The 68567-nt window shown below is 40.3% G+C and overlaps 1 protein-coding gene across 4 annotated transcripts; it reads left to right on the forward strand.

The window, feature by feature from the left end:
* The first annotated feature begins 4011 nt into the window (after nucleotides 1-4011).
* On the forward strand, nucleotides 4012-39977 carry LOC129731657 (acyl-CoA Delta-9 desaturase). 4 transcript variants are annotated; one of them, XM_055691823.1, is made up of 7 exons: nucleotides 4012-4354; nucleotides 38271-38660; nucleotides 38716-38846; nucleotides 38920-39125; nucleotides 39183-39368; nucleotides 39439-39614; nucleotides 39674-39977. In XM_055691823.1, the coding sequence occupies exons 2-7, from the start codon at nucleotides 38363-38365 to the stop codon at nucleotides 39835-39837; spliced, it is 1161 nt and encodes a 386-aa protein (XP_055547798.1). In that variant the 5' UTR covers nucleotides 4012-4354; nucleotides 38271-38362; the 3' UTR covers nucleotides 39838-39977. The 4 variants fall into 4 exon arrangements, with proteins under 4 accessions (XP_055547798.1, XP_055547809.1, XP_055547824.1 ...); XM_055691834.1 differs by having other exon boundaries at nucleotides 38299-38660; XM_055691849.1 differs by lacking the exon at nucleotides 4012-4354 and adding an exon at nucleotides 19843-19897 and having other exon boundaries at nucleotides 38299-38660.
* The last annotated feature ends 28590 nt before the right edge of the window (nucleotides 39978-68567 follow it).

Genomic DNA, 68567 nt, shown 5'->3' on the forward strand with positions numbered 1-68567 from the left:
GTCCAGTTTGCAGCTTTTTAACTATTTGGTTGATCTGTCTGCCCTCGTACATAATGGCGGTATCATCAGCAAACAGCGACAGGATGCCTCCATTGGGTAGTTCAGGAATATCTGATGTAAAAAAGTTGTACAGAACAGGACCAAGGATGCTGCCCTGTGGAACACCAGCTTCTACGTCGTATGGGTCAGACAGGCCACCCAGCACACAGACCTGAGATTTGCGCAGCGTAAGATAGTTTTGCACAATTTTCACTAGATAATCGGGATAGTTGTAGTGCTGTAGCTTGTAGATAAGCCCGTCGTGCCACACGTTATCGAATGCTTTTTGTATGTCCAGGCAGGCCATGGCAGTTGTTTTAGATAGCTCCTTGTTCCGATTGATGAGTTTTGTTACTCTCTGCAGTTGATATGTTGTTTAATGGCCTCTGCGAAAACCGAACTGCTTGTCCAGGAATATGTTGTTCACTTCTGCGTGGCACAGAATACGGCTGTAGATGCATCGTTCGAATACCTTGCTGAGGGCAGAAAGCAGACTGATGGGACGGTAGCTTTTGGGGCATGTGGGATCCTTTCCTGGTTTCAAAATGGTAATCACTTTCGCCAGTTTCCACTTTGCTGGAAAGTACGCCAATTCAAGGCATCGGTTGATCATTTTTTCCACCACAGACAAGGCTGTTGGTCCAAGGTTTTTGAGCACAAGGTTGAACACTCCGTCAAATCCGGGAGCCTCCATGTTCCGAGAGAATTTGATGTTGTTCTGTACCTCGTCCACTGTTATCCGCTGATCAGGTGGCAAGATATTTGGTGTGTGCGCCAGAATTACTATCGATTCTCTGACAGCTGGTTCGATTCCACTCACAATATCACGACCAAGATTGTGGGAAGCGGCAAAATGCTGAGAGATAGCACAAGCCTTTTCGCGGGAAGTTAGCAGAGTTTCACTATTCACTATTAACGGCGGGATGGGTTTTGGTTTGTTCTTTAACACTTTAGCCACACGCCAAAACGGCCGTGAGCAGTTGGGCCAATTACGTAATTCAGTTGCAAACTGTCTGTTTTTCACTTTCTCCAGACGTTCTTGAACGATTTTTGTCAGCTGTCTAGCGTAGAATCGGTGCCTAGGGTTGCGGGTACGTTGATATTGCCTTCTAAGCGAGTTTCGCAAGGAAATTCTGCGCTTGGTGTTATCGTCGATTTGCGCAAACTTACGTATCACTGGAACAGATGGGATGTAGCGGCACTCTGCTTCCTGGATGACGTCTATCATTGACTGTAGAGTACGATCGATGTCTCCAGTGCTGTTCAAAGTGATGTCCGCATCAAGATGGTTTTCAACATACCGCTGCAACTGAACCCAATTTGCACGATGGTAATTTCTTCTTTGTTGAACTTAGCGCCGTTCTACGTTAGCACCAATCTCAGCGATGACCGGAAGATGATCCGAGGAGAGTTCTGTTATGGTTTTCGGAATCGAAAATCGATCGGTGATGTTGGTCAGAAAAATGTCAAGCTTGGAGCCTATACCACCAGGGGAGATGTAAGTTGGTAATACCGGATGAGCGGGATAGTAATATCCAGCTTCGGAATCTTCTACGATGATGTTACCATTTGAGTTGCACCTGGAGTCACCCCAAGAGGAGTGGCGAGCATTGAGATCACCTGTCATGACGAAATTGCCTCCTCTTCTAGACAGCTTTTGGATGTCGTTCTACAATTTCACCGTGGTTCCATTTGCCCGTCGAGACTGCTTCGGACAATAGACCGCAATAAATGTGAGTGGTCCATCAGTGGTGGTAATTTCGATTCCTACAGCTTCGACAAAGGTTGTGTTGAAACTCTGTAGTGATTTGTATGGTAGTCCTCTCCTTATGGCGATTGCAACCCCGCCCCCAGCTGAGGTTGTGCGATCTAGTCTGATTATCGAGTGCTCCGGCAGGCAGAAGTTTATGTTCGGCTTCAAATGTGTTTCGGTTTGCAGTTTGCAGCGACATCGATGTAGTGTATGTTCAGAAAATGTAAAAGTTTTAACTTCTTGTTGGCCACAGAGCGGGCATTCCAGTTAAGGATTCGAAAGAATGGATCCATGACGGTAGTAAAAAGTCATCATGACCGCAATCTGTTCCTGGTTGGTGCGACAAGCCTTTGTTTGCTGATCGAGTTTAAGAAAAAGCGTAGCTAGCTGTTCCATCGAGTACAAATTGCTACTTGCTGGGGGCATGTTGGCAGCCTGTGCATAACTCAAAAATCAGGGGGGGTCCCGGCTAGGAACACCACCAGTTGGAGGAGGTGGAAACGACAACGTACTTGAAGTCGCTGGCGGGGTTGGTGTAACGCTAGGTTGTACATTTTTTCTATTCGACGGTCGCTGGCGATTGGCAATTTCACTTCGAATTTTGATGAATTCTGCTCGTTTTGGACAGGAACGGCTGTTCGTAGCATGCCCTTTGTCACAGTTGAGACACTTGATTTGTTCGGCTTCCTCAACAAGACAATCCACTGTTCGATGCGGACCTGCACATTTCATGCAGCGACTCTTGATGTGGCAATTCTTTGTGCCATGTCCATAGTTCAAGCAGTTGGAACACTGCGTGACATCGCGATGAATCGGTTTGTATCGCTCCCATTGCACGATGATGTTGAATAGGGCGGTGATTGTCTTCACTGTGCTTAGTGTAGTTGACCCCCTGGTCAGGTGGATCAGGTATAACTGATCACGATACTTAATGGCTTTGTTGTGTCTTATCATTTCGTAAACTGCTTCCACTTCTAGGCCGCAGGCGACAAGCTCCGTTTTTAACTCGTCCAGTTCCAATTCCGGTAAACCACGTAGTACAACATTGAATGGTTTTGTAGCTGCAATATCGTGAGTGAAATACTCCGCTTTTGTTTGCTTCAGGTAAGCCTCTACTGCCTTGTAATGTGGGGTGGATGGAACGACGATTTTGTAGCCGTCCGTGCATAGCCTCAGGGTAGCTATCAGCCCTTTGCTGATAAGTTCATTGAAGTGTTGCCTAAGTCCAGGCGGGAAACCTTTTACGTAGAAAGGCGGCATTTTCTCCTTCTTTTCCGTTTTCTCGGTAGTTTGGTCAGTCAGCGATGCAAACTTGTTAGCAGCTAGTATCTTCTTGGCGATTCCATCATCCTTTTCAGCAGGATCACGAGGACGCTTATTACTTTGCTCCTTACTGGAACCCGTTTTTCCCATCGTATAACGAATGCGATAGGGAAAATAAACGAATGCGATAGGTAAACTAAAACTTTCAGTTATTGTAACAAACACGTCTGTACACATCAAGCGTGAGACGAAGAATGATGAGCGGCTTCGGCTGAAACAGGCTCTTTTATAGGCCAAATAGCATGTTTAAAATTGCAAGGTATATGATTCTGTCGACCGTGCTTGAGAAGCAAACATACAACGACCAATCAGAGGTCGAATTTTTCGTTTTGACAAGGCTTGACTATTTTCAATAGTACAATAGTGTGAATAATAAAATTACAGTTATCTTCTTCTGGGAAAAATTTTAGAAGATTTTCCAATCTATTGCTGCAAGAATAAAGGAAATCCATCGAATACTAACCGATTTATTAGCATTTGAAATTGAACATATTTTTCACTTTTTTCGGTTTTAGATTTTCATTTCACATCCCTAGGTAGCCGAACTTCCTGAGAGAAGTATTCTACTTCAAAATTAACTAATTCATAACAGGACACCTCTACGCCAAGTTTAATCATAATTGGCAAGAAGAATTAAAAAAAATTACCCGAATCAAACCAAAAAAAACATTGATGATTGATATCTATGGATTCGCCAGGGAAAAAAACTCTTGAAAACAAACAAACCGATCTGCCATCAGTACCAAGCGTCATCATCATCGTCATCATGCGAACCGGGTCGTCGTTGTGTGTTTATCATATGGGTGGGTGGGTGCTACGGGTAGGTACAGCTAAGCTCAGCCGGAAGGTTGGATCGGGCGGCAAAAGAAATCGCCGCCGTTAGTCGGTTACTGGCGGTTGATCGAACAGGTCGCGAATACAGCCCGGGCTCTCTGGAGTGCCGGCATTTTATCAATCATTCTCAATCAGTCAATATGTACACAAGTAGTGACGGTAATTGCTAGTGAGCAGTGGGATTCTACCGTATAAGCATGTTCATTAGTGGCATCAGCAGCAGCAGTATTGGCACCAGTGTATGACTAATCGTCCAGAAGAGGCTAGTGGGCGCTGTTGAACTCAAGGTCGTTGCCGAATTCTACAAGCGCGACAAGTTCAACACCAGAACGATAAATAGCAACCTAGTAGGCAGTGATGTTTCTTCACATGATTCTACTTTGAGTATTCGTGTTTCGTTTATTTGTAAGTTTGGCAGTTTTTTAACTAGAACTTTTATACGTAGCTGTTTAACAAAATCTTACAACCCTGTGCTCGAAAAAAATAGTCGTGCCTCATTATTAGTGCAGATAGGATATCCTCCTGATAGTGGCTCGAAAAACTTCCACAATCACTGAGTCAATAGAAATAAAATACGTCTTATCAGTGGTTGGCATTGCATACTCAGCGGAAATAGAGCCTACCAACACGATGAACGCCTCTGCCGGCGTGATGGTGCACTTGTGTTTGAACAGAGTTTACCTAAAAGATGTTTGTTTTTTTTATCTAATACACAACTCGAGACCGTCGAGCGAGGCGTTGCCGCTGAAGTGCCATAGTAAATGCAGGTCGCCGGCTTATAGTATCAACAAATACTGACATCAGTAGAACATTTCGTTGCGTCACGATGGAACCGCATGTTCTACCCTCAAATGATTCATTACCGAGAAGGTAATGCACACTAATTGTGTGAACCCTATCCCAACTTCTTCGAGGTGATTTCGCGAGTAACGGCAGCTTTTCGATTAAATCGTAAATGAACAGATTTCCAAATATATATTTTACTTCAGAAAAAACTTTTTGGCAAGTTTAAGTCAGCATATGTTGTGCATCTAAGAATTGCCTATCTCATACAGACCCAAGAACTATCACTATTGAGTAAGTTACATGCTTTTAATTTTTTTTTCCCTAGTTCGTATGCAATGTTTTCATAGACTTGTAAAAATTCCAAGGAAAAAAATAATACATCAAAACAAATGATTAGGGCATTGACAGACAAAGCCTCAAAATAAAAATACACACGCTCATTAACCCACCACCACGGTTATGAATTCGAACCGTTGCTTACATCATCTTTCAATCTGCATTGTGGAGCCGTATACATTATATTGAGACACTCTCATTCTAAGAAAAAAATTTTCCTAATATTAACTTCTAAAGGGCAGTTTACAAGAGAGTTTAACTAAGCTATCGCTATTTCTTTAGGTGTATTTCGGTCGATTGTTCTGGAGAAAGTGACATCACTCTGGAGTGTAGAACAGGATAGCAATATATAAGTACCAATTGCATTCTATCAAGTTGAAATGACCAATATGTAGCCTTCGATTGAGCTTTAGATTTAATGGAATTTTTTATTACACATTTCTGTTTTGTACCCTTCGATAGTTGTCGATATGTGTACCTTTATCAATGTTACATAATCAGTCGCACTATGACTAAGTGGGGCAAACGAAATTGATAGCGTTGGTGATTTTGTTTGGGGATGGCGACGATGACACAAGTAACGTCACAATTAAACCGACAACCGTTATATGCATGACTCCTCATGCTGGAGATTGAACGAATATAATAACGAAAACTATACCCGCATTGTTCACAGAAACATTTTGTTTTCATACAGTTTTGAACAAACATAAAAAATTAACTGATTTCTTCAACAAAAAAACTTTATACTCAGTAAAATGTCTTTCTTGTAGTGCAGCGCGTCATGTTCTTCAAAATAGTCGTTTGTTTCCAATTGCTTTAATTCGAGTGCAATCAATTGTTGGAACGCCACATTTTTAACCGGCTAAACTGGGGCTCAGGGCAAATAAAGAGGGTGATGAACCAGTTCGTAGCGCTGTTTCTTCAATTTATCGGTCGTATCGCGAGCAGAATGAGCGGGAGTGTTGTCTTGGTGAAAAAGCACTTTTGTCTTCGCCCTGCGTCACCGCCTCGCCTTGATTTAAATGCTCAATTAATCCAATTATGTACAATAACATAGTTTGTTGGTTGTTCAAAGTACTAGCCAACACTTCACCGGCTGATTTTGCGTTTTTTCAGCGCTTCGGAAGATTCTCAGCAGGTAAAATCCCTTGTGCCGTCTGCCATTTGAACTTACCAGTTTAGTAATAACCCTTGATCAGGCTTGTTATTCTTCTCAAAAAGTGTAAAGGACAGAGTGAACACTCAGTGCTCACTTCTTGCCCAGCCAGAGAGCTGCGTGTAGCAATATTTCGCACCAAACTTCTTAATTCCGTTTTGTGCTGTATTTCTGCTGCTCGCAGAAAAATAATACACATAAGCTGAGCAAAACAATAGTAGTGAATAACTCAGGTGCGAATACACAGAATTTCGCGGCGGTGCGCACTACTGAGATAAATTTGATAACGTTCGAAGAGCAAACATTCCTGACAGCCGGCTGGATTTATTTTTGGTTTAGAGATACAAAGCAAACAGCGCAATCTACTTTCTTACCTAGATTCTCCCCATATTAGATATATGCTGTAGAAGCACGGCCTTGATTCGCTGCTCCCTTTTTGCAAGTGCGCCGCTTGGCCACCAGTGTGAAAGCAGTTGTTTTCGCAGTGCTTTCACCGCACTTACCTAATCTCCTACACGCTAGTGATTCTCTGAGAAGAAATGATAAGCCTGCCAATGATTCATCCTTTTTCACGAATCACCGCAAAAATTCCATTCTATTGCACGTAATTAATGCTAGATTCTTCTGGAAAGTTTGAAACGTTGGTCTTTTTCATCAGTAGAAGTATTGCGACAGTAATTTCAATGCGCCTTAACGATGTGCTTTTAATTTTTATAACTGATCCTATTTTTTCTTCTTGTAACCTTCGAATAAAAAGGGAAAAACAGGAAGATGCATGTTTCACCCCATCGTGTCGATATATACTATACATATCAGCACAAATAACTAGTACAAGATACCTGACTCTTGCTCTCTTGTATAATGACGGCAAGGTGGTGCAGGTTTTGCAGGATTTTCAATATCCTTATACGGTGCTGCAATCTAGTTTTAATTTCCATCTGGCGTATTATGCACGATAAATCGATTTTGCTAGTAACCACAGTTTTAAACGCATTTAAATCATGGGTAAATGGCTAAATGTATGAAAACTGAAAGTCAGGTATCTTGTTCTAGTCATCTTTGCTGATACAGAGATTTTGGAGAAATCTGCTTGAAATCTTCACTCGCGCAGGCAAGTCTGCAAAAATCTTCACACATTTTGAGAAAGTCTGCGCAAAAAAAGGAGACTCTGAGAAAAAATTTGAAGAAACTATAGAAAATCTGCAAATATCTGCCAAAAAAGAAAATCTGCACACGGATTCTAAAACTCTGCGTCTCGCGGACCAGGGATGTTACGGATGTGATTTTTCAGATATCTGCAGATGCGGATGCGGATGCGGATATGTGATTACGGATGCAGATGCGAATGCGGATGTCAATTTTCATGCGGATGTTCCGCATTTGCGGATGCGGATGCGGATATCCGTTACATCCCTATCGCGGACAAATCTGGTATTCCTGGACTGATGAAGCTGTCATCTTTTTCTTCTGACTCAAGCAAGCGCAAAGTAGTTGATATTTGAACGAAGGAGAGATTCACACCGCTTTCGGCACAGTAAAAAGCTTTTGCAAGAGCATGTTGTATGAGGGATATAATAGAATGAAAAAGGTGGAAATATTGTACTCTGAATGCTCTTATTATTCAACTTCACACAGTTCTGTCACTTTTTCCGAACTCTGATGATGTTACTATGATTGATATGATTGTTACTATGATGATTGCTGCATGTGTAGTTTCGTCAATGCGTGTGAAGGTAAACCCATGAAAAACCGGCAAATTTTGTTCATTTTTACCTTTCTCCTAGAAAGGTATAGCAATCACTGCAGAAACTAAAGGTATGAAAGTGCTCCAAAGGGCCGAATGTCGTGTATCAATCGACTCAATTCGACAAGCTGAGCATTTTCTGTATGTATGTATGTATGTGTGTGTATGTGTGTGTATGTGCAGATTTTTTTCTCACTAACTTTTCTCAGGGACGGCTGGACAGATTTTCATGAAATTAATTGCAAATGAGAGGTCTAGTTGCGTCATAGGACCCTATTTAAAGCTGATTGTAATCGGATTTTAAGTTTAAAGATTATATGTCCAAATGTAAAAATCACGAAACATCATTATCTCAGAAACTACTCAACCGATTTAAACAAAATGAATGGGCTACCTAATCCGTTCATAAGTTATAAAAGAAAACGTGTTCTAGAGACCACTTAATATCACTCATGTTTCTCAGAGATGGCTGGACCGTTTTTCACAAAATTGATGTCAAATGAAAGGTCTAATTGCCTTATAAGACCCTATTAATTTTTGTTGCAATCGGACTATTAGTTTGCCTGTTATGTTTAAAAATGTGAAATCCAGCTATCACATTATTTTAGTTTTTAACGCTGCACTCATCTCACGCCCAGTCTCTCCATGCGTAAATATTCATGAACAATCTAAATATCGTTTTTCTTTGAGATGCCTTTGCTGGCTCGCTAAACTGCACTTTGCGGTCATTTAGCACGATTTCACGGATTTTTTAGCTTCACTTGTACAGCATTTGTTCCCTTCAGGCAGCAACGCTTAATCAACACATGAAATTCTTTTTTCCTTGTTAACCAAAATTACAAAACTATCGGCACTCCGGAAACAATAACTTGAAAACGAGTTGAAAACATGTCCTGTAATTTTGACATTCAAGTTACGATCGGAACAATCGGGCAATTTCTTAGATTTTGGATTTATAACGCCATCTTTGTGTCAGGTCATTGACTTCGAGGATTTTCAAAAATACTCGGCAATGAATAAATTTTTCAGATGGTCACTACAATAATTGTAATAATTCATTATACTCCGTCTCCGCATTGGCCAAAGATTTCAAGTAATCATGTTTCGGACATTCAATATCAACGACATCTTAGTGTTATTGCTCGTGGCAGAACCTTCATTCAGGGCTACGAAAAGACGCCATCTTTTCCTGACCCAAAATATCTTCATGGCACGCTGCATCATTTGACAGTTCTGGAGAGTAAATTTTGCGAAAAACTTCATCAATCGATTCTACAAATTCTAACACCTCGTGAACAAACATTCCGGAACTGTCAAAGTAGTGAGGTTGAGCGGCTCCAAGCAATAATCTATGTCATTATTGATCATATTACTTTTCTTTTTCCGACTCTAAGCAAAGTCATGCTATTCTTAATTTTAATTTAAGGAGTAAATGTAGTAATGAAGATAGAAAATTAAACTAACTGAAAATATGATTGTAGAAACTACGAAAAATGTAGTTCAGCAGGTGGGACTCGAACCCACAACTTCCAATTGGGTTCGAGTCCCACCTGCTGAACTACATTTTTCGTAGTTTCTACAATCATATTTTCAGTTAGTTTAATTTTCTATCTTCATTACTACATTTACTCCTTAAATTAAAATTAAGAATAGCATGACTTTGCTTCATTCGTTGTTTTGCTTTCGTCTTGATTAGACGCAAATTGTTTATCTCCGTTTGATTCGCAAAATAACAATACACGAGTTATCGTACGGGTGTTTTTTATTTCGATTAGTTCTTGTGTGCGATAACAATAGCCTGCAATATATCGGCAGAAACATCTTCTGCACACTGGTAGGGGCAGGCTACCCCGCCAGTGATCCGATACGCAGCTGATATATCAGCAAGAATAATTCTCCCGCACCGCTGTTACCCCGCTAGCAGCACGGACCACCATACGATCGAGCGAGTGGAAGTCAACTACAAGTGGCATCTACAAGGTCGCGTGTGAATACGGCCACTGTGTCACAACACGAAGCTGGATCGTCATTGTTTGTTCTGCGGAGACGCTCGATTAATCCTACTATCAGCCGTGAGGTCGTGACTTAGACGTTCGGTGAAGTATTCACTTTAGAATTTTTATCATTATTATTAATAGTATTATTATTATTGTTATTATTATAATTATTATTACTATTATTATTATTATTATCATTATTATTATTATTATTATTATTATTATTATTATTATTATTATTATTATTATTATTATTATTATTATTATTATTATTATTATTACTATTGTTATTAGTATTAGTATTACTGCCTTTTTTTTATTTTGATCCATTGTAGTTTGAAAAATTGTTTTTAAAATTTAATAGCAACTACTTGACCCCCCCTCACATTTGAATATTTATCGTTTGTGTGCGGTAGAGCGTAACGCTCCCGCAAAATGGACGACATGCAGGTGCAACTATTCCTGGATGTGGAAACAACTGGGGAAGAGATTGAGATCTCCCCCATCAATTCCCCTCTACCTTCCCCGCTACCTAGCCCCGTACCAAGGGTACCGGCAACACGGGTGAAAGCTTACCCAGATGCTTCGAAAGGTCCGTTCGTAGTTTACTTCAGGCCCATAAAGAAGCCTCTAAATATAATTCAAATCGGCAAGGACCTGGCAAAACAGTTTTCGGACGTAACCGAAATTACAAAGGTTAGACCGAACAAACTGCGAGTTGTTGTGAGTAGCTTGAAGCAAGCAAACGCAATTGCTAGCTACGAGCTCTTCACGAGAGAGTACCGCGTGTACACCCCTGCCAAGGACGTGAAGATCGACGGTGTGGTTACCGAAGGAAGCCTCACGGTCGATGACATTTTGCGTCACGGGGTTGGCTGCTTCAAGAACCCCCTGATTCAAGATGTAAAGATACTGGATGTCAAGCAATTGCATTCAGTATCCATCGAAGAAGGGAAGAAGAAATTCTTCCCTTCGGATTCCTTCCGTGTAACATTCGCCGGATCCGCACTGCCGAACTACATCTCTTTGGACAGGGTTCGTCTGCCTGTACGCCTGTTCGTACCGCGGGTCATGCATTGCCAAAACTGCAAGCAGTTAGGTCATACAGCCACCTACTGCTGCAACAAGGCACGCTGCAGCAAGTGCGGAGGCAATCATGCTGAGACCGCTTGCAGTGAGGATACTGAAAAGTGTCTTTACTGCGAGGGAACTCGGCATGACCTTTCGGCGTGTCCCGCGTACAAACAGCGCGAGGAAAAAATAAAGCGTTCCCTCAAGGAACGATCAAAGCGCTCTTTCGCAGAAATGCTGAAGAGTGCTGAGCCACCCTCGACAGGAAACATCTTTTCCTTTTTGCCAACCGATGAGGGTACATCTGACGATCCCCTCGAAGGGTGTTCTTATGCCATGCCAGATGGATCTAGGAAGAGGAGAATGATCAACTCTCCTAATCTTTCTCGCAAAGGTCGCAAGATAACCCCTAGCGGAATGACCAATAAGCCAACACAAAAAGGAAGCGGTGAAGAAAAACCGAAGCAAGTACCTCCCGGTTTTAATTTTAAATCAAACCAGGAGTACCCACCGCTTCCTGGGGCACCAAAAACCCCTCGTGCACCCATTTCTCGATCAGAAGACATGAAAGAAACAGGGTTCATAAAATTCTCTGATATTGTGGACTGGATATTTAAAACATTCAACATACCAGATCCCCTACAAAATATTCTTCTTGCCCTTCTTCCTACAGTGAAAACCTTTTTGATGCAACTAGCAGCAACTTGGCCCCTCATTTCAGCTATCATATCTTTCGATGACTAATACGTCGCAAGAGGTTAGGAATTTTATCACTGTATTACAGTGGAATTGCAGAAGTATCATCCCCAAATTCGATCTATTTTCTCATTTAATAAATACATACAATTGTGACGCATTTGCGCTCTGTGAAACCTTTCTCAATTCAAACGATCAACTCAATTTCCACGATTTTAACATTATTCGTCGAGATCGAGACTCACACGGTGGAGGGGTACTTCTAGGGATTAAAAAGTGCTATTCCTTCTTCCGAATCGACCTCCCCTCGATCTCGAATATTGAAGTCGTTGCCATTCAAACGAATATGAATGGAAAAGACCTATGCCTTGTTTCGTTATATATGCCTCCATCCGCGCGGATTGAACAGAAGCATCTCACTGATATAGCAGAGTTGCTTCCCGCGCCTTTTTTGATATTGGGAGATTTTAATTCTCACTGTTCGCTATGGGGGTCGCTGTACGACGACAACCGATCTTCTTTAATCTGTAACTTGATCGACGACTTCAATATGACAGTTTTGAATACTGGGGAAGCGACACGTGTACCTAATCCTCCAGCACGTGAAAGCGTGCTTGACCTATCCCTTTGCTCGACATCACTAGCGTTAGATTGCCGGTGGAAAGTAATCAACGATCCCCACGGTAGTGATCATCTTCCAATCGTTATATCAATTGCTAATGGTTCAACTTCCCCGAACCCAATCAATATTTCCTACGACCTTACACGTAATATTGATTGGAAGTGTTATGAGTCTATTATAGCGCAATCTATCGAGACTCACGAGGAACTTCCTCCGGAGGAAGAATACGCGTTCTTAGCTGGCTTGATAATCGACGCCGCGACTCAAGCTCAGACGAAACCGATACCCGGGGTAACGATTAGACAGCGCCCTCCCAACAAATGGTGGGACAAAGAGTGCTCTGAGCTGTACGCGCGAAGGTCCGCGGCGTATAAGGACTACCGGGAGTACGGCACTGTCAACCTGCTTCGAAAGTACGAGGCACTGGGCAGGCAGATGAAGAGCTTAGTAAAGGCGAAAAAACGCGGGTACTGGCGGCGGTTCGTAAACGCGTTGTCCAGGGAAACAGCGATGAGCACTCTTTGGGATACCGCCAGGCGCATGCGGAACCGTGACGTTTCGAATGAAAGCGAGGAGTATTCAGATCGCTGGATACTCGATTTTGCCAAAAAGGTCTGTCCGGACTCTGTACCGGAACAGAAAACCTTTCGCGACGCGTTATTAGTAACTACGGAAGAGCCTCCATTTTCGATGTTGGAATTTTCAATGGCTCTCCTGTCGTGCAACAATAAGGCTCCAGGGTTAGATAGAATAAAATTCAACCTGTTGAAGAATCTACCCGACTCTGCAAAAAGACGCTTGTTGAATTTGTTCAACAAGTTTCTTGAGCTAAATATTGTTCCGCATGACTGGAGGGAGGTAAAAGTCATTGCTATTCGGAAACCCGGGAAACCTGCCTCTGATCACAATTCATATAGGCCGATTGCGATGCTCTCTTGCCTCCGGAAATTAATGGAGAAAATGATCCTCTTACGGTTAGACAAATGGGTCGAAACAAACGGGTTACTTTCAGATACTCAATTTGGCTTTCGCCGGGGCAAAGGGACGAACGATTGCCTAGCGTTGCTTTCTACTGAAATTCAACTTGCCTTTGCTCGAAAAGAGCAAATGGCTTCTGCGTTCATGGATATTAAGGGGGCTTTTGACTCTGTCTCTGTAGAAGTTTTAAGCGCGAAACTTCATTCGCAGGGACTTTCACCAAATTTGAATAACTTTTTGCTCAATTTGTTGTCAGAAAAGCATATGTATTTCTCACATGGCGATTCGACAACTTCCCGAATTAGTTACATGGGCCTCCCCCAGGGCTCATGTTTAAGTCCTCTCTTATATAATTTTTACGTCAATGACATCGATGAATGTCTTGCAAATTCATGCACGCTAAGGCAACTTGCAGACGATAGCGTTGTATCCATTACTGGTGGCAAGGCTAGCGATCTGCAAGGACCATTGCAAGATACCTTAGACAATTTGTCTGAATGGGCTCTTAAGCTGGGTATCGAATTCTCTCCGGAGAAAACTGAGCTGGTCGTTTTTTCTAGGAAGCATAACCCAGCTCAGCTGCAGCTCCTACTAACGGGTAAAACGATCTCTCAGGTTTTAGTCGCTAAATATCTCGGGGTCTGGTTCGACTCTAAATGCACCTGGGCTTGTCATATTAGGTATCTGACACAAAAATGCCAACAGAGGATTAATTTTCTTCGTACGATTACCGGAACTTGGTGGGGTGCTCACCCAGGAGACCTTCTAAGGTTATACCAAACAACGATATTGTCAGTTCTTGAGTACGGCTGTTTCTGCTTTCGCTCCGCCGCGAACACGCACATTATAAAATTAGAGAGAATACAATATCGTTGTTTGCGTATTGCCTTGGGTTGCATGCAGTCGACCCATACGATGAGTCTTGAAGTGTTAGCGGGTATTCTTCCGTTGAAACATCGTTTTTGGAATCTCTCTTACCGGTTGCTAATTCGATGCACAGTTATGAACCCATTAGTAATTGAAAATTTCGAGAGGTTGGTCGACCTTCAATCTCAATCCAGATTTATGACTTTATATTTTGACTATATGGCTCAAGATATTAATCCTTCTTCATACGATTCCTCCAATGTCGCACTTTTAGCTACTTCTAATAATGCTATATTCTTCGACACCACCATGAAACAAGACATTTCTGGTATCCCGGATCAATTGCGACCCCAAGAGATCCCTAAGATTTTTTCCAATAAGTTTAAACATGTTAGTTATGATAAAAGGTTTTACACTGACGGATCTAATCTAGATGAGTCCACTGGCTTCGGTGTTTTCCACGAAAATTTTACCGCCTCCTACAAACTCGATGCTCCTGCTTCCGTGTACGTCGCAGAACTTGCTGCTATTCAGTACTCTCTTGGAATCATCGAAACCCTACCCATAGACCACTACTTCATCTTCACAGATAGTCTCAGTGCCATTGAGGCTCTGCGATCAATGAAGCCTGTGAAGCACACCCCGTATTTCCTGGGGAAAATACGGCGGTTTTTAAGTGCTTTAACAGATAAAAATTACCGGGTTACCTTAGCGTGGGTCCCTTCTCATTGCTCGATTCCGGGTAACGAAAAGGCTGACTCTTTAGCTAAGGTGGGTGCTATTGACGGCGATATTTATGAAAGACCATTTGCTTATGATGAATTTTATAGCATTTTGCGTCAGAGAACACTCAACAGTTGGCAATCATCATGGAACTCAGATGAACTGGGACGGTGGCTACATTCCATTTTTCCTAAGGTATCGACGAAAGCATGGTTCAAGGGGTTGGATGTAGGTCGGGACTTCATTCGCGTGATGTCCAAACTTATGTCCAATCACTATACGTTAAACACGCATCTCTTTCGTATAGGGCTTGTAGACAGTAATCACTGCGTTTGTGGCGATGGCTACCATGACATCGAGCATGTTGTTTGGTCGTGTACCGAATACTGTGGTGTTAGGTCTGAGCTTATAGATTCCCTTCGGGCCCGAGGAAAACAACCGAACGTACCCGTTAGAGACATTCTGGGAAGCGGTGATCTCCAGTACATGACACAACTATACGGGTTTATAAAAAATGCTGGCATTAAAATTTGATTTCTTTTATCTATTTGCTAGAATACAATTTCTGTCACAAACTGAAAGAGAATGATACACCCGGCTGGAGACACTAAAATGAAGACTCGGCATCTCTATGTTTACGCAGACACCTCAGACCAAAACTGCTCAAACAGAACATCACTGGTTAGCCACGTACAAATGAATACATTCTGTAATATAAAATAATTAAAAACAAAATTGTTACACCCCTCCTCTCACCTTAAATCCCCACTAGCTCGTAGTCGGCCGCGAGAATAAAGAAAAGGCCTCCCTCTTTTCCCTGCTAATTTAGAATTTAAAAAAAAATGTACTTGGCTCAGTTAAACATGAATTGTATCGTGCCGTGTCAAATAAACTATTTAAAACTAAATGACTTTGCTTAGAGTCGGAAAAAGAAAAGTAAAAATGTTTGTGACGCAAGTCGATGTTGCTGCTGGTAGAGATGGCAACTTACTGGCACGTTTCTATCTCTCACACTGAGAAGTCATTCCAACTTCCACTGAGAGTGTTGAAACAATAGCCAGCTATAAATAATAGTCTCTACTGAGTAAATGCACGAAGTGCGAGAATTGGATAAGCGATACAAAACTCGATTCTAGAACTACGTCTTTAACGTTCTGCGGTGGTGTAACGGGAACACATCTGACCGGATATTGGAAGTTGTGGGTTCGAGTCCCACCTGCTGAACTACATTTTTCGTAGTTTCTACAATCATATTTTCAGTTAGTTTAATTTTCTATCTTCATTACTACATTTACTCCTTAAATTAAAATTATTGATCATAGAGAAAATATTGCCAAAATTCAGTCAACTAAATAAGCCAAACTTGTTGAAAAAAGTGTGTTCATCTTCTTCTTCTCCGATGTCTTCGACATATGGTGATTCTGCGAAAAAAATGTAAAACACTTCACTGAATGTATCAGCTGTTGAGCTTTAAGCAGTTATATTTAAGTGTGTAATCGATGGTTTAAATGTTTCTCCCAACCTGTGGTCAGGGCCGGCGTCACATTATTTTCCCGAGTGGGTAGTAAGGAACAGAGAAGGCAACATACTGATACCTGAACATAATTTTACGAATAATCGACAGTGCATCAATAATAGAGTGCCAATGGAATGTTTAAGAGAAATTAGATTTTCAAATTTTGTTCAGTAGTAATGTTTGCATTAAAAAAATTGACTTTTTTCGGATGGTGATAGAAAAAAACCAAGACAGATAATTGATTTCAATGAATTTACCATCACTTGCAAAAGCATTTCCACGCCCTTGCGAGTGGCCTTCCGGGAGTTTACCGGAACATTCGCCATGGTGGACGAAAACATGCGTGTAGGCATGTTTTTGAGTTCTTTCTTCGTTTTATTTATCAATTCCTCCACAATTTTCGCGACAAAATTGTTGGAGTAGGTCTTATGCTTCTGGTTTGCCCAGAAACTCTGGATGGGACACACTCTGGGTACCGCACTGATTTTCCGCCGCTTTAACTTCTCCAAAGATTGCTTCGAGTAGTGGGCCGACACCAGATCCGGCCCCTATGGTATTTCTTGATGAACGACGCAACTCCCGGCCAGGGATGTTACGGATGTGATTTTTCAGACATCTGCAGATGCGGATGCGGATGCGGATATGTGATTACGGATGCAGATGTTGATGCGGATGTCAATTTTCATGCGGATGTTCCGCATTCGCGGATACGGATGCGGATATCCGTAGCATCCCTACTTCCGGCAGGCACTTCGTACTATAAATTTCCCTGTTCACGGCCAGCACGGAGCTTCTCGCTGATTGTCAGCCACAGCAGCACCTTCTTTGGGAACTTGGTGTGTGAAATGAATTTGACCTCTGAGCCCACTTCCTTCGTAGGGGGGTAAAATACGGAGTGCCCTGCCAGTCGTTTTTTTTCTGTGTGGGCTCATCACTGCGACCAGTGTTTTTTCGCCCAGGTGTTTTTCTGTACTTCATATTTTTGGCAGTATCACTATTGAAGTGAGTGATACGCTTATCATACATATTCGTGCTTGTGTGTTAGTTTACCTTTCCGTTTCAAACTTAATGCTCTACTATACCGAGCCTCTGTTCAACTTTCATTAGAACTTCCATACGTTACTCACGCCAGTTTTATTATAATAAGGACTTATTTTTGTTAAAAGGAGAGTCAACAAAGGTACTGTAGAATTCAGATTGAAGGAAGGGTACGTGGTGAGGAGCCTGATAGTAAACCCATGCTAAAGTCCTTCGACAACCAAAATGGCCTGATTCTACTAAGATTCGAACCCACAACCACCTGCTTACCAAAGCGGACTCTGTAACCTTGCGGCTACGGAGCTCCCAGCCTGCCCGACGTTGCCAGATAGGTCTTGACGTCGATCACCAACACCACGTCGTGATTCGCCGGAAAAACCGACTCGACCATTTTATTCAGCCGCTGCCACTGCGTCATTGCCTGCAGCTCCGAGACCAATAAACGGGACTGCCGCTTTCTGATGTCCATGTTTACCAGGTACTTTTCCACTGTTTCGCCGGATGCACCGACCTTCCGATCAGGCGTACGCAGCGATGTAGCCACTTTTCCCTTGGTCTTCCTCTTCAGCATTCTTTAGAGTGTCTTGTCGCGCAGGGTCGTCGGCCGTCCGGAACCGGTCTTTCTTTCGATGCTCTAATTGTAGTCCAACAGTGCCAAGATGTTGTAGATACCGAAACAAGCGTAACCGGTGTCCCTTTTCCGTATGATGTCCGCTGTAACTTTGACCGCTTTGAGGCTCTACTCCCCGAAGTCCGGTTGAGCTCAAATTTGGCATGGGAAATTTTTACGAGAAAACCAAACTTTAGAACTCTATCGTGAATGAAATTTGGAACTCTATCGTAAATGATACAATTAAAAAAATAATCCTTTTCCCTGAGCAACTTTACAACTGTACATAAATCTGTAGATTTATAACCTCTCGCTCAACGATATCCATAACAAAATCTGTCGCTCGCAACATTACATTTTATTTTGGTTTTGTCCTATAGTTCCGTGTGGGTAAGTACCCACATGGATATTTTCCGAGTGGGTACTACTACCCATACTACCCACATAAACCGCCGGCTCTGCCTGTGGTATAATAATTGGCACATCTAATCTTGTAAGCCAGTGATTCCCAACCTTTTTGGCTTCGCGAGCCATTTCGCTAAGCATAAAGAACTCTGCGGCCGCTTTACGAAGCACAAGATGCTTCGTGGCTCTTTGAAAAAAATCAGATACGAATTTCCTAATACGAGGCTGTGTTTAACAGTCTCACATTGTCCTTCAGATATAATTTAGTCGTTCTATGCCGAAATATCCGCTTTCACAATAAATTTTTCATGGGCTAATAGTTATTCGATCATTCCTAACTGTTTCACAAGATTGTACGGTAGCAATGAAATAAGAAATACATGTTTTTTTGGCTTCACTGCAATATTTTTTACCATGATTGAGAAATTGGTTGTATTTTTGGCAAGTCTTGAAAATCAACCAAAAAGTAATTGCCCTTCAAAATAAAACTTGTTGAAACAAAATCGGATGAAGACGGAGGGAGTTACAGGTATTTGAAAATTGTATTTATAAAACATAAAAATCATCAAAATTACTTGATATAGCAACATTCGAAGAGCAAAGAGCGTTTGCGAGGAAAATTTATTGTTGTGAATTTTACTATTCATATGCCATTAATCTCCCAGCTGGTCTCGAGGTACGATGCTGGCCTAACAAGCCAGTCGTCGTAAGTTCGAGTCTCGGCTCAGGAGAGACTGTTAGTGTCAGCAGGATCGTAGCGCTAGCCCCGCAATTGTCCTGTACACTTAACAGTTGGCTGCGAAGTTTGTGTAAAATAAACAGAAGGTCGAGTTCCGATACGGAATGTAGCACCAAGGCTTTGCTTCACTTTTTGCTTTGCCATTAAACTAATTCAACTATTTTCCGCAGTTCTACGTTAAGTTCGCGTTTCAGTACTTATTTACAAACCCTTTTCTCTTCTATTTTGAAAAAATGCCCTTGACAAAATTAACCAACTGTGGTAGCGCACAATATCTGTAAAGCATCAATCAGAACAGAAACAGTCGAGACGAAAATCATTGTTTTAAATTAGAAACACCCGTTATCTTCATGAATTGTGTTAGCCTGACGTAATAACGACGTACAAACATAGTAGCTATTTTATTAATTAACCTGGTCTATTCAATTTCGCTCGTAGTACTGAGGTTAAGTAGAAGCAAATGGAGCCAATTCGTTCATCCAGTTCGTAATTGATATTTCAGTTGCGAAAACATCCTAAAAAACATCTGTCCAATCGACACTTGCCCCATATGCACCTCAACCAAAATGATTCCTCAGATACAACCAGATAAGATTGCTACCGCGCAGTCAAGAACAAGTTCCAGTAGCGTGCGCATCGTACAGTCGTTCCGGTGAAATAGGTAATAGGTGGGACAGTGAAATAGGTATTTGCCACCAAACTCACTAAATACTACATACTTTGAAGAAGAAACCTAGCGAAATTGACTACCTATTTGTTTGGCCTCCGTGCGGTCGCCTATCTAAGGCGTCCAGTAGCATATCTATTAACACCAATTAGCACCAATTGACAAAATCTGAAGCGAAACTTCCGTTGCCAATCGAACCAGGCCGCTGGGTATCATATTCTGTGATCAGTAATATTTTTGATTTACTTGTTTCTTTTTTTCGACTTGGTCGATTGCACGATTACTCCACTACGTAGGTATATTAACTAAAAATAAGTTCGACCTTCCCCTTTGGCGCGCGCTTTAACGCTCTGATCTCGTTGGATGTCTCAAACCGCGTCTTTGGGAGCGGTTTTCCGGACGAATGATATTTGAACTAATTTCCAGCGTGCGGCCCTGCGTCCATTACATGATGACACATATTCAACGTGTTTGCCGGATTTCGTAGCTCGCTGAACGTGTGTTAATTAGTGGAAAAAAGATGTGCACCGGAAGTGGTTCACAGTTACTGATAGAACGGTGTCATCTTATTTGCCAAAAAAATGTGATCAGTTTCCATCGTCGATTGGAGCTCGAAGTCAACACACGGAATGCCCCAAACAAGAATGTAGTGAGAAGTGCCAGTCGCCAATCAATCGTCATATGTGTACCCAACAGCAGCGGTGAAAGGGAGAGGGGGATTATTATGAAATGTGTAAACAAATGCATGACCAAACGCCACACACAACAGTGGACGTGATGTTTGTCAGCTCCTTGGCTAGGTCCACCCAGTTCGGTTCAGTTGTTGCTCGGTTATGGTTCTGTGTTACGGTGAAGTAACAATAATGGGTTGCATTGTACTCGCAGGAAAACTCGGAAGGAATACTAATGGGTTGGTCACGCCGCTATCGGGGAGGATTCGCACACCCGTGTTGTTACCATATGGTGACTTCATTATATTTTGGTCAGTGTCGATTAACAATTTTATTACGCCAATGAATATTAATGTTATAGAGTGGGAAAGTTACGATATCGACGTTTTTATTTGGACCGAAAAAGACAACTATTGTTTGTACACTGTTGGCCATGACATAATTGGAACAGTCGCTTTGTAAACACGAAAGTTAGTGTTAGAACAAGCTCATATAGCTTCTTGCTGAGATTTTCGGTATCGTGAAGAAGATAGTACTAACGAGATGAACGTTCTTGAAAACCTCTAACTTGACAACAAACGCATAGGGTATTTGAACTTAAATTCAGAATAGTCTTCCTAATCATTCACAGTTCCAACCCAGTGGAATGACAGTAAAGCAAAGGAAAAAAAATTGAGCTTTCGTGCTACATAATCTTCGCTGAATAAATGTTTGTTGTTAAGTCTTTTTTTTTTGTGCCTCCATCAGGCGGAAAGTTCGAAATAATTATAGTGATTTTATAATCATCCGTGGGGTTGTATATTCAAACCAAATTTATTATATTATTTTATTCTAAAAATTTGAAAAAAAAATGATTTTGCAATTCTGAATGTACAACAAAACGGACTTTACGGAAATTGCAGGTTTCTATCATTATTTTTTACTATCGAGCTTTGAAACACGTGGAGCAAAAACATATGCACTGTCCTTAAACATTTTTTCTTTTTTTAACTTGATCAATAGATCCTTTGAATTTATTTTAACCCTCTAGTGCCCAATGCTGCCATTTGGCGGGCTTAAGTCAAACCTCTAAAAAGCTTCAATAAATGCTTAAAAAGTGTTTATAATTATTCATAGTGATTTTACCGAAGCTCGTCTAGAAATTACCTTGGGCACTAGAGGGTTAACTATATATTTCTTATGCCTACTTGAAAAAGAAAAATCTTTCTGGATGAAATTTAAACTCATTTACTATTTTTATTTTTCTAGTTCCAATTGTCTATCAATAATTTGGATTTTAATATTTTTTACCAATGTTTTACGTTTTCACCTTCATGCCTTTTCCCCTTTTTATCTTTTATCTTTCCACTTTTTTACCTTTTTATTTTTTTACCTTTTCATCTCCTTACGTTTTTACCTTTTAACACTTTTGCCTTTTTTCGTTTTAAACTTGTTCCCTTTTCCCCTTTTTACCTTTTTCCCTTTTTATCTTATCACCTTTTTGACCTTTTTATTTTTTACCTTTTTACCGTTTTCCTGTTTTACCTTTTTACTGTTAAACCTTTTTACTTTATACCTTTTTACCCTTTCACCTTTTTTCCTTTTTACTTTTTTACCATTTTACCATTTTACCATTTTACCTTTTTACCTTTTTACCTTTTACCTTTTTACCTTTTAACCTTGTTACCTTTTCACCTTTTTACCTTTTTACCTTTTTACCTTTTTACCTTTTTACCTTTTTACCTTTTTACCTTTTTACCTTTTTACCTTTTTACCTTTTAACCTTTTAACCTTTTTACCTTTTTACCTTTTTACCTTTTTACCTTTTTACCTTTTTACCTTTTTACCTTTTTACCTTTTTACCTTTTTACCTTTTTACCTTTTTACCTTTTTACCTTTTTACCTTTTTACCTTTTTACCTTTTTACCTTTTTACCTTTTTACCTTTTTACCTTTTTACCTTTTTACCTTTTTACCTTTTTACCTTTTTACCTTTTTACCTTTTTACCTTTTTACCTTTTTACCTTTTTTCCTTTTTACCATTTTACCTTCTTACCTTTTTACCTTCTTACTTTTTTTTCCTTTTAACCTTATTACCTTTTCACCTTTTTTCCCTTTTTACGTTTTTACCTTTTAATCTTTTAACCTTTTTACCTTTTTACCGTTTTACCTTCTCGCCTTTTTACCTCTTACCCATTTTCATATTTGCATTTTTAACTTTTATCTTTTAATCTTTTTACATTTTTACCTTTTACCTTTTTACCTTTTACCTTTTTACCTTTTTACTTTTTACCTTTTTACCTTTTAACCTTTTTACCGTTTTACCTTTTTACCTTTTTACCTTTTTACCTTTATTTACCTCTTTACCTTTTTACCTTTTTACTTTTCTTACTTTTCTACCTTTTTACATTTTTACATTTTCACCTTTTTGCCTTTTTCCATTCTTACCTTTTTCTCTTTTTATCTATTTCCTTTTTACCTTTTTCCCTTTTTACCTCATTACCTTTTTTACCTTTTTACCGTTGTACTGTTTTACCTTTTGAATGTTTTACCTTTTTACAGTTTTACCATTTTACTTTTTTTCCTTTTTACCTTTTCATCTTTTAACCTTTTTACCTTCTTACTTTTCAACCTTTTTACCTTTTTACATTTTTACCTATTTCCCTTTTCCTCTTTTTACCTTTTTCCCTTTTTACTTTTTTACCTTTTTACCTTGTAACCTTTTTACCTTTTTACCTTTTTACCTTTTTACCTTTTTACCTGTTTACCTTTTTACCTTTTTACCTTTTTACCTTTTTACCTTTTTACCTTTTTACCTTTTTACCTTTTTACCTTTTTACCTTTTACCTTTTTATCTTTTTACCTTTTTACCTTTTTACCTTTTTACTTTTTTACCTTTTTACCTTTTTACCTTTTTACCTTTTTACCTTTTTACCTTTTTACCTTTTTACCTTTTAACCTTTTTACCTTTTAACCTTTTTACCTTTTTACCTTTTTACCTTTTTACCTTTTTACCTTTTTACCTCTTTACCTTTTTACCTTTTTACCTTTTCACCTTTTTACCTTTTTACCTTTTTACCTTTTAACCTCTTTACCTTTTTACCTTTTTACCTTTTTACCTTTTTACCTTTTTACCTTTTACCTTTTTAGCTTTTTACCTTTCTACCTTTTTACATTTTTACCTTCTTACCTTTTTACCTTTTAACCTTTTTACCTTATTACCTTTTTACTTTTTTACCTTTTTACATTGTTACCTTTTTACCTTTTTTCCTTTTTACTTTTTTACCTTTTTACCTTTTTACCTTTTTACTTTTTTACCTTTTTACCTGTTTACCTTTTAACCTTTTTACATTTTTACCTTTTAAAAATGTTACCTTTTCACCTTTTTACCTTTTTACCTTTTTACCTTTTTACCTATTTACCTTTTTACCTTAATACATTTTTACTTTTTAACCGTTTTACCATTTTACTTTTTAACTTTTACCGTTTTACCTTTTCACCTTTTTACCTCTTACCCATTTTTTTTCAATTTTACCTTTCCACCTTTTTACCTTTTTACCTTTTTACCTTTTTACCTTTTTACCTTTTTACCTTCTAACCTCTTTACCTTATTACCTTTTTACCTTTCTACCTTTTTACCTTTTAACCTTTTTACCTTTTTAGCTTTTTACCTTTTTACCTTTTTACATTTTTACCTTCTTACCTTTTTACCTTTTAACCTTTTTACCTTTTTACCTTTTGAGCTTTTTACCTTTTTACATTTTTACCTTTTTACCTTTTTACCTTTTAACCTTTTTACCTTTTAACCTTTTTATATTTTTACCTTTTTACATTGTTACCTTTTTACCTTTTTACCTTTTTACCTTTTTACCTTTTTACCTTTTTTACCTCTTTACCTTTTTACCTTTTTACTTTTTTTACTTTTCTACCTTTTTACTTTTCCATTTTCACCTTTTTGCCTTTTTCCATTCTTACCTTTTTATCTTTTTATCTTTTTCCTTTTTACCTTTTTCCCTTTTTACCTCATTACCTTTTTTACCTTTTTACCGTTGTACTGTTTTACCTTTTGAATGTTTTACAGTTTTACCATTTTACTTTTTTTCCTTTTTACCTTTTTACCTTTTCATCTTTTAACCTTTTTACCTTCTTACTTTTCAACCTTTTTACTTTTTCACATTTTAACCTATTTCCCTTTTCCTCTTTTTACTTTTTTACCTTTTTACCTTTTTACTTTGTAACCTTTTTACCTTGTAAACTTTTAACCTTTTTACCTTTTTACCTTTTTACCTTTTTACTTTTTTACCTTTTTACCTTTTTACCTTTTTACCTTTTTACCTTTTTACCTTTTTACCTTTTTACCTTTTTAACTTTTTACCTTTTTACCTTTTTACCTTTTTACCTTTTTACCTTTTTACCTTTTTACCTTTTCACCTTTTTACCTTTTTACCTTTTCACCTTTTTACCTTTTTACCTTTTTACCTTTTTACCTTTTTACCTTTTTACCTTTTTACCTTTTTACCTTTTTACCTTTTTACCTTTTTACCTTTTTACCTTTTTACATTTTTACCTTTTAACAATGTTACCTTTTCACCTTTTTACCTTTTTACCTTTTTACCTATTTACCTTTTTACCTTTTTTCCTTTATACATTTTTACTTTTTAACCGTTTTACCATTTTACTTATTACTTTTTTACCTTTTACTGTTCTACCTTTTCACCTTTTTTACCTCTTACCCATTTTTTTTCAATTTTACCTTTCCACCTTTTTACCTTTTTACCTTTTTACCTTCTAACCTCTTTACCTTATTACCTTTTTACCTTTCTACCTTTTTACCTTTCTACCTTTTTACCTTTTTACCTTTTTACCTTTTTAGCTTTTTACCTTTTTACCTTTTTTCCTTTTTACATTTTTACCTTCTTACCTTTTTACCTTTTAACCTTTTTACCTTTTTACCTTTTGAGCTTTTTACCTTTTTACATTTTTACCTTTTTACCTTTTTTCCTTTTAACCTTTTTACCTTTTAACCTTTTTATATTTTTACCTTTTTACATTGTTACCTTTTTACCTTTTTACCTTTTTACCTTTTTACCTTTTTTACCTTTTTACCTTTTTACCTTTTTACTTTTTTTACTTTTCTACCTTTTTACTTTTCCATTTTCACCTTTTTGCCTTTTTCCATTCTTACCTTTTTCTCTTTTTATCTTTTTCCTTTTTACCTTTTTCCCTTTTTACCTCATTACCTTTTTTACCTTTTTACCGTTGTACTGTTTTACCTTTTGAATGTTTTACAGTTTTACCATTTTACTTTTTTCCTTTTTACCTTTTTACCTTTTCATCTTTTAACCTTTTTACCTTCTTACTTTTCAACCTTTTTACTTTTTTACATTTTTACCTATTTCCCTTTTCCTCTTTTTACTTTTTTACCTTATTACCTCGTAACCTTTTTACCTCTTTACCTTTTCACCTTTTTACCTTTTTACCTTTTTACCTTTTAACCTCTTTACCTTTTTACCTTTTTACCTTTTTACCTTTTTACCTTTTTACCTTTTAACCTTTTTACCTTTTTACCTTTTCACCTTTTTACCTTTTTACCTTTTTACCTTTTTACCTTTTTACCTTTTTACCTTTTTACCTTTTTACCTTTTTACCTTTTTACCTTTTTACCTTTTTACCTTTTTACCTTTTTACCTTTTCACCTTTTTACCCTTTTACCTTTTTACCTCTTTACCTTTTTACCTTTTAACAATGTTACCTTTTTACCTTTTTACCTTTTTACCTTTTTACCTTTTTACCTTTTTACCTTTTTACCTTTTTACCTTTTTACCTTTTTACCTTTTTACCTTTTTACATTTTTACCTACTTACCTTTTTACCTTTTAACCTTTTTACCTTTTTACATTTTTACATTTATACATTTTTACCTTTTTACCTTTTCACCTTTTAACCTTTTTACCTTTTAACCTTTTTACCTTTTTACCTTTTTACCTTTTTACCTTTTTCTTTTTTACATTTTTACCTTTTTACCTTTTAACCTTTTAACCTTTTCACCTTTTTACCTATTTACCTTTTAACCTTTTTACCTTTTCACCTCTTTACCTTTTTACCTTTTTACGTTTTTACCTTTTTACATTGTTCCCTTTTCACCTTTTTACCTTTTTACCTTTTCAATTTTTAGATTTGCACTTAAAAAAAAGGTAAAGAGTTAAACATTTTTACATTTTTACATTTATACATTTTTACCTTTTTACCTTTTCACCTTTTAACCTTTTTACCTTTTAACCTTTTTACCTTTTTACCTTTTTACCTTTTTACCTTTTTCTTTTTTACATTTTTACCTTTTAACCTTTTAACCTTTTCACCTTTTTACCTATTTACCTTTTAACCTTTTTACCTTTTCACCTCTTTACCTTTTTACCTTTTTACGTTTTTACCTTTTTACATTGTTCCCTTTTCACCTTTTTACCTTTTTACCTTTTCAATTTTTAGATTTGCACTTAAAAAAAAGGTAAAGAGTTAAACAAAAGTAAAAAATAGTAAAATATAAAAGGTAGGGAAGACTCTACCTTTACTTTTTTAATTTTTTTACTATTTTTTACCTCTACCTTTTAACTTTTTTCTACTTTTTCCTTTTATATTTTTTCTCGTTTCTACTGTTTTACCGTTTTACTGTTTTTTTTTATCCTTCAACATTTTTCCTTCTTATTATTTTTACCTTTTTACCTTCTTATCCTCTTTGCCTTCTTATCTTTTAACTTTTTTACATTTTTGCCTTTTGACCTCTTTGCCTTCTTATCTTTTTACTTATTCATCTCTTCTACATATTTACCTGTTAATATTTTCACTTTATCTTTCACGCTTTTTATCTTTTCACCTTTTTACTTCTTTACTTTTTTATCTTTTTTCTTTTACCTTTTTAACTTTTTCACCTTACCTTACCTTACCTATTTACCATCGTATCCTTATACCTCTTTTCCTTTTTTCTTTTTTATTGCTCTACCTGTTTACCCTTTCACCTTTTTTACCCCTTTACCGTTTTATCTTTAACTAACTTTTACCTTTTCATCATTTCTTTTACCTTTTTACCTTGTTTGTCCTTCTATATTTTCACCTTTTTCTCCTTTTACTTATTCTCCTTTTAATCATCTTTTTATCGTTTATTTTTCTTTTTAAATCGTAATCTTTTTACCCTTGACCTTTTCATCTTTTTACTTTTTCACCTTTTCAATTGTTTATCTTGTAAACCGTTTACCCTTTTTTCTTTTTTTTCTTTTCATTTTGTTAACTCTTTACCTTTTTTACTTGTTACCTTTTTACCTCTTTACCTTTTGCCTGTCACCTATTTTTTACCTTCATATATTTCCACTGTTCGACCTTTTTACCTGCTTATCTCTTCATTTTTCTGTCTTTTTATTCTTTTATTTTTTTATCCTTTTATTTTTGTACCTTTTTATATTTTTATCTTTTCACCTTTTTACCATTTTACCAAGTTATTTGTAAAATTGTCGTAAAAAAGTCAGCCGGAAAAGACCATACCACAAACTAACAAACGTAACACTGGAACCTAGTTTGCTCTATCGCCACAAAAAACGATCATTTCAAATTTCCAATCGAAAAACAGTTATTGCGCGATAACACCGTCTGGGGCGCTGTCGTGCAATCTCAAACATATTTTGTGGTTCCGCGCTGATGTCGAAATAAAAGCTGCAGTGCGAACACGACAGTAGAGGCACATACTAACAGACATAATACTTCGAACAAATTTTCAATAAAATCATCGTTCGGACGATTCCAGTACTTTACGTTAGTAACACCAGAAGTTGTTAAAAATAGTCATTCTGGCATCAACGGTATGTAACGTTCAAAACAATTTCGACGGGGATGACGGCCGTTACGAAAAGAAAAATAAGAAGCCAGCTGTCGCGTCTTGTCTTAGTAAGACTGCATGACAGCGCCACAGACGGCGTTATCGCGTGATGAATTTTATTCGATTGGAAATTTGAAATGATCGTTTTTTGTGGCGATGGAGCTAGGTTCCAGTGTTACGTCTCTTAGTCTGTGGTAGAGGGTTCTAGTGTTACTATCGTAAAGTACTGGTACGAACGATGATTTTATTGAACATTTGTTCAAAGAGTTATGTCTGTTAGTCTGATTGGCATATAGATTATTGCACAATGACGACACAAAGAAGACGAAGAAAGGAGATTTGATAGTTCAGGAAGGTTTGTTTACATAGAGTTCTCCATTTGATTGGCGTGATGCATTAGTGTTGCTGAGATAGTTTTCTTTGTTAGCTGTAAGATTTTTTGTTAGCTGTAAGAATCTCGAACAAAAAATAAATAAACAGAGATGAACTCTACGCACACTATCTTAGATTGCAATAGTGCTAATGTTCGTGAGATCTTGCTTGGAGAACTCTCTATGGACTTGTGAAATTTTCGGATCAAATTTTTCAGCATAGGCGATTAAAATGACTGTTCGACTGTCAGTTGGCGCTGCAGTAAAAACGATGATGATGATTTGCTGGCAGCATTTTACCTATCGAGAATCTATTTGCAGTGAGTTACCACGAGTTTACGTAGCGGGAAACTTTGAATATTAAAATAAAAATCACTAGACGGTAGATTTAAACTAAGAAAATGCTAATTCAACAAGCTATGTACCTGCCAACTCCTGGAAAAACCTAACCTCATATTAAAAACGAAACCGGATCTCATATATTTCCTATTTCAAATGTATTTTCTTGACAGTACTCAGTCTACTAGATGCTGCTGAAAATTTCTAACCAGCTGCATTGTTATTGACGTCAAGAACATCCATTTTACGCATGTTCAAATCCTGAAATCGCACGGTCGCTTTTATTTTTGCGTTAAATTACCATTAGCGCTTTGATGAGATTTTTCTGCCACAGTTACAAACTGTTTTTGGAAGGAGATATTTTGTGGGAAATTAACCTTTTTTTGTCTCTGTTTTACTTCGGTATCATTTTTGGCCATTGTAGTGAAATAAGTCAATCCAAAAGGTTGTTTGAAGTTTTATTTTTCGTAGCAGCTGCGATGTTGACACTAGCGTTGTGAAAAATAAACAACGAATAGGACGTTCAAAAAGCGAGAGAGAAGGTTTTGTTTAAGTCACCTTCTACCTACGCAATTATATAGGCCCGGTCGGAAAGGGTTATCGTTGCGGTTTGGGGCTTTTTCGACTTTGTAGGGCTTCAAACCGGAACGCTTCTTCGGTTTCCGAACGAATTATAATGACATTCGTACTTTACGAGTCACAGTTCGGAATCCTCTCCAAAACCGTCCCACCTGTCTGTCCATAGAACCGCACGACCAGTATTTATTTTGTCACTTCTTAGTTTCCTTTCGACACTCAAACGTTCAGAAAACCTTCTCGACACTGTGGTTCTACTATGGCTTTGGGTAAATTAAGCTTTTTTGCGAGTTCAAGTACTGAGAGGTGAGGATTTCCGGTACGGCTGTATAAGAACCGTTCTCACACGTTTTTTTCGTTCGTCGACATTTGAGCGCTGTCTATGAAATGTCAAAACAAATCGAAGTAGGCGAAAGTTCAGACCCACAGCATTGAGTGAGCGAAAAGAGTCGCTCAAAGCTTGAATATTGCAAGAGTCACCCTAATATGAAGGTGTTCGGATTATTGCGATTATTGCGGATACAAAGGAAACAACAAGGAACAAAATAATTATCATAGACATATAAATTTTTTTTTTTAAACTCTAATATTTATTTAGGCCCAACCGCGAAGCATAACGGGGCCGAATATCTTTTGGAGTAGGGAAAAGCCAGCTTGAGTAGAGCCTGTATCCCGACTGCTCCTCCTCAAACAGGCAGAAAAACCCTCTCATCTTTTCTCTTTCAAAAATACAATTTAAAAATACATGTCATTTAAGCCTACGACTAACATTAACATCAAAGTTTTTCTCTTTATAACTAAATACTAATCCTTACTACTATTCGTTGAGGGTGATGGTTTCTTATCTCTTTGAAATCAAAACTTATATTTGAGTTCGGTGGATCATGTCTCTCAAAAAAAAAGCGATGATTCATGTTTCTATAAAAAAGATGAACGAAAGAAAGAAGAAAAAAAAACAGAATTAGTGTGAAACTTTTTAAGATTGTTGTGTTGGGAGAAATTAGGAGAGAAAGCATAGAGATAATCAAATTCGATACTTGATATCTCTTAAAAAGTCGTAAATGGGTATTACAAGCGCGGGGTTGCGGCTAGCAAGCACATCCCGTACTTGCATTGTAAACGTCACTTTCTGTTTCCGGAGAGAATCTATAAGCTTGGCCCTTGCTCTGTGGTACTTAGGGCATACGAAGACTATGTGGTCAATATCTTCGTACCCTCCACATTCGCACAGATTACTATCGACTAAGTTTATTCGATAGAGGTGTGCGTTTGCAACATAGTGATTGGACATTAGGCGCGAAATAACTCGAATGAAATCACGAGTTAAATCTAACCCTTTGAACCAAGCTTTTGTAGAAACTTTGGGCGAGATCGAGTGCATCCATCGCCCAAGGTCGTCTTTATCCCACTTTTCCTGCCAGTTTTCCAGAGCCAGTTGTCGGGGCAGATGAAAATACTCGGTATAGGTGATCGGTCTATCAAATATCTCTCCTTCTATGGCACCCCTTTTTGCTAATAAATCAGCTTCTTCATTGCCTGGGATTGAGCAATGAGAGGGGACCCACACAAAGCAGATAATGAAAGACCGATCAACCAGCACTTCTAATATCCGTCTAATTTCCGGAAGGAAATAGGACGGGTGCTTGACCGGTTTAATCGATCGGAGAGCTTCGATATAACTGAGGCTGTCCGAGAAGATGAAGTAATTGTCTGGTGTCTTGAGCTCGATAATTCGCAGCGAATTGTGTATGGCAGCTAATTCAGCTACGTATATGGAGCAGGGCTGTGCCAGTTTGCGAGATATGCGATGATCTGTGTTGAAAACGCCATATCCGGATTGTCCATCCATCACAGATCCGTCCGTGAAAAAGGAATTCTGTTTTGGGAGGTGGCCAAATTTTGCCGAAAATATTGATGGCACAACTGTTGGTTTGAGGTGATCGGGAATTCCATGGATTTCTTGTTTCATCGTCAAATCAAATACAACAGAAGAATTGTTGAGCGATGTTGGAATCTCATGGGATGGAGCAACAACCGAAGGGTTTATCTCCATGGACATGAACCGCTGGTATACTGACATACAGGGTTTCTGAACAACTTCCAAACATTTCTCATAGTTCGCAATAAGCATTGGATTTGCTATTTCCGATCTAATGAGGAAACGAAAAGCCAACTCAAACAGCCTCTCTTTGAGTGGTAGTATTCCAGCTATGACCTCTAGGGACATGGTATGTGTCGACTGCATGCAGCCTAGAGCGATACGCAAACAACGGTATTGTATCCTCTCGAGTTTCAGCATGTGTGAAGCTGCGTCACCTCTGAAGCATATGCTGCCGTATTCTATTACGGGCAGAATCGTGGTTTGATAGAGTCGTATCAAATCCTCTGGATGGGCTCCCCATGATGTTCCTGTTACCATTCGAAGGAAATTGATCCTTGGTTGGCATCTTTGCTTCAGGTAATTGACATGTTTTTCCCATGTGCACTTAGAGTCATACCATACTCCGAGATATTTGAAGCTAGGTGACTGAGTGATGGGTCTTCCGGACAGAACTAGCTCAAAACGAGGTGGTGGTCGCTTTTTTGAAAAGACTACCATCTCCGTTTTTTCAAGCGAGAACTCGATTCCAAGACAACTGGCCCAAACGGTCAGATTGTCTAGCGTGTTTTGCAGGCTGTTCTTCATGTCTGCGGCTAGAGACGCCGTGACTGAAACTACACAGTCGTCAGCTAACTGGCGCATCGTGCAGCCGTCCGTCAAGCATGTGTCGATGTCACTGATGTAGAAGTTGTACAACAGCGGACTCAGACAAGAGCCTTGGGGGAGACCCATGTAGCTTGTTCGTGTTATTGTTGAAGAACCGTGGTTGAAGAGTAAATGCTTTTCAGACAGCAGGTTGATCAAAAAATTTGTCAATATAGGGGAGAATCCTCTTTGATGCAGTTTCTCGGAGAGAATTTCGATTGAAACTGAATCAAATGCGCCTGTGATATCCAGGAAAACCGAGGTCATTTGTTGTTTGCTACCAAGAGCCATTTCCGCTTCTGTGGCTAGCAATGCCAGGCAATCGTTAGGGCCCTTGCCCCTACGAAAGCCGAACTGGGTCTCTGAAAGTTGGTTAGTTGACTCTGCCCAGTTGTCAAGTCTACGAAGGATCATTTTTTCAAGCAATTTGCGTATGCATGAGAGCATCGCAATCGGCCTATACGAGCGGTGATCTGCGGCAGGTTTATCTGGCTTTTGGATTGCGATAATCTTAACCTGTCTCCAAGCTTTCGGGATCACATTGTTCCTGATAAGCTTATTAAACAGTTTAAGAAATCGTATCTTGGCCGAGTCCGGCAGGTTTTTCATCAAATTAAATTTGATCCTGTCCGGTCCTGGAGCCTTGTTCTTGCAAGACGCGAGGGCAATTGAAAACTCCAACATGGTAAATTCTGGTTCTTCAAAAGCCGTTGTATCGCTGAATTTTTGCTGTGATGGGACAGCGTCTGGGCATACCTTTTTTGCGAAATCATAGATCCAACGTTCAGAGAATTCATTTGCCTCATTACTGTCGGACCTATTGCGCATTTTTCGAGCCGTATTCCAGAGATAGCTCATAGAAGCATCTCTGGGTAACGTGCTTATGAAACTTTGCCAGTATGATCTTTTTTTTCAGTTTGTGCAGCTTAGACTGTTTTATTTCCAGCTCCCTAAACTGATCATAAAGCTCAATTGAACCACCATCCCTGAATGCTATGTATGATGCTTTTAGAGCTTTTTTCATCTCGGTGCATTCTTTGTCCCACCATTGCTTGTTGGGACGAATTTTTAACTTGTTCTCAGGGGCAGGTCTCTTCTGAGATTGCAACGCGCTATCTAGCACTAATGTTGCAAGGAAGTTGTATTCGTCGGATGGAGAAAGCTCATCCGTTGTTTCGAGACCCTGGGATATTGTGTACGAGAATTTTTCCCAATCAATATTCCGGGTAAGATCATACTCTACTTCGACTGTGGTAGCAGAATGGAGCCTGCTCATAATCGAAATACTGATTGGCAAATGGTCGCTACCGTGGGGATCATGAATAATCTCCCATTTGCAGTCCAAAGCCATTGAGGAGGAACACATCGACAAGTCTAATGTGCTCTCTCGTATTGGAGGCCTTGCAATTCTCGTAGCTAACCCAGGTATGTTCAATAAGGTCATATCGAAGTCATCGAGAAAGCTTTCAATAAGAACAGCGCGGCTATCATCCCTGGATGCGCCCCACGCCGTACCGTGAGAATTGAAATCTCCCAGGATGAGGCGTGGAGTCGGAAGAAGTTCCGTTATTTGCGACAGCTGCAACCGGTTAATAACCGCTCTAGGCGGAATGTAGACTGATGCGACAGTGAGGCCCTCCCCAGCAATTGTTATATGGCAAGCAACAATTTCTATTGCATCAATTGCTGGGAGAGGAATACGGAAGAATGGGTAGCATTTTTTGATACCAAGGAGCACTCCGCCATAAGAGTTTCCTCGGTCTAAACGGATTATATTGAAGTCTTGAACGGCTAGTGTCGTATCAGTTGACAACCATGTTTCAGATAGCGCGAAAATATCGCATTTGCTATCGTGAAGTAGGAGTTTAAATTTATCTAATTTGGGGATCAAACTTCTACAGTTCCATTGTATGATCCTTGTTGTCGATTCGTCACTTCGGCTGTCTGAATTAGACATCGAAGGATACGAACGCGAGGAGGGGCCATTTGGTGCTTAGTTGCTTACCCAACATGCAAATTGTTGGAAGCCAAGCCGAAATCATACTCTTGAGGGAATCAGATAGACCAAAAGTGGTAAATATCCATTCAACGATCATTTTGAATGAGATACGTCCATCAGTGGCCGGTATTTCAGATTCCGATGACTGTGTTTTGGGGGAAGCAGATTGTTTTCCTGGTAATTTGGGAAACTCTTTATCGAAATTGTTAGCCTCAGCATTAAGTTTGAATCCTGGAGGTGACGATTTTGCGTTGTTTTGCTTAGGAGGGGTTCCTCTTGGAGTGTCTGTAAGCGTCTTTTTCTGCTCCTTTCTAGGAAGTTTAGGAGAGGACGCGTTGGGCCGTTTTCGCACTGCTCCGCTTGACGGAAGCGGTTGATATGTCTCTTCATCATCATTGGATTCGTCATTTTCCAAGCTGGAGTATGGATTTTCCTGTTGCTGTAAGGCAGTCTTTAGCATCTGTGCAAATGACTGCTTACAGCGTTGCTTGGTCGCTTTTTTCAACGCTTCTGAGCGTGATTTATATGTTGGGCACGCTTCTGTTTTATGTGGTTCATCTCCACATAGACAGCATTTTACGTCCCGTTCGCTACAAGTGTGATTAATCTCGGAGATTTCACCACACTTGGAGCACTTAGATTTCTTATTGCAGTGGATTTTCGTGTGCCCCAACTGCAAACAGTTCGTACACGTCATGACTTTCGGAAAAAAAAAGTCTTACGGGTAGTCAAAGCTTGTGGAGCTCGACAAAATCCGGGAGTACTTTTCCCTCAAAAGTGACTCTAAACGAGTCATTTGGGGAATATTTGCCCGTATTATCCTTGGAATACATTCTCCTGCATTCAAGGATCTTTATTTCAGGAAGGGATGGATTTTTAAAACATCCAACACCTTTCATGACATCTTCTTCAGTGAGGTCAGCCTCGGTAATAACCCCTTCTATTTCAACAACGCCTGCCGGTATATAAACGCGGTACTCGATGTTGAAATTTGGATCCTGGACGACAGCATTTGCTTGTCGAGGATCGGAAAAAGTTGCCTTCAGCTTGTCCGTTTTGACTTTAAAAATCTCAGTCAAGCTGGTGTAATCTTTCTTCAGAGTTTTGCATATCTGCATAACTCTGAGAGGTTTATTTTTGGGTCGGAAAAACACGACCCAACGAAGACCGGGTTGGTTCACTTGGTACTTTTTGACCCGTATTGGCACATCATCAGTGGATGGGACAATCGGGGCAGTTTTACGGGGCCTTTTACGCTTCTTTACTACGTCAAAGAAAGCGTTGTTGTCATTTATGGGAATCTCGGCAAAGTCCATGCCGGACTCTTCAGCCTCTGAGGAGGATGAAAGGTCCGGTGGGGTAGCCAGACCCCCAACCGCCATTCAACGGCTGCGCAATGTATCAAATATAAGAATATATAATATACTAATGCTAACAAGGTAAAAAAAATGAATATATGTATGTATAAAAAGAATGAAAGATGGATCAGTTATGTATATACACAAGTGGGAGAGAGAATAAATAAAAAGTGTCACTTATCTTTGTATGTAGTTGTAATCAGCACTAGCGGTTCGAGTTGCATCGACTGCAAAACGGCGCCGCCGATTTTTTCCTCTGTCAGCGTACGCGCCAAAAACTAGCACGACACCTTCCAGCACAGTTGCGATGTTGCACCGTCTGAGAAACGGCGTCACCGCCTCCTTTACCTCGCCGGAGCTTCGATCGAATCGCCCTGTTCTTCTGGGAGAAGAAGCAAACCAAAAAACAAGCGCCGCACCTTCCAGCACACGCGCCAAAAGCAAGCACTTCACCACTACCACACACTGTTCTTCACCAGCGAGCGCTAGAAAAAACGGTAAATTAATTTAAGCGAACTGCGGAGCGCACAAGAAAATGAACTTTCCTCTTCGGCTGCCGAATAAGCAATGAGACATATAAATTGAATATCTCAAAAACCTGAACAATAAAAGACGCGGCGCTTCCCACTGCAGAATACGCCCTCCCAAACCATCACCGACGGGGCGCTCTGGAACCGTGAGATGTTTAAATGGGACGGGGGGCTCTGGCCAACGTCGGCCCCCATAACCGATCATTTTGGACATTGTGTGGCTGTTGCAAGACATGTAGTTTCACTGTACTACGCCGTCTAGGTACTCATTCATCGTGTTTGGTTAACAAACAACAAATGACATAAAGTCGACACCAGCCTATATATAAGGCCAAAGCTGACACCAATACCAATACACAGAACACACATGGGCGCTCCTAGAGACTGACGAAAAGTTGTTTTCGAACTTATGGAACACCCTGTAAAACGCCTCTCCCCAAAAACGACAAACGCATTATCAACTGCTCTGCAATGTCGAAAAGGTTTATTATAAAATTCTGCCCGCCATCCAGTGCAAAGCGGTTTAGTTTGTATATATGTGTGTGAATAGGTGTGTGCTAGATATGAACATTGTGACATCGAGCAATCTTTTGAGAGGAAACGATAAGGCACTTTGTTTGCCTGTTCAACGTGAATGGAGTCACTCTTTCCTCAAACTCTTGCGAACGGTGAACCTCTAGCCGCATTGCAACTAATGTTTACTCACGCAACGCTTAGTCACCCAACGGATAGTATTTAACCCATTCTAGCCCGTCTTGGCACACGAGGTCGAGACTATTGATCATTTGAAGCAGTTATCAGTTTAAGGAACCGACTGTAAGTAAACTCCAGATTGGGAATTTTTGAAGTACGTTTTGAATGAAGTCGCTCAGACATGTGCTGCCCGAAGTTCCCAATAAAATCTTATCTAAAAATAATGGTAAACATACTTATCATAAAGAGCAGCTGTCCAGTCAATATACAATGTACAGCCTGATAAGGTTGCGACAATGTTGATGAGCTGTGATGTTTTTTTTATATCAATTCATAACTCAAGCCTTGTCTATCTTCTACCCTGAAACTATCCGTCAAGTTACCTACACAGTAAAAAAAATTTACATTTCTTTAAATGCACATAAATGGAGCATTGGAAACCATGTAATATTCCGTGTGGCATTATATTCACATGCAATGTAAATGAATATATTGTTAATTTGCATGCATATTTATATTCAAAGCTTTAAGTTTATATCACATAACGTACAAATTTACATGGTTTCAAACGATTCTGTATTGTGCATTATTAAAGGTGTGAAATTATATAAGTTTTTCACTTTATGTGTTAGAAACCGATATGTGCTTTCATTTGTATTAGTTGTAAATTTAATTTTTTGGTACTGTGTATTATTTGAAATGTGATAAGAGCTAATTCGTTCCCAGTAAGTGAATAAAAATCAAGCTCCCAACCCCATGTTCATATCCGGTCCAACTGCAAGGCGCACATTATTGCCGGATTGATCCCGCAGCGGGATTGCACTTAATAGAGCAGTTTTCCAGTATCTAATTCAAGGTTGTGTTTGAACCAGCTCGAACTAATTTGTTACAATCGCATGTGGTGCTGACTGTAACATGATAATAGCTACCACCGCACGCAGTTGATTGACACCTGATGACTCGCGGCTGATGTCCACCGGTTGTGGTAACCATTTGCGTGACTCAGTCATTCTCAGTGGTTCCCCAGTAGTTCCGCTTTTCCCCCTTCCTCTTCCAGACAACTGTGCTATCGGAAAGAGAAATTTGTTCCCCATTAGGTCAGTCACAGTATATCTGCTGATATAACCGCCGGTCGGGGAGCTTCTCCTGTGACTGTGAAGGGTGCCGGCAATTACGACAAATGTGTTTACATTAGTAGCACCCACACCTGCTAGGTTGATTTATACGATAATCTCACTTACAGTTGTTTCGATATCGATTTGTCTGCCCAGTCTGCTGCCAACAAGCTAGTCAACTAGGAACTGAGTAATCAGACGGCCACCAACCCTGATCGAGATGGCTCCAAATATTGTCAACGAGGAAGCGCACGTGGTTGACAATTCAACTGCCGTCGGCAGCTGTCAGTTGGATACAGGGCGGAAACGACTTTCCACCGGCAGCAATCTAGTCAACAGTGATGACAACAACAACAACAACCAAATACAATCCAAGCAGCCCAAAATGGAACCGGCCGAATTTCGACCGGAAATCCGCTGGCCAGATTTCGTCGCACAACTCTTCCTGCATTTGGGTTTCGTGATAGGCCTCTGGCAGATCGTAACGCTACAAACCAAATTCTACACCATCGTATGGAGTAAGTTTTGTTGCAACTTCAAGTGTTCAATAATTTCTTTACTTCAATTTTCCAGCCTTATTATTAATCTGGGGCTCTGGGTTCGGAATTACTGCCGGCGCTCACCGTCTTTGGTCGCACAAATCCTACGAAGCCAAGTGGCCCCTAAGGCTGCTACTAATGTTCCTATTCACCATTTGCGGACAGGTAAAATTTAAACGCCTTCTAGTAGTCAACAAGCCTAAATTCACCACAACATTTTTTTCCATTTCGCTTTCAGCGTGATGCCTACACTTGGGCTCATGACCACAGGGTACACCACAAGTACTCGGAAACGGACGCCGACCCACACAACGCCAAGCGGGGATTCTTCTTTGCGCACGTGGGCTGGGTGTTTTTGACACCCCATCCGGACGTGGTTGCCAAGCGGAAGGCCATCGACATGAGCGATTTGGAAGCGGATGCGATCGTGATGTGGCAGAAAAAGTAGGCTTTAGGGGAAAACTCAGGGTCACTTTTCAAAAACAAATTCTGATATTTCAGATACTATTTGCCACTGTTCGCCCTGTTGGTCATCGCCCTTCCAGTGTGGGTGCCATACTACTACTGGTCCGAGAGCTTGTGGGTGGCTTTCTGGGTGTGCTTCACGATGCGCTTCACCACCACCCTCAACATTGCCTTCTTCGTTAACAGTGTGGCGCATATGTTCGGCAATCGGCCTTACGATAAGTTTGTTTATTGACATGATCGTACACCGGAAAACATGTTCACTAATCGTCTTTTTTGTTCTGTTTTACAGAAACATTAGCCCAGTGGAGAACCTGTCGGTTTCAATTGCCGCCATGGGCGAAGGATGGCACAACTACCATCATGTGTTCCCGTGGGATTACAAAACTGGAGAGCTAAAGGGTTACATGTTTAATGTAACCACCGGATTTATCGATGCCTTCGCTCGAATTGGATGGGCCTACGAACGTCAGTATCATTCTGAACAAAGGGATTTCAGTTGAGCTACAGCATTCGTTTCGTTACAGGAAAATCCGTATCTCCAGCGATTATCGAGCGACGGGCCGCGAAGTACGGGGACGGCACGCGGTTTTTAAGCGACGAATGTGCCCACAAGAATGCCGTCTGGGGATTCGGGGATAAGGACATTATGCCGGAAGATGTAGATGATATCGTATCACGACAGCAGTAGTGCAAAGGATATCTTGAAGATGCCCGCGGTTTCACAAGTATTTGTAACATTGACATACGCTAAAACTAAATACGACTACAGATTAAGCAGTATTCGCCAGAACAGCGCACATGTTCAATAACATTTTTTGATATCTGAAAGTGAGTACGTTATTTTCAATTCAACTAAAAAGCCTATTATTTCTCATCGCAGTTCATCTATGATCTTTTAACGATTTGAAAAAAAATTCAAATCTAAGAACATTCTCATAATCGCCTGGTAACCGCTATGAAAAAATTGTATAGTCTGAGTCTAAAGCGAGTGATAATTCACAGCCTTGGCTCCGTCAAACATTATAAGTATAAGTATGCCGTGAAAAATAAACATTTCATGTAAAAAAATCATGGTCCAGTGGAACACTCTTGCTGAGATGTGTTGAATAGATTATTGGTATCATTCTATAACAAAAATTCATCATTTAAGATGAAGATCGCAATTTTCAAAGCGCTGGTGAATAAAATATAACGTAATGGTTAAAAACAGACTAACAGATATAGCTCTTGGACAAATTTTCAATGAAATCATCGTTCGAATAATACTTTTAGTTTACGTTAGTAACGCTAGCTCCATCTGCTGCCATGTTCGCGCTACGTCTTGTTTTCCGACATCAGCGCCGGCGTATATGTATCAAATTGAGAATCACAAAACATGTGAGCAACTCTCGCTGAAACTAGGCCACTAGGTGCACAATGTCTTTCAAATTTGATATAAATGCACAAAGTTATTAAAAATAGAGAAAAAATGAAAATGCCATTTTTGTTTGATCGAATTTGTTGACCCCTTGGTCACCAAGGGGCGAAACAGTTTTCAGAAAAGTTGAAATTTTAGCAATTCTTGATGTATTATTTGAGCTATATTTCTAAAATTCGTAATGTAAAGTACTACAAGTAGCACTTTTCTGTAAAGAAGAATGATAGGGCTTTCATTTGGAGTGATCAGAATTCAGGCCGCCATCTTGAATTTGGCCGCCATCTTGGATTAAATCAGAAAAATGCAATTTTGACTATGTTCGCAACTACCGATTTTCGATCTGAGACCAGCGTTGAAAAGCTGAGAAAAAATGCTATAAGATGCAAGAAATAAATTTGGTGCGCATCAGTGTTAACCCATCAATTGAAGCTATTTTCCAAGCTGAGTTTCAAAATATTCATCGTACATCGCGTGATCAACGTAGTAACCTGTCTACTGAGACCAAGTGGATGCACATGTTATGTCCATATATCATAATCGATTGATGCTACTTGTAGTACTTTACATTACGAATTATAGAAATATAGCTCAAATACTACATCAAGAATTGCTAAAATTTCAACTTTTCTGAAAACTGTTTCGCCCCTTGGTGACCAAGGGGTCAACAAATTCGATCAAACAAAAATGAAATTATCATTTTTTTTCTATTTCTAATAACTGTGTGCATTTATATCAAATTTGAAAGACCTTGTGCACCTAGTGGCCTAGTTTCAGCGAGAATTGCTCATGTACGAGATTGCACGACAGCGCCCCAGGCGGTGTTTATGCACGATGACTGTTATTCGATTGGAAATTTGAAATAATTGATTCCGTGTGTCAATGGAGCTAGGTTCCAGTGTTGAAAGGTACGTTTGGTTGTAAAACAAAAACTTGAATCACATCTCGTGTTTTCTATTCACAAATTTATCTAACAACTCTTCTCCCAGATAGTCTCGAGGTACGACGCTGGCCTAACAAGCCAGTCCTCGTAGGTTCGAGTCTCGGCTCGGGAGAGACTGTTAGTGTCAGTAGGATCGTACCCCTGCTATTTAGCTATTCACGGATTTCTGATTTTTATATATCAACTGAAAGAGTGATTTTTTAAAATACTGCATCATTGTCTTTCAATTTTTAAATGAAGAATAAAAAATCGCTCCAAATCGCTACAATGACAGTTGGTATATGGACGAACTGTTATTGTAGCAATTTCGAGCGAATTTTGAGCAGTTTTAATTCATGATTTAAAAATTAAATGACAACGATAGAAAATTTTAGGAAAAACACGTTTAGTTTAGAAAATGCAGCTGTTTCAGACGAAGATGATAAAAAACTGATACTCTAAACTCGCTTTTTACGCGGTGGATACATGCCGCGTAAAAAAATATCTTAAATTCCGGAATCCGCGTAAAAACCGCGTAAATTCCGGAATCCACGTAAAAATTCATTGGTTGACATTTATCCGTGCAACACGTTCTTAGGATATCCAGACAATCGCATAATACTGACAACTCTGTTCGTTTATTGTTTGTTCTATTTACTGGCTCTGTTAAATTTAATCATTTTGTGGTTTATTTCCGTTTGAATTGAACTTGCGTATTCAACAATATTTCTCGAACTCGGAGTGATCACGAAAAGAGTGGAGTGCAAGCTCTAGTGTGTGAAATTCCGTATTATTCGCTTTCGTTGGTAAAGTGGTTTGTGCATTGTGTGCTGACTTCGTTATTATTGGCTTTAGTTTTTGCCGCGCAAATAAATCACGTTTGCTCAGCCTACCCAAAGGCGTTTCATTCTTGTGCATTCAGACCGCATTAGAACATACTGTTTGTTTTGACTTTCTATCGATACTGATACCGATACCGTTATGGAGAAGAAACTGTGTGGTGAATGCAAACTCGAAATCAACGACATCGAGCCGGTTCTGTGTGGCTTTTGTGAGGCTTGCTTTCACATAAACCAGCAATGCTGCGGTTTTAACAACAGGATTTGCAAAGAACTGTTTGCACAGGGCAAAATATTGTTTATCTGTTCTCCCTGCAGAGAAAAATTAAACGGCCGATCGATTAACGCCTATGTAGCCGACGCACAAAACAGCCAATCTGCTCAGTCACTTCAGCTGATCGATCTACCTTCCCAAGTACAAAAATTATGTGAAATGGTAGATGGATTGAACAGAAAAGTCGAAAATATGTCGCAGAAGTCGCTAAATTGTGATGGGTACGCTGGAACTCCCACTACTTTGGCAAGCACCGCTGCTTTGTCCACCACACCGATATGGCCCACTAGAAATCCAAAACGGCGCCGTGCGGACCGTATGCCGGTTGAAATCGCTACCGATCGTGGCACTAATACTGTCGATCTAAGTGATCTTTCTGTGCCAACGGTTGCTTCTATAGTAGCAAAGAAATGCTTTTGGCTCGACCTATCTGGTTTGAACCCAAAAGTGACCGATAGTGATGTGCAAAAAATTGTTTCACGCTGCCTGAATGAAACTGAACCTGTTGCTGTTATACGGCTCGTTCAAAAGGGTATCGATACGTCGAACTACTCTTACATCTCGTACAAAATTGGCTTGGATCCTGAAATGAAATCTATTGCTTTAGACCCTGCTTCTTGGCCTTCTGGAGTTTTGTTTAGAGAATTCATCGAACGTCCAAAAAACTAGGGGCCGGAGCCCACGACCAGACTACTACTTCATGTGCTGTTTTTAAAAATTCATCTCAATTGCGATCATTTCTTGACGGTGGGAGCCCACGGGTTCCCACCAAAGGCGAGTATTTTAAAGATTCTTTGGTGTCTCCTGTGCTGTACCACTCATCTTTTCAGCGTGATGATCATGACAGGACCGGCGTAAGGGTATATCAACAGAACGTGCGTGGACTTAGGACTAAAATTGACGAGATTTACCTGGCTACAAATGACTGCAACTACGATATCATTGTGTTAACCTAAACCGGACTAGACGACAGCATTCTTTCCCTCCAGTTATTCGGCACTTCCTTCAACGTCTTTCGATGCGATCGGAGTCCACTGAACAGTCAGAAACGCTCTTTCGGTGGTGTTTTAATCGCCGTCGTACAACAACATGCAAGCACGATTTTCGAGACCGCTCACGGAGGGAATTTGGAGCAGGTATGCGTTAAAGTCACGATCAATGGTTTAAAGCTGCTGTTGTGTGCTATATATATATATATATATATATATATATATATATATATATATATATATATATATATATATATATATATATATATATATATATATATATATATATATATATATATATATATATATATATATATTTTTTTTTTTTTTTTTTTTTTTTTTTTTTTTTTTTTTTGTTTCAGGTGGAGGGGAAATTTGCATCCAAACCCCTGAGGTGGCCAACCTCAGGGAGTGTGGGGTTGGTTTGAATCAGTGACCGGACCCACTAAAACCCCTCCAGTCTCCAGCCCTTAATACTCCCCGGGACCACCGCTAGGTATTGCTTCGGGGAGCGGCTTTTGTGCTCTGTGCACCCTCTTGGTTCTATAGATCTCTTTGCTAACTTAGCTAACTAACCTGGAGACTGGCCGTTAGCTAACACTGGCGTGTCGGGGGTCAACCTGTCGCCTGTTTTGCAATTCTAAAACTATTTGAGAGGCGGCTGTACAAACCGCCCTCCAAATGTTTGGGTCTTTACACATCCTCCGAACTAGGTTGTCCGGAGTGGTGTCTGGCCCGCTCACTACCATCATGTCGCTCCGCGCATGCACAAAACGAGGGCACACGAAGAAGACATGCTCAGCAGTTTCTTCCGCATCCGCGCACTCGGGACACATGGGGGACCCCGCATGCCCGAATCTGTGTAGATACTGCCTGAAGCAACCATGACCTGACAGAATCTGTGTCAAGTGGAAGTTAACTTCTCCATGGCGCCTCCCGACCCATCCGGATACGTCCGGAATAAGTCGATGCGTCCATCTACCCTTTGCGGAATTGGACCATTCCTGCTGCCATCTGATCATCGAGAATGACCTTCTGGTGCCTCGTATACCCCTTGTGTCACGTTGATCGAAGCATTCTACGTCCTCCTTAATGGCTATGCTGATAGGCATCATGCCGGACAGGACGCAGATTGCGTCGTATGACACTGTACGGTACGCGCTCACAACCCTCAGGCACATGAGCCTGTAGGTACTTTCCAGTTTTCGACGATGACTGTTGGTACCTAACGCTTTGGACCACGCTGGCCCACCATACCTAAGTATGGACGAAACCACGCTGGCAAGAAGTTTACGCTTGCTGCCACATACCGCTGAGCTATTGGACATCATTCGAGATAGTCCTGCAGCGGCCGTTGAAGCCCTCTTACAGGCATAGTCGACGTGACTCTTAAATGTGAGCTTATCGTCAACCATAACCCCCAAGAGCTTCAAGGAACGCCTTGAGGTAATGGTGCAGTCACCGACTCTGACCACCGCCTGTTGCTCTAATTTGCGGTTGTTCACAACCGTAACCTCCGTTTTATGGTGCGCCAACTCCAGTTTCCTAGAGTGCATCCAGTCTTCGACCTTGCGTATGCAGTGCGCGGCCGTCAACTCGACCTCTTCGATCGACTCGCCGTAGACCTCTAGCGTGATGTCGTCTGCGAAACCGACGATCACAACCCCTACAGGGAACTTTAGTTTCAACACCCCGTCATACATGACATTCCACTACACCGGGCCCAGGATGGAACCTTGCGGTACCCCTGCGGTGATTGGGACGCACTTCTGACCCTCCTCCGTGTTGTAAACTAGTACCCGTTTCTGGAAATAATTTTCCAAAATCTTGTACAACGACACCGGTACGTGGATGCTCCTAAGCGCGAGCGCTATGGAGTCCCAACTGGCGCTATTGAATGCATTCTTCACGTCAAGCGTGACGATTGCGCAATAGCGAATGCCCCAACTCTTACGCTGGAGTGCTACCTCTGCCGTCTTGGTGACAGAGAGAATAGCATCCAGCGTGGATCTACCTTTCCGGAAGCCGAACTGGTTACTTGCCAGACCGTTTACACCCTCTGTGTACTTCACCAGTCTGTTGAGGATAATCCTCTCAAGCACCTTGCCCGTAGTGTCCAGCAGACAGATAGGTCTGTATGCCGATGGGTCCCCTGGCGGTTTCCCAGCCTTCGGCAACAGCACCAATCTCTGTCGCTTCCACCTGTCCGGAAAGAGGCAGTCATCCAGGCACTTCTGCATGACTGCTCGAAATAGATCGGGGGCCACTTTCATGGCCGTCCTGATGGCCAAGTTCGGGATTCCATCCGGTCCCGGTGCCTTGCTCACCTTTAGGGAGTTGGCGATCACGATGAGTTCCTCATTCGTAACCCTTACCTCCTCCACAACCTCTGCACGGCTGCCGTCTCTCACGGATTGGATGCCCGGCAGGTTGGCCGACCATCCCTGGTCTGTGTCTGAGATACTGGAACGTCGGACGTGAGACTCAGCAACCGGAGGCCAAGGATTTGGCTCGTGTCGTGGAAAGAGTCCCTCGATGATACGCTCCAGCATCGCTGGTGATCGCTCTGCAGGCGCCAACACGCCTTTGGTCTTCGCCATTACGACTCTGTAGGCGTTGCCCCACGGATTCGTATTGGCACTCGCGCATAGCCTATCGAAGCAGGCCCTTTTGCTCGCCTTTATCGCACTTTTAAGCGCCGATCTTGCAGATCCGAATACTACACGGCGCTCTACCCTCTGTGCATCGGTACGTGCACGTTGCAACATCCGTCTTGCACGGAGGCACGCGCTACGGAGGTCCGCTATCGCGTCGGTCCACCAGTATACCGGTGACTTACCATTCCTAGGTTGGCGGGTCCTAGGCATGGTGGCGTCGCACGCCCGCGATAATGTGGCAACTAATTGGTCAGCACTCGGGCGGAGCCAACTGCCCCCCTCGCGCTCTCTTCTCATTGCTTCTGCAAATACCTCGGCATCGAAATGCGATGTCTTCCACCCGCGGACGGTCGGAGTATTGGCTCTACCCGTCGCCTGCCGCCTCACGTTCTGAACTACGCTATAGCAGACCGACTGGTGGTCACTATAGGTGTAGCCATCGTCTACCCTCCAGTTCACGATCAGTCCTGGGCTGGAGAACGTCACGTCGATGATCGACTCCGCACCATTTCTGCTGAATGTACACTTGGTTCCAACGTTGGCCAGATCTAGGTTGAGCTTTGCCAAAGCTTCCAACAAGATCTGACCCCTCCGGTTCGTGCGGCGGCTTCCCCACTCAACAGCCCAAGCGTTGAAGTCGCCCGCCACTACTAAGGGTGTTAGTCCCGTCAGCTCCATAGATAACAAATCGACCATCTGGGTGAACCTTTCGATAGACCAACGCGGCGGAGCATAACAACTGCAGTAGAACACTTTGAGGTTGACACAACCTCCTGAACCGGGAACTTGCTGGTCGTGCATATGGCCGCCGTACTGGACTTATCTGCAACCCAATTACCGTTTCCGGGAGGAATGCAGTAGGGGTCCGATACGATTGCGATGTCCGACCGCGACTCAGACGCTGCTTGGTATAGCAGCTGCTGTGCCGCATAGCAATGGTTCAGGTTCAATTGTGTCACCCTCACGCCCGTGGTTTCGTGGCCGCCTTACCGGCTGGGCACCGTGGGCCTCCCATAAAGTGCTTGGCGTCCCGTTTTCCAGTACATACCAAGCACTTGGGAGGCTCCCCGCAGTCTTTAGCTTTATGGCCAGCACCACCACAACGCCTACATAACTGGCTCCTATCGGGCCCCTTGCAGGTCCAGGACTTGTGTCCTCCCTCGAAACACCTGAAGCAAACGTCCGGCTGCTGGAGTATGCTCAGGGGACATACTGACCAGCCAACCTTAAGTTTGGCTGTCTTCAGGGCCAGAGTTGCATCGGCCGATGCAAGCCGGAAAGTGGCCACCTGGGTCCCCGCTGGACCCTTTCGGAGGCGAATTACCTCAGTGGCTACTTCCACTCCGCACTTCTCCTTGAGGGCCTGTGCAATATCGCACCTCTCGGTGATTTCATCCAGGTTTTTGAGCTGGAGAGTCACCTCTTAGGTGAGTGCCCGAATTTGCACATCTTTCCCGAGGACCTGCTCGGCTACCGTCTTGTAGGCAGCGCCCTTGGTTTTAGCATCCTTACGGAGCTCAAGGATCATCTCGCCGGTGCGAGAACGACGGATGGTCCGCACATCCGCTCCCAGATCCTTGAGCTGGGTTTCGCCTCTCATTTTCTTCAAGACTTCGGAGTACTTGGACCCCTCCGTCTTGAGTATGAGGGCGTCGCCCCTGCTTCGCGCCTTCTTTCCCATTTTTGGACGATCTGTCGCCTTCTCGTCGTTGCGCTTGCTGTCTTTTTGGCGCTTCCTTCCTCCCACGGTAACCCAAGGGTTTCCCGTAGCTGCCACTTCGGCAGACTTTTCGGCGGACTTGGAGGCCGTTGGTGTGCTATCTCGCGGGCTTAGCACAACCAACCGTTTCTTGCTGTTCTCGGGGGCTTCCCCCGGAGACTGCCTTGCTCTTTTTGCGGCTGACCCGGAGGCGCGAACCGCTGCAAACATGCAGGTGTCCGTTTGGACCGACTTCGTCGCCCTTCCGGTCACCTCCGTTGCATTCTTCTCTGCAGCCACCGCTCTTGCCTTGAGCTCGGCGTGCTCCTTCTTCGCAGCATCGACGGAGGACCGAAGCATGTAGAGAGCCTGCTTCAGGTACTTCGTCGTGTTGGTGCGACTTTTCGCAAACTCGATTATGGCATCGAGCTGCTCCGACAGCGCTACTACCTTCGGTAGCGTGTCTCGCTGTCTTCCGACCGCCTTTATCAACAGTGGACCAGGCACTGCGATGTCTTGCGTCGATCCGGTAGGCGTACTGCCTTTGCCGTCTTCGCAGGCGTCCTTTACTGCATCCATCTCCGCCTTTCTCGGCGGAGACCTCTGGATGCCTCCTCGTGCAAACGGGTTTTTCAACCCATCTGCGCCCATTTGTTGATTATTTTCAGTTGAATCCATTTTTGTTTAGTGGGTCCCCCTTCCAGCCGCTATCCTTATCCATACTGGAGTGGTCGCCTATCTGGTCCCATGGTAGTCTATGCCGAAGCAGTGAGGCCATGGCTAGGGGCGGCTGCCATAGCGCCTTATGAGCAACTATGACACCCCCGACCGGCGCAAGTCAGGAAAGGACATCTGATCCCACTCCTGCCCGGTTCCCACCGGGCAATGAATTTGGAACGTACTGGAAGGCCTGCCAGGTTTTACGGGACGGAGACCCCTGCACCGGTTGTTGTCTCGCCGTTTCAAGCCGTTGTCACACGACCTTACTAAGGGAGCTCGGCGCAGGTGCCAGCCCAGAATCGTGGTACGAAAACGAAATCCGACTCTTATCATATGGCGTTGCGACCAGTTACCGTAATTGGGAACTTACTGGCATCAATCCCAATGGGCGAATTAGTGCATTTGGGTGGTGGGAGCGGCACTATTCGCTCCGTCAGAGCTGCTTCCGGATAATGTGGCTTTTGTGAGAATTCGGCGGCCCAATGCCTGAGTCTCACCACAACCTAGGCTAGCTCTCGCTGATGGTCCGGGACTGCGTTCTTGCAGTTAGCACTTCCGTGGCCTACGGTAATCGCCAAATACCGACCCGTGGTGGCATACAGCTCTGCCATCCGTTTCCGTTTCCGTTTACCGTTTCCCGTTTACCGTTTTCTAAACGACCTTATATATATATATATATATATATATATATATATATATATATATATATATATATATATATATATATATATATATATATATATATATATATATATATTCCTCCTGACAAGAGCAATGATGTTGCTATTATAGATGCTCATGTCGCTTCCATCCGTGATTTTTGTAATGACAGCTCTGCTGATAGCACGGTTTTGGTTTGCGGTGATTATAATCAGCCTCGGATAGTTTGGGTTAGTAGTAACGGCATTACTCGGATAGTTTGGGTTAGTAGTAACGGCATTACTCAACATGATAACACTATTCAACTCTCTACTGCAAGTGCCACACTCGTTGACGGCATGGACTATTTGAACTTAAACCAGGCTAATTTACATCGCAACCATCTCGGTCGAGTGTTAGATTTAGTGTTTCACTCTTCGGGCACTATTTTGTCTGTTGACCGTTGTGTTGCCCCGATACTGCCAGTTGATTCGCATCATCCGCCTTTGACGATTTGTATTTCCGCTAATCAGGAGGCAGTTTGTTCTTGTGATGATTTGGGATCCGCGATGCGGGAATTGAATTACCAAAAAATTGATTTCGCAGCATTCTCAGCTCATGTATCCAGTATTGATTGGGCGACTTTTTTGGACATGTCTGATGTGGATCTGATGGCCGAAAGGTTTTGTTCAGTAATCCGTTCTTGGCTTACCGAAAATTTACCGTTTTCTAAACGACCTTCTTACCCTGCATGGACTTCTCGCCAATTAAGTGATCTGAAACGGAAACGAAACGCTTGCCTACGTAAACTGCGTCGCAGGCGATCAGCTAACATAATACATAATTTCAAACGTGCTAGCGATGCATATCGAAAGTTGAACTCAAGCCTCTATAAACATACGTTATGAAGGTTCAAACTGACTTGCGGAGAAATCCAAAAAAGTTTTGGCGTTTCGTAAATTCAAAACGAAAGGGGACCTCAATACCTTCGAAGACCTGCCTTGATGATGTTGAATCCAACTCAATGACAGAGTCTTGTGAGCTATTCGCAAAGTTTTTCTCATCGGTATTTGCTTCAGATTCTGTTCCCAATGAACAAGCATGTCGCGCCGCTAACAACGTTCCTGCTGATCTCATTGATCTCGACATTTTCGAAATTACACCGCAAATGATTTACACTGCTGCAAAAAAACTTAAATCCTCATTCTCCGCTGGTCCCGATGGAGTTCTGGCTGTACTTTTATGTCGTTGTGCAGAGATTCTAGCTACACCACTCTGCTGCATATTTAATCGATCGTTGGTGCAAGGAAAATTCCCCAAGGTTTGGAAGCACTCTTATATGTTTCCAGTATTCAAGAGTGGCGAACGTCGAAATATACGGAACTATCGTGGAATAACCAATTTGTGTGCGTCATCCAAATTGTTCGAGATTATTGTTAGCACTGTGGTTCTGAACTGCACGAAAAATTACATTTCCTCTGATCAGCATGGAGTTGTACCTGGTCGTTCCGTAGCAACGAATCTCATGGACTTCGCTTCAAATTGTATCGCTGACATTGAGCGTAAAGCGCAAGTTGATGTTATTGATACTGATCTGAAAGCCGCCTTTGATCGTATCGACCATCGTATTCTTCTAAAGAAAATATCTCGATTAGGAGCTTCACCACGTTTCGTCACGTGGTTAAAATCTTTTTTGTGTGATAGAACGTTGCAAGTTAAGCTGGGTTCTGTCAATTCAGCTTCCTTTACGAACAAATCTGGTGTACCGCAGGGCAGTAATCTCGGGCCGCTACTTTTCATAATTTTTTTCAACGACGCTGCTAGTGCCCTAGGAATAGGCTGCAGACTTGTTTATGCCGATGATTTAAAAATTTATCTGACGATTCGTAATATCGAAGATTGCTACCGTTTACAGTCACTAGTAGTACCGATGGAAAAAAATCGCTTCTAGCGACTAATGAATACGTATAAACCAAGCCTATGATGCGTTGACATCGTCGTCAGTGTGCGAGTTATTCTTATTCTTCGCACATTTGCAAACAGACCTCCATGGTAGGTGAATAACGAAGATCACAAAAGAGCACCATATAAAAAAATCGTTTCTGGTGCACTCTCTCCGCCTTCCTTCTTACGATGTACTTTTCATCGTGGGAGCACGCAATATATGTTATTCTCTATGTGCACAGCTGAGAATATAAAGTTAGTCGCGTTATGAACAAGTAATGAATAAAAGAAATTGGATCGTAAATATTTACTCAATGATGGGGATTTTTTTTTCAAGAAAGAGAGTTCGTGTTTTCATACTCTCACTCAACTCAACGGGGTTTTTTTTGGTGGTAGCTGGTAGGTGCAAGCGCAAGTGCAAATTGCTAGTTGGTTAGAAGCTTTTGTTGGTATAAGGCGTCAAGATGGACAAAGGGCTAAGAAAAAATGATGTATCCGTAAAAGTTCGGCAAATGTTTGTGGCGGAGAATGGCAATTTACGATGCACGGCGGTGGAAAATTGTAGCTATCGGCCAAAATTCATTAACGTTACGAACTGCCATCGTAACTTTTTCTCTCTCAGTTTGCCATGATCAGACAACAAATATTTAGCTAACCGTTTATAGTGTTTTCATAACAAAAAATGAGATTTCGGAAATATTAACTTAAACAACTTATTTAACAATTTTAAATTTTGTGTATTGATAATGTAAAGCAATGCCTTGGTGCTACATTCCGTCTTGAAATTTGAACTTCTGTTTATTATACACAGACTTCGCAGCCAACTGTTGAGTGTACAGGACAATTGCGGTGCTAGAGCTACGATCCTTCTGACACTATTAGTTTTCCCCGAGCTGGAGAGAGAGAGAGAGACTTTTTTATTTCAAATAAAGTTGTTCCTTGATCATTGACAAAATTGATTTTTTTGACGTAGAATACGTCTTACGGCAACATATATAGGGGTTCAACTTCAATACAGGGATCCAATTTCGAAAACCGAAAACATGGAGAGCGTCACGAAAATTGTCCAATTTCAAACGTTCTAAACTCAGTCAGTTTTCAACCGATTTCCGTCATTTTTGCAGCAATCGATTGGAAAATCATTTCAGCAACCGTCCAAATGCAGAAAATTGTAATCTGACTGTTCGAACTATTTTACTATTGAAAATTGTTGAACCTTGTCGAAACGTAAATGTCGACCTTTGATTGGTTGCTTGCTGCCTTTCCCTAAAAAGGACGACAGAATGGAGTACCTAGTTAGCCAGGAATGCACTCGTTGGGCTATATAAGAGACTGCTTCTCCTCAAGCAATCTCAGTTTACTAGCAGCAGGCAGCAGCGGCGGATAGTAGCAGCGATGGCAGTGGGCAAACGCGGCGTTGAGCAGCAGCGGGCAACAGCGGCGGCGGTAGTGGTTAGCTGCAGAACCTAACTTTTTCAGTTCGGCTCCCTTTTGATCTGAGTTGGACCCCACCAGTGGTAATTCAAGTCAGATATCGTTGGGTGAATACAGCCAGAAATTAAATGAGACTCGCACCGCCAGGTGGTTTGAGAAGCCACCATCGTCCAGGTTGTATATATATAGGGTGTGTGCACATATATAACGTGTGTGAATATTTATAGCGTGTGTCGCTAGCGTGCGTGGCTAGCTATATAGCGCGTGCATGTCTATAGCGTGCGTGGCTTGCGTGTGCATGGTTATATAGTTTCTGTGCTTGTCTATAGCGTGTCTGTGCATGTCTATAGCATGTCTGTGCATGTTTATAGCGTGCGTGGCTAGCTATATAGCGTGTGTGCATATCTACAGCGTGCGTGGCTAGCTATATAGCGTGCGTGACTAGCAGTATAGCGATAAAAATTATCATATATAGTTTCAAATAAATCATCTCATGTTGATTTTACACAGTAAATCATTCAGAACTAAATCAAAAATTTGCCATGTCAAAAAACAATATTCAGTTGTCAATAAATGGCATTGACAAACATTATTAACCTCTTTTGACTTCAGCTAAGCCTCAAAGTTTACTGAGTGTATTTTAACATTTATTTGAAGAATGTTTGCGCCAGTAAACCTGAATCACATAATTTTTCGCTCAAGTCCTACTATTTGCAGCGATCAGTTTTAAAATTATCTACGCTACTGCAAACTGCAGAAAATTGTTCGTATTAAACCTAGGTTACCGGGAATGCACTATTGGCCCTCATCGTAGCCACTGCCTAAATTAAGCTTTCTCAGTGCAACTTGATACAAAAGACAGCCACAAAACAATACAATTTCATTCTTGTTTTGGATATGGCGTCAAGTGAAACTGCTTAGCTGCACATAGCTTCTGCTGTTGTTCTTTGTCGTTACGGGTGCCGTCTGTAAAGGAAAACGTCATCTGGAACAGAGAGACCATTAAATTGATTAACCCCATTGAGTGTATTCCCAAACCTATTGCAAGAAATACATTGACTTAAGACAGGCTGTCGTATTCTAGGTTAACTCTGCGGTCGTGTCTAATAAACAACCTCTTCAACTTTTTCACGATGGGTAATTCCTTACATATAATTAGTTGGTGTTAAGTCAGATTAACATTTTAATTAAAAAATAATTTTTGATTTACTACTCTTTGAATTTCGGAGTTTTCAAGCTTTTGTGCAATTTTGATGTTACGGGCCCGTTTGATTTATCACTAACAGCATGTTTCTCCTACTTGACCCATTATGGCCAAACAACATCTGTCGTTACAAACCCAACCAACTTTTCAGAAACAAACCCCCTGTGGTCAATGAAAGCAAATAAATATGTTACCAAAATCGAACCATCGAACCGCACTGTGTCAACAGGGTGTGTTACAACTGATTCAATTGTGACGTACGGAGAACATACAAAACAAATTTCTTCTAAATATGTATTAAGAATTTTTTCCTTACTGTTACAAGTGTATACAAATTTTAATAACAGTTCGAATATTTACAAAACAAATAAAAACAAAGGTTCAAACTGTAACTGTTTTCAGTACAGAGCATATAGCTCTGAAACTAACCTTATAATCGTTGTGGCAATGCTTTTCGGTCGGAGGGTTGTGGAATGAGCGCGAAGCCTTTTAAGACCACTATTGTTGGCCCTAACTAGTGTTTCTTGAACTGGTATTCCGCGAACATTCGACTAATTTAAATCAGACCGATCAGGAAAAAAGCTTCGATGAGCTTTTTATCATACCAATTGTTTCTCCTCTATGTTTTTCGAACTGTTGTGAAAGATAGAAAAAGTTTTAATGATTTGCAAAATATTGCAGATTTTATCAGGTATTAATCAGGCATTAGACGTAAAAAACACTTGCCATATTTTGTTTGGATTTAAGTTGCATAACATTTTTACTAGGGTAAATATATTTGTTAAATTAGCCGTTACAAATTTGATCTGTAAATACTTTATGTCATTTGTACTCAGAAATATAGAAAATTGAAAAGGAAGGGAAAAAAAGATCTGAGTTGTTATGCTTATATTCCAAGTTCCTTGTTGAATTTAGTATGAATAAACAAGTCCAGTGATAATAAAAATGTCGTTGCCAGCATATGTTTAATAAGAATGATAATTCTACAAACCTCTACAAATTTTTGCTAAAGATTTTGCTAAAGAAGCCTTATTTTACCTCTCGGTGTTATTTCTGTACTTCTGTACAAATATATTCGGTTCAACACAATTGGCATACAGCACTAAAACCGCTGCACTGAAACGTGAAAATGCAGTATCAAAATCTGCAATAATGCATCCAAAACCAGTTCAAAAGCAAGTCAAGCATTATTCAAAGATTTTCAAAACTCCATCCCCTCTCACTCTTCCATAACGTTACTACCCAAATTAGTATGAGGAAAATATTCCATTCACTAATCATAACAAAAATTAGTGAGTAATGTCATTGACGAAATCGCAACGCAATACAACAAACGTATGATTTCTCGGTAACAAACATAGCACATTTTGGTATCTGTTTGGCTGCTATAGAAAACCTGCTGAAAAAAATACCATCCGAACTACTTACTCTCCCTCCCATCATCACCGCACCGCATCATCGCTGCTGCGTCACTGCGATGCGAGATGCAATCCAACCAACATTTATGGGACTCTCAATTATTCTTTTGCTTGTTGCTATCGTTTTTTTCCTACGATCAGGGTTGACACATTCAAATCTGTGTTTTCCCTTGAAAAAATCTGAGCATCTGTATCTGGAACAGAAATATCTGTAAAAAAAATCTGTATTGTTTATACATTAAGAACTTTGTATTTTTTAAGTTTCTATGGTACATAAACGAAATTTTTAGCTTAAAACGTGTGAGGAGTTGAAAATATGTTCAATTTGCTTAATATTTAATGAAATAAAATTTGGATTGTTTTTAAAAATTAATGTCTATTTCGAAAAATCTGTATATCTGTACTTTTCGACGAAAATCTGTATATCTGTATATACAGATTCTGTACCGTTACTTCGGCCAAATATCTGTAAAATACAGTATAATCTGTACATGTGGCATCCCTGCCTACGATGCGCCACGTACGAAGAGAGAATTACAACGGAGCAACGCGCATCACTCTATTCTCAGAGTTGTATGTATATAGTCAACTGTTGTATTTGTCATCTCCGAGTGACCAAGGCACCAACATTTTATTACGTATTGAGAGGATACAATTTTAGTCATGAACTGTGCTGTTGTATTTGGTTCGGATTTTTTGATACACAACCAGCGTTGCCAGGTCATTTTATCAAAAATCTGGAAAAGGCAAAATAAAAATCTGGGAAAAATCACAGGAAGGTTGTATGCAAAGCCACGACCGCAAGGTTGAAGTAGAATACTTTTACAAGAAAGATAACTCGGCTGCTTGCGTGTCAGTCATTTTTTCTAGTAAATAAACGTTGACCGTTCATTGGCAGTATTGTAGTTTCTTTTTGTTTGATATTTTGAATGAAGTTCATTGAATATTTTTAAATTTTGTGCAAATGGAAAGTTGAAGTGCTGCCGAATTGTAATATGCACATTTAATACGACATCATTAAACGGGAACGGAACGAAGGCTACGGTTATGCAGAACGCGAATGACGGCGCGATGCGATTCGCCTTACCGTGGTGAAATGTACAGCTCTTTTTAAGGCGAAGTAGAGCTATACATTTCAACACATTTCGTCTTGACGAATCGCATCGCGCCGTTATTTGCGTTCTGCATAACCGTAGCCAAACACTAAGCGACGCACGTAACACGTAATAATAATCAGAGTATGCATGTAGATGAAGATAATTAACGAGAAAATATTAACTTTTCAAATATTCATTTTTGTTCTTCAAATTTCTGTTGTTCAATTTAATATCCGATGAAATGTCTGTTTATTATCTGATGAAGTTCTTATATAGCAGGGGCGACTCGTCCATAGGTGCAACCTGTGCAATGCACATGGGGATGTCAGGCAAAAAAGGAATCCAAAATCCAAATTCATGTTCTCATTTTCTTATTTTTCAATTTTATTCTTAAATAGTAACAAAGGGAATTTGTTATTTATTTGTTGGGAATTACTTGCTTTTTTACGCGGATAAAATTGTAGTTACTTCCCCAAACTCTGATTTTCAGAGTTTCTAGTTGAACAGGTAGGTTCAACAGCCACGAGTCGCCCCTGTTATAAAGGCAAAATGATGCAATCCCAATTCACTAGGTCCATAACTCTGCCGACCGTGCTTGGGAAAGCAATCGTATAACCACCAATCAGAGGTCAAATTTTGTGTTTTGACAAGGCTTAAGAATTTTCAATAGTACAATAGTTCGAATAATAAAATTACAATTATCTTATTTTGGGAAGAATCTTAGAAGATTTTCCAATCTATTGCTGCAAGAACGAAGGAAATCCATCGAATACTAACCGATTTTTTAGCATTTGAAATTGGACATATTTTTCATTTTTTTCGGTTTTAGATTTTCATTTCACATCCCTATGTAGCCGAACTTCTTGAGAGAAGTATTCTACTTCAATAAACGTTAACCGTTTGTTATTCAAAGTTGGTCATGCTGATCGCAGCCTCTGCGCTGCCCCTACAGTGGGGGGTTTACTAAATAAAGTAAAAGTGAAAATTAGACAACTACATCAGAATTTGATTGCATCCCGCACAGAATGTCTGCTTGTGTTTATTTGCCTTGAAAAAAGCATTTTGCGGTTCAAAATCGGTTGCTGATTACAACTTTTGAGCTGCCATAACATTGGGGGAATTAAGATACACGGACAACATGCACTGTGGAAGCTATTTCACATTCAGTAAATTCGACGGGTGCGACAGATTTAAATTGCTAGGATGCAACACAGATTGCTTGCTTGCGTTGACAAAAATTATTAACTTTCAATGACTTGTTAATTTGCCTTGAAAAAGGCATTTTGATTTCCAAAATTGGATTTCCTGATGGCAATCTTCATGCTGCCCCAACACGGGGGGAATAATGGCTGTCTGCCGTCACTCGCGGAGAAAAACCGCTGCTAAGGAAGGACGACTGCTGTTGTCGCTGTCTAGAACTATTATGAGCGGCTCCGGCTGAAACAGGCTCTTATATAGGCCAAAAAGCATGTTTTCAATTGCAAGGTATATGATCCTGTCGACCGTGCTTGGGAAGCAAGCATATAACGACCAATCAGAGGTCGAATTTTTCGTTTGGACAAGGCTTGGTTATTTCCAATAGTACAATAGTGTGAATAATAAAATTACAATTATCTTATTTTGGGAAGAATCTTAGAATATTTTCCAATCTATTTCTGCAAGAACGAAGGAAATCTATCGAATACTAACCGATTTATTAGCATTTGAAATTGGACATATTTTTCACTCTTTTCGGTTTTAGATTTTCATTTCACATCCCTATGTAGCCGAACTTCCTTAGAGAAGTATTCTACTTCAAAATCTGGCAGTCATTTCGTGGGGTGAAAGGTTAATTTTTCGAATAAAAGTCTTGGGGTACGCAAAATTTGAGGTGACAAAATTGCAAAATTTCGCGCTAAAATTGAAGTGATGACCTTTTCGCGGAACAGAGAAAATAAAATCTGGATAAAATCTGGATCATCCGTGAAAAATCTGGATAATCGAACATCAAAGCTGTCTACCTGGATACATGTTCAAAAATCTGGATAATCCAGCTAAATCTGGATACCTGGCAACGCTGTACACAACAGAGAGTTAATAACTTCCTTCTCGCGTGCCCGTCTGCACGGGACTAACTCACTTCTTTATTTCTATTCTTCGCTTAAACTATACCACTGGCGATGACCGGCAGCATAACGCGGGGTCAGCAAAGTGCTCGATCGCATGACGGCAGTACAGTCGCTTTACGCCTACGTCGGCATATCACGCTGAACCATCGCTTGCTCGACCGAACTACACGCCACACACCGCGCAGCTATCCGAGCCATCTACTACACGCCCTATTTATTTTTTTATAAAATTTTTCACTATAGTTATAAATTTTATATAATTTCAGATTGAACAATTAATGATATTATATCCGAAAATTCGTGTCCATCTACCACACGCCTTATTAATTGTATAATCCTTACTCACTATTGGTTATTAAAGGTTTACATCTAGTTTTATGTATTATATCTATTTTGTCTCCTATTCTTATTTCTACATTAGGACCCTTATCTGCGGTTACTGGATATGGTCCTAAATATATTTTACTCAACTTAGATCCTGTTTCATTTTTTACAAGAATTAGTTGACCTACATTATATCTTATATCTTTTGCATTGACATTATATTTGGTTATTCTTTTCATTTTAGAGTTTATTAATTTGTCTCTTGTCTCCTTTTGTGTTTTTTGTAATTTATATCTCAGAAGTTTTGCATAGTCCTCTACGTTGTATAAGGTATCTGCCTTGTCGTTTCCGCTCAGATTAGATGGTAATCTACACAATTTTCCAAAAACTAATTCAAAAGGCGTCATATTCGTTTCTAAGTGTGTTGTTGTATTATATGCAAATTGGTAATACTTCATCCAAGATGCCCAGTTTCCTGGTGTTCCTGATGCGTATATTCTTAGAAATTTGCCTAATGTTTTGTGTGAATTCTCCAAAGCTCCTGTCCTCACTGTCTGATGGTGGTATGCCGTGGAATTCAGCTTTTTAATTCTTAGAAGATTGCAAATTTTTTGAAATAGCTCAGACATGAACTCTGTTCCTCTGTCGGTTGCTATTTCCTCAGGAATCCCATAATTTAAAAGAACATTCTCGACGAAAGCTCTTGCTACAACATTTGTGGATTTATCTTGTATTGGTGTTGCAGTTACGAACTTAGTCAGTTCGCACTGGGTTGTCAGAATGTATTGACATCCCTCGTTGCTTGGTGGCAATGGACCAACTGAATCCAAATATATTTTATTAAATGCACTTGTTGCAGTTGTTGTTTGCATCATGGGTGTCTTGTTCGGTTTTACGTGTTTGTTCTTTCGACAATATTCACATGAACGAACGTAATTCGATATGTCTTTCGACATGGTCTTCCAGTAGTATCTTTTCTGTATATTTTTTAATGTTTTATTTATTCCTGCGTGCCCTGCCGTTGGCAATAAATGAAAATCATCAATCTTATTGGTGGCATGCCTTTCATTAAATTATTAGTGTACACTTCATTATAAAATTTTTTCGCGCGTTCATTATTTTTTAATATGAGCTCAATAATTGATTTTTCTTGGCATATCTTTTTCAGCTTCATAACTATCCGCCGTAGCTGGATAAGCGTGCTCGCTGGTTTCAAAATTATTTGATTGTTTTTTGAGCAATATTCGGCTTCAGGTGATTGTTGTTTTTCGCAGATTATTATTTCGATGTCTGTTCCGTCTTTAGAATGTTGGCCAGGCATTTCATTGACTTGTTTCAAACTAGACTCATTATTTTTATTACTTCTTGTTGTTATCAGAATATCTTTGTTGACTTTGTTATTTATATCTTTCAACTCGGAAGACGAAATACGTGACAACGCGTCCGCTATCACATTCTGACTTCCTTGTATGTAGGTGATATCAAAGTCATACTCTTCAAGCGCCAATCTGAATTTGGTTAGACGGCTTGAAGGATCCTTCATCGAGAAAAGATAAACCAAAGGCCTGTGATCAGTGCGGAGCGAAAACCTCTTCCCATATAAATATGGTCTGAAGTGTCTGATCGCCCAGACCACGGCCAAAAGTTCCTTCTCGATTGTCGAATAGTTATATTCTGCACTGTTTAATGCTCTACTGGCGTACGCCACCGGTCTTTCGTTTCCATTTGATAAAACGGCACCTATAGCGCAACCAGAAGCATCAGTGTGCAGTATAAATTTATCTTCTTCGTGAATTTAGGATAATCCAATACTGGAGGATTGACGAATATATTTTTTTAAAGTTCGAAAGATTCCTGACACTCCTGTGTCCATTCAAACTTCACATTTTTCTCGTTAGTTTGTTATGCGGAATGCAAATTTTTGCGAAGTTTTCAATGTGTTTTCTATAATAATTAGCGAAAGCTACAAATCTTTTAACTTCGTCGCATGTAGTTGGTGTTTTCCAGCTTTTGATCACTTCGATCTTCGAGGGATCAGGCTTGATTGCTTCCGAAGAGATATAATGACCTAGGTACACCAACTCCTTTTTGAACAAATTACACTTTTCTGGGTTCAGTTTCAAATTAACTTTCCTTAAACGTTCGAAAGTGCTAATGAGGTTTCTATTGTGTTCCTCAATCGTTTGTCCAAAGATGATCAGATCATCCAGATAGACTAAACATTTCTCCATATTTAGACCTGACATAGCAATTGTCATTAACCTAGAAAAAGAGGATGGGCTTGTTCTCAAACCCATTGGTAACCTTTTCATTTGGTATTGACCTGTTGGTGTTGTAAAAACTGTTATAGGTCTGTCTTCGGGTTTAATTTGGCATTGATAATAACCTTGTGATAGATCAAGGTGTGAGAAATATCTTGCGCCCGATAATGAGTTGATAACTTCTTCAATATTTGGCAAGGGAAATTTATCATCTTGAAGCGTTTGGTTGACCTTTCTATAGTCTATGACTAAACGCCATTTTTTTGTATCATTGGCCGACTTTTTCGGTACCAATAATATTGGGCTGTTCCACTCAGATTGTGCACTCTCGGTTATATCGTTTTCAAGCATAGTTTTTATTTGTTTGTTTATTTCATCTTTTTGAGAGTGTGGTATTTTGTATGGTTTTGTGTATGAAGATTTAGAACATTCTTTTATGTTTATGGAAGGTTCATAAATTCGATATGTCGTCAGATGATCATCCTTTAGGCCAGTGATTTTCAACCTTCTTCAGTTCATGCACCCCCTTTTGATGATTTTTACAAGCTTTTCCCCCCCTATGAGCACCATGAAAGAAAAGCTGGAGTAATTAAAAAATATAAGGCTTTTTAAACTTTAATTTTGACCAGGTTTCAAGCAGGAGCAGGAGAACACCAATACACGGGCATACAATTCAGCATCTCTTGTGAAGGTGTGTGTGACGATTTATCGTTAACAAGCCCATTTGAAAAAAAATGAAAAAAATGTCGCACCACCGTCAATCACAAAAGCTCATTACATGTGAAATTTTTCCACTCGCAATTCCCCCCCTGCAACGGTTAAATTCCCCCCTAGGGGGGAATTTCCCCCCGGTTGAAAACCGCTGCTTTAGGCAAAATATATCATTATATTTTTTAGAAATATCGGAGATCGTCTTTTTCTCGTCCTTCCCCAAATGATCTAGTTTTAATTCTTTGAACAGTTTATCAATCCTGCTCTGTTCATGCTTTAGTGTTGTGATTTCAATGACGTTATAATCCGTTAGTGGTTTGGTTTCCACTTGCAAATTTGCAACATTCACAGGTTTATTATTTACGTTTAATATTCGTACTGGTAGTTTATTTTCAATTGGAGTAGCTACCGAGTTAGCTACAAAAACGAATGGTGATATTTGCTTGTTTAAAATCACGCATTCACCTTTTATCTTTGTTGGAACGAATGTTAGGATCTCAGTTCTCGCTGGTATTGTTACGCTGGTAGTTACGCAGTGGTAACTATGATAATTGTTGAAAGGAATCGTAATTTTACACTGTTGGTGAGCTAATTTTAGTTTCATCGTTCGTAAGTCTATGCTAGCTTCATACTTTCTCAAAAAATCTGTATCGAGCAGTGCCGGTACGCTCTGTGGTAAATTTTCCGAACATGCAACGTTACGGGGAAACAATAGTCGCCGAAACAAATTTCAGTGACTATTGCCCCTAAGGACTGTGATCTTCCGTTTATCCCTGTAATAGTAATAGTATTATGGTAATTGATCTTAACATTTCTGGGTACCAACTGTTTTGATATTAGCGAACAACTGGCTCCGCTATCGATTATGAAATTTACGTCCCTTTGATAAAAATAAAATTTGGCACGTAGCAATCCTTTGTTTGCGTTATTCACGAAAAAGATTCGCCACGTTCACCTCTTCGTTATTTCCATTTTCTTGTTCTGCCATATTTGCGTGACGATTATTTTGTTGTCGTCCGCGGTCATTGTTTCTATTATTTGCGTCATCGTTATTTTCGTTATTATTATTATTGTTATTGAAACGTCTATTGTTGTTTCCTTGGTTGTAATTACCTCGTTGGTAATTGTTTCTGTTATTTGGATTTTCTTGGTTTTGGTAAAATTGTCCTCTACCGCGGTTACCGCCTCTATTCCGGAAACCACGGCCTCGTCCCCGCCAGTTTCCGCGAGGGTTGTTATTATACCTCCGAAACCTGGGTTGAATCCACATTATGGATTCGTCGCTGGTATCATTCACTTCCAGCGCATCGCTAATCGCTTTTGTTAGGGTGCCTGGGTTTCTGGCCTTTAAGAAAAAAGCTGTTTGATGATTTTTTAATCCATTAATAAATGCTTGTACAGCAATGGGCTGTACTATATTAGCTGCGGCTGCATCCGTTGCGAATGTGTCGTTCGAAACGTGCGCCGATGCTAGTTTTGTAGCTAGCTTTTCTATTTCCGCACCAAACTCGGAAATAGTTTTATTAGTTTGTTTCATTTGGTTTAGTTCATTCTCTACCGCCTTCGGGGTGATTCGGACTGAAAATTTGTCCTTAAATATTTGTTTCGCTTCGTCGATCGACTTGGCTTTCTCGATCACTCCGTGTGATGCCCCAGTCAAACGAGTCCGAAGGAAGGTTAATAGAGCTGTCTCGGGAACATTCTCCGAGTACGCTTTGAGGAGGTCTACGGTTTCTAGGAAATGTCCTAGCTCTGCGCAGTCTCCTGTGAATATGGATACAACCTTCAGGGCTAGTGAAAGGTCGAGTTTTGCTGCCATTTGTATTTCGTCAGAATCGGAATTTTCCGATTCACTAGTCGTCGTGTCTTCTAAATTGCCTTGAAGTATTTCTAGGCACTCCGTTGCTTTTTCTTTTAGGGTTTTGTACCGTTTTCTGAACTTTGGATAGTTTTGAGTCCCTTCAGACTCCAGAACTATCCTTCTAATCTTCTCTAGTGTTCTAATAATTAATATTACCTTCTCCCTCTTTGTCGGGGCTGTTAATTTTTTAAACTTTTTCAAATTTACAAGCAACTTATTTAAAGTGTCACCCGCTTCGAAGAATTTTTCCATATGAGAAAATTTGTTCCATATGGCTATTTGATTATTATATAGGTATTATCAAATATTTATTGTATATAGGTAGTAATTTTATTTTGTTATTTTATTATTATTATATTTCTTTTTTTCTTTTTTTTTTTTACTTACAGTTGCCTACTTTAATATTTTGAGAGGTACTCTGTGGTACTTTAATATTTGGAGAGCTATATTTCTGCCTAAAACAAAATATACTTTAGTGTTTATTATTTTTCCTTGCTTCGAAATACTTAGCTTAGGCGCTGAGCTATTGTCGGTGTTCCAAGTAATTAGAAAATAGAGCTCATCCTTATATGTGGACAGTTCTTCTAGGATCCTCCTGGGTTCGTTGTTTTCCACCGCTGCTCCGGCTGCCATTACATATAAAAAATCGATGACCCTGGTGTATGCAGCTGTTTATCCATTTGTTCTTCGATATGCGCCAGGACTTTGTTACAGAGTTCTAGCACTCGCACATTTGAGTCGTGCCGACTTATTTGGCTCATTTGTGTGTCTTTTTTTTGTATTTTGTCACTTTTCACTTATTGTTTGTATATTCGCGGCTTATTACTTATTGTTCATATTTGCGCGACAGTATTATTTAACCGCACCGCACGGTCAGCTACCCGCTCGGTTTGCTGCCGATGCAATTTGGCTAGCAATTTTACCGCGATATAGCTCACGGCGACGGCTGCTAACACGCAGGCGGCTACAGCGATCGCGGTTTTGTTACGCTCGCTGCTATTAGTGTTGGTTACGGGCGCGATAATTTCATCGGCCGAAAACCAACCCATTTTAACTGTTCGTAACACTGAAATGTTTTATTGGTTCACCATTCCCGCTTGCATTTTTTTTTTTTTTTCTCAATTGGTCAGCGTGCGACTAGACCGAACCAAGCGCCACTCTTTGAGTTTTTACCACTAGCAGATGTTAAAACTGATAATCTTAGTGTATTTTTCTGCCAACATAGCTTCCCAAGAATTCGTTCCTTTTTGCCAAAACGATAGCTTTTCATACCATTAAAATAGATTTTTCTTTATCACGATGAACTTCACTAGCTTCACTAGCTCCTGGCAGGATCGCCATGTTGTATTTGGTTCGGATTTTTTGATACACAACAGAGAGTTAATAACTTCCTTCTCGCGTGCCCGTCTGCACGGGACTAACTCACTTCTTTATTTCTATTCTTCGCTTAAACTATACCACTGGCGATGACCGGCAGCATAACGCGGGGTCAGCAAAGTGCTCGATCGCATGACGGCAGTACAGTCGCTTTACGCCTACGTCGGCATATCACGCTGAACCATCGCTTGCTGAACCGAACTACACGCCACACACCGCGCAGCTATCCGAGCCATCTACCACAGTGCACTTCATGATGTGCACAACTCAAGATGAAAAAACAATCAGCTCAAAATCATTTCATTTCCTTCACTGCTACTGGACTGCTTTGTGACGTGGTGTAAACTAAATGCCTTGACACTGAGCACAGCAAAATGTGAAGTGATCACATTTCACCGGACTCAATCACCGATAATTTTTACGTACGCCATTGACGGGCATCAACTGAAAAGAGTCGATCACGTAAACGATCTTGGCGTTATCTTGGACCAAAGACTGACTTTTGAGAGTCACCGTACGGCGATAGTTTCTAAAGCCACTAGACAACTCGGTTTTATCGCAAAAATTGGACGTGATTTCAAGGACCCCCATTGCTTGAAAGCGTTATATTGCTCGTTAGTACGTCCCATACTAGAAAATGCAAGCGTGGTTTGGACCCCGTATCAGCTGTCTTGGAATTTAAGATTGGAGCGTGTGCAGAAAAGATTTATCCGTTTGGCCTTAAGAGATTTACCCTGGCGTGATCCAGTTAATCTCCCTCCTTATCCGGATCGCTGTCGTTTGCTTGGACTTGATACGCTTGAACGTCGCCGCTAGATACAGCAGGCATTATTCGTTGCTAAGATTCTAAATGGCGAAATAGATTCTCCGAAATTGCTGTCTACAATCAATTTTCGAGCTTCACAACGCATGCTGAGGTCTACTTCAATGCTACAAAATCCGTTCCACCGTACGAACTACGGTTACTTCGAGCCTGCTGCGTACATGATCAGAACTTTCACAAGTGTTGAACAAGTTTTTAACTTCGGCGAACCGGCGCACATTTTTAAGCAGAAAATTGCTAGGCTAAGTTCTTTTTAACTTTCAATTCATTAAAACAACTGTCAGATGATGTAAATTATTAAATAAATAAATAAATAAATAAATAAATAAATAAATAAATAAATAAATAAATAAATAAATAAATAAATAAATAAATAAATAAAAACCGCGTAAATTCCGGAATCCGCGTAAAAAAGCCGCCTAAAAAACCGCGTAAAAGGCTACCTTAGTGTATAGCTAAACAACCCAATTGTCCTGTACACTGAATAGTCGGCTGTGAAGTCTGTGTATAAATAAACAGAAGGTCAAGTAACGAATCGGAATGTAGCACCAAGGCTTTGCTTTGCTTTTATCCCAAGACAAGACGCGACAGCTGGTCAACGTTACATGTAACCAATTGCGACCAGGCTGCTGATTGGCTGAATCCGATAACGCAATCGTCACGTAGAAAATACAACGAGGTTATTTTTCACTGTAACGCAGTGTTGCTGAAGAGTCATAATTTAGGTATTTTAATTGCTCATGAATGATGATGCAAAAGTATGCAAGGTACATGATATTACCGAGTAATGTATTTCACTGTTCTTACTTTAAAAATGCATTGATCAATCGTTTTTTACTATTTCGGTTGAAGTCAGGGGGTACTAGGAAACTTAGAAAGAAAAAAAATTATAGTAGAAGCACAGACTAACAGACGTAACACTGGAACCTAGCTCCATCGCCACAGAAAACGTTCATTTCAAATTTTCAATCGAATAACAGTCATCGCGCGAAAACGTCGTCTGGGGCGCTGTCATGCAATCTCATACATATTTTGTAGTTTCCCATTTGACACATGCGGTAACGCTGGCGCTAATGTCGAATTTCATGACGCAGCGCGAACACGACAGCAGATGGTGCTAGTGTTACTAACGTAAAGTACTGAAATCAGCCAAACGAAGATTTTATTGAAAATTTGTTCGACCTGTTATGTCTGTCAGTCTGTGGTAGAAGTATGCTTTATTGATCATCAAATAATAAATAAAAATTAAGTACTATTCGCCTATATATATTACATTTTAAATTTGTTTTATTTTCATTGACCTGCAAAAGTTGTTAAAAATAATCATTCTGGCATCAACGGTGTGGAACGTTCAAAAACATTTTAACGGGGATGACGGCCGTTACGAAAAGAAAAATAAGAAGCCAGCTGTAGCGTCTTGTCCTAGCTTTTATCTAACAACTCTTTTTCATTTATCGCTGGTTCTTGTCCCTGAAGCAGTGAAGATCAACCAAAATAAATACACATCGCGAACTAGCTCTACAGAATGTCGTCGGCCCATGGGCACGTTATCATTTTGATACCAGGGATTGGATTTTCCGGGGATCCGATCCGATTTTTGCCAGGTATCCAGATATATCCAGATTTTTGACGTGTTATTATATTCACATATTCTACTGTTATTTTTCTTGATTCTTTGTAAATTAATAACAATTTTAAATAAAACTGGACGATTTGTGTTTAATTTTTCGAGCATTATGCTTTTCTCCCTATGGACTTCTCACTGCGACCAGATAAGTTGATCATTTGTGATATTAAATCTTCCTTTGCTTACAACTCAATACTGCAGTATCCAAATTTTCAGAAACAAAAGGATCAGCAATCCAGTTATTTTCGTTGCTCGACTTTTGAAAGTATTGTCGGAACGACGATTTCAGCTCTTCGAGAAGCTTAACCATTTCTTTTTATTGCTTACCGAAGGTTTTATTCTAGCATTTGCCAAAGTCTTGTTTTTCCAAAACTCAATTTTATTTATCTTGACCTCGATGCTATCATAAACACCACAAATTGTGACAATGATGTTCTGAAGAGAAAAATTTAGCTTGTGATATAGAAGAAACCCTTCTAGACCTTCTCCCAGTATGCACTTTACAGCGTCCTGGAGCAAATAAATTCTCAGCTATGGTGTGAGTTTTTCCAGACTCAGCCACGTGATAACTAACAGGGCCAGCGGTTGATGTGGGTAGTGTGGGTAGTTGCACAGACAAACAGACGTACCACTGCATACAAAATTCTAAGAAAATTGTGGTTCCGACTAACTTGTGCGACACCTACTGGACATATTCCACAAAAGATAAACGTTCAGCTTTTCTGCTGATTTTGGCAGCACGGTGCTCGAATACTGTAAACTGAGTTCAAAGGAAAAGGCACATTAGCTCCACCACCGCTGCGGCGGGAATATTCCGCATAACTGAAACTTATTTGAAATGACCGTTATTTTGATCCACGGAAATAAACCTCGTGGTACGTCTGTTTGTCTGTGGTAGTAGTACCCACTCGGAAAATATCTCTGTGAGTACTTACCCACACGGAATTATCGGACGAAACCAAAAAAAGTAATGTTTTCTATGTTCGAAACATAAAATTGCTGCGCACAGGTGCGAGCAACCGCTTTTGATGGATATCGTTAAGCGAGAGTTTATGAAGCTACAAATTTCATGCACT

Source organism: Wyeomyia smithii, chromosome 1, assembly GCF_029784165.1.
Source record: "Wyeomyia smithii strain HCP4-BCI-WySm-NY-G18 chromosome 1, ASM2978416v1, whole genome shotgun sequence".
Classification (NCBI taxonomy): domain Eukaryota; kingdom Metazoa; phylum Arthropoda; class Insecta; order Diptera; family Culicidae; genus Wyeomyia; species Wyeomyia smithii.

What these genes read in the sequence shown, in the direction of transcription:
- LOC129731657 (XM_055691823.1), top strand. Translation starts at nt 38,363, where the DNA reads ATGGCTCCAAATATTGTCAACGAGGAAGCGCACGTGGTTGACAATTCA. An exon ending in ATTCTACACCATCGTATGGA is followed by an intron (nt 38,661 to 38,715) that starts GTAAGTTTTGTT and finishes TCAATTTTCCAG; the next exon opens with CCTTATTATTAATCTGGGGC. An exon ending in AATTGGATGGGCCTACGAAC is followed by an intron (nt 39,615 to 39,673) that starts GTCAGTATCATT and finishes GTTTCGTTACAG; the next exon opens with GAAAATCCGTATCTCCAGCG.